Source organism: Anabrus simplex, chromosome X, assembly GCF_040414725.1.
Source record: "Anabrus simplex isolate iqAnaSimp1 chromosome X, ASM4041472v1, whole genome shotgun sequence".
NCBI classification, from domain to species: Eukaryota; Metazoa; Arthropoda; class Insecta; order Orthoptera; family Tettigoniidae; genus Anabrus; species Anabrus simplex.
In genome coordinates, this window is record NC_090279.1 from 105,143,195 (window position 1) to 105,215,283 (window position 72,089).

The window sequence follows — 72,089 nt, forward strand, 5'->3', positions numbered from 1 at the left end:
AAACACTCTATCTACTATGTGCCCTACAGATACATCACAAACACTCCATCTACTACGTGTCCTACAGCTACATCACAAACACTCTATCCACTATGTGCCCTAGATATACATCACAAACACTCTATCTACTAGGTGTAATACAGCTACATCACAAACACTCTATCTACTAAGTGTCCTACCGCTACATCACAAACACTCTATCTACTATGTGTCCTAGATATACATCACAAACACTCTACCTACTAGGTGTAATACAGCTACATCACAAACACTCTATCTACTAGGTGTAATACAGATACATCACAAACACTCTATCTACTATGTGTCGTACAGTTACATCACAAACACTCTATCTACTATGTGTCCGACAGATACATCACAAACACTCTATCTACTACGTGTCCTACAGATACATCACAAACACTCTATCTACTATGTGTCCTACAGTTACATCACAAACACTCTATCTACTATGTGTCCTACAGATACATCACAAACACTCTATCTACTACGTGTCCTACAGCTACATCACAAACACTCTATCTACTATGTGTCCTAGATATACATCACAAACACTCTATCTACTAGGTGTAATACAGATACATCACAAACACTCTATCTACTATGTGTCCTACAGCTACATCACAAACACTCTATCTACTACGTGTCCTACAGATACATCACAAACACTCTATCTACTACGTGTCCTACAGATACATCACAAACACTCTATCTACTATGTGTCCTAGATATACATCACAAACACTCTATCTACTATGTGTCGTACAGATGCATCACAAACACTCTATCTACTACGTGTCCTACAGATACATCACAAACACTCTATCTACTACGTGTCCTACAGATACATCACAAACACTCTATCTACTAGGTGTAATACAGCTACATCACAAAAACTCTATCTACTAGGTGTAATACAGCTACATCACAAACACTCTATCTACTAGGTGTAATACAGCTACATCACAAACACTCTATCTACTACGTGTCCTACAGATACATCACAAACACTCTATCTACTATGTGTCCTAGATATACATCACAAACACTCTATCTACTACGTGTAATACAGCTACATCACAAACACTCTATCTACTAGGTGTAATACAGCTACATCACAAACACTCTATCTACTATGTGTAATACAGCTACATCACAAACACTCTATCTACTAGGTGTAATACAGCTACATCACAAACACTCTATCTACTACGTGTAATACAGCTACATCACAAACACTCTACCTACTACGTGTCCTACAGATACATCACAAACACTCTATCTACTATGTGTCCTAGATATACATCACAAACACTCTATCTACTACGTGTCCTACAGATACATCACAAACACTCTATCTACTAGGTGTAATACAGCTACATCACAAACACTCTATCTACTAGGTGTAATACAGCTACATCACAAACACTCTATCTACTATGTGTCCTACAGATACATCACAAACACTCAATCTACTACGTGTCCTACAGATACATCACAAACACTCTATCTACTACGTGTCCTACAGATACATCACAAACACTCTATCTACTATGTGTCCTACAGCTACATCACAAACACTCCATCTACTATGTGTCCTACAGCTACATCACAAACACTCTATCTACTATGTGTCCTACAGCTACATCACAAACACTCTATCTACTAGGTGTAATACAGTTACATCACAAACACTCTATCTACTACGTGTCCTACAGATACATCACAAACACTCTATCTACTAGGTGTAATACAGATACATCACAAGCACTCTATCTACTAGGTGTAATACAGCTACATCACAAACACTCTATCTACTACGTGTCCTACAGATACATCACAATCACTCTATCTACTACGTGTCCTACAGATACATCACAAGCACTCCATCTACTATGTGTCCTACAGCTACATCACAAACACTCTATCTACTATGTGTCCTACAGCTACATCACTAACACTCTATCTACTAGGTGTAATACAGTTACATCACAAACACTCTATCTACTACGTGTCCCGCAGATACATCACAAACACTCTATCTACTAGGTGTAATACAGATACATCACAAGCACTCTATCTACTAGGTGTAATACAGCTACATCACAAACACTCTATCTACTATGTGTCCTACAGCTACATCACAAACACTCTATCTACTACGTGTCCTACAGATACATCACAAACACTCTATCTACTATGTGTCCTAGATATACATCACAAACACTCTATCTACTATGTGTCCTACAGCTACATCACAAACACTCTATCTACTATGTGTCGTACAGATACATCACAAACACTCTATCTACTATGTGTCCTACAGCTACATCACAAACACTCCATCTACTATGTGTCCTACAGCTACATCACAAACACTCTATCTACTATGTGTCCTACAGCTACATCACAAACACTCTATCTACTATGTGTCCTACAGCTACATCACAAACACTCTATCTACTAGGTGTAATACAGTTACATCACAAACACTCTATCTACTACGTGTCCCGCAGATACATCACAAACACTCTATCTACTAGGTGTAATACAGATACATCACAAGCACTCTATCTACTAGGTGTAATACAGCTACAACACAAACACTCTATCTACTACGTGTAATACAGATACATCACAAACACTCTATCTACTACGTGTACTACAGATACATCACAAACACTCTATCTACTATGTGTAATACAGCTACATCACAAATACTCTATCTACTATGTGTCCTAGATATACATCACAAACACTCTATCTATTATGTGTCCTAGATATACATCACAAACACTCTATCTACTACGTGTCCTACAGGTACATCACAAACACTCTATCTACTACGTGTAATACAGATACATCACAAACACTCTATCTACTGCGTGTCCTACAGATACATCACAAGCACTCTATCTACTAGGTGTAATACAGCTACATCACAAACACTCTATCTACTACGTGTCCTACAGATACATCACAAACACTCTATCTACTATGTGTCCTAGATATACATCACAAACACTCTATCTACTAGGTGTAATACAGCTACATCACAAAAACTCTATCTACTATGTGTCCTACAGATACATCACAAACACTCCATCTACTACGTGTCCTACAGATACATCACAAGCACTCTATCTACTAGGTGTAATACAGCTACATCACAAACACTCTATCTACTATGTGTAATACAGCTACATCACAAACACTCTATCTACTACGTGTCCTACAGATACATCACAAACACTCTATCTACTACGTGTCCTAGAGATACATCACAAACACTCTATCTACTATGTGTCCTAGATATACATCACAAACACACTATCTACTATGTGTAATACAGCTACATCACAAACACTCTATCTACTACGTGTCCTAGAGATACATCACAAACACTCTATCTACTATGTGTCCTAGATATACATCACAAACACACTATCTACTATGTGTAATACAGTTACATCACAAACACTCTATCTACTACGTGTCCTAGATATACATCACAAACACTCTATCTACTATGTGTAATACAGATACATCACAAACACTCTATCTACTACGTGTCCTAGATATACATCACAAACACACTACCTACTATGTGTAATACAGCTACATCACAAACACTCTATCTACTACGTGTCCTACAGCTACATCACAAACACTCTATCTACTACGTGTAATACAGATACATCACAAACACTCTATCTACTATGTGTAATACAGCTACATCACAAACACTCTATCTACTACGTGTCCTACAGATACATCACAAACACTCTATCTACTATGTGTCCTAGATATACATCACAAACACTCTATTTACTACGTGTCCTACAGATACATCACCAACACTCTATCTACTACGTGTCCTACAGATACATCACAAACACTCTATCTACTACGTGTCCTACAGATACATCACACACTCTATCTACTATGTGTCCTACAGATACATCACAAACACTCTATCTACTACGTGACCTACAGATACATCACAAACACTCTATCTACTACGTGTCCTACAGATACATCACAAACACTCTATCTACTACGTGTCCTACAGATACATCACAAACACTCTATCTACTATGTGTCCTACAGATACATCACAAACACTCTATCTACTACGTGTCCTACAGATACATCACAAACACTCTATCTACTACGTGTCCTACAGATACATCACAAACACTCTATCTACTACGTGTCCTACAGATACATCACAAACACTCTATCTACTACGTGTCCTACAGATACATCACAAACACTCTATCTACTATGTGTCCTAGATATACATCACAAACACTCTATCTACTATGTGTCCTACAGATACATCACAAACACTCTATCTACTACGTGTCCTACAGATACATCACAAACACTCTATCTACTACGTGTCCTACAGATACATCACAAACACTCTATCTACTAAGTGTCCTAGATATACATCACAAACACTCTATCTACTATGTGTCCTACAGATACATCACAAACACTCTATCTACTACGTGTCCTACAGATACATCACAAACACTCTATCTACTATGTGTCCTAGATATACATCACAAACACTCTATCTACTACGTGTCCTACAGATACATCACAAACACTCTATCTACTATGTGTAATACAGCTACATCACAAACACTCTATCTACTACGTGTCCTACAGCTACATCACAAACACTCTATCTACTACGTGTAATACAGATACATCACAAACACTCTATCTACTACGTGTAATACAGCTACATCACAAACACTCTATCTACTACGTGTCCTACAGATACATCACAAACACTCTATCAACTATGTGTCCTAGATATACATCACAAACACCCTATCTACTACGTGTCCTACAGATACATCACAAACACTCTATCTACAATGTGTAATACAGATACATCACAAACACTCTATCTACTATGTGTCCTAGATATACATCACAAACACTCTATCTACTATGTGTCCTAGATATACATCACAAACACTCTATCTACTATGTGTAATACAGATACATCACAAACACTCTATCTACTATGTGTCCTAGATATACATCACAAACACTCTATCTACTATGTGTCCTAGATATACATCACAAACACTCTATCTACTATGTGTCCTAGATATACATCACAAACACTCTATCTACTATGTGTCCTAGATATACATCACAAACACTCTATCTACTACACTCTATCTACTACGTGTCCTACAGATACATCACAAACACTCTATCTACTATGTGTCCTAGATATACATCACAAACACTCTATCTACTACGTGTCCTACAGATACATCACAAACACTCTATCTACTATGTGTAATACAGATACATCACAAACACTCTTTCTACTATGTGTCCTACAGATACATCACAAACACTCTATCTACTATGTGTCCTAGATATACATCACAAACACTCTATCTACTACGTGTCCTACAGATACATCACAAACACTCTATCTAATATGTGTAATACAGATACATCACAAACACTCTATCTACTATGTGTCCTAGATATACATCACAAACACTCTATCTACTACGTGTCCTACAGATACACCACAAACACTCTATCTACTATGTGTCCTAGATATACATCGTAACACTCTATCTACTATGTGTCCTACAGCTACATCACAAACACTCTATCTACTATGTGTCCTAGATATACATCACAAACACTCTATCTACTATGTGTCGTACAGCTACATCACAAACACTCTATCTACTATGTGTCGTACAGTTACATCACAAACACTCTATCTACTATGTGTCCTAGATATACATCACAAACACTCTATCTACTATGTGTCGTACAGCTACATCACAAACACTCTATCTACTATGTGTCCTAGATATACATCACAAACACTCTATCTACTATGTTTCGTACAGCTACATCACAAACACTCTATCTACTATGTGTCGTACAGTTACATCACAAACACTCTATCTACTATGTGTCCTAGATATACATCACAAACACTCTATCTACTATGTGTCGTACAGCTACATCACAAACACTCTATCTACTATGTGTAATACAGATACATCACAAACACTCTATCTACTATGTGTCGTACAGTTACATCACAAACACTCTATCTACTATGTGTCCTAGATATACATCACAAACACTCTATCTACTATGTGTCCTACAGATACATCACAAACACTCTATCTACTACGTGTCCTACAGATACATCACAAACACTCTACCTACTATGTGCCCTACAGATACATCACAAACACTCCATCTACTACGTGTCCTACAGCTACATCACAAACACTCTATCTACTATGTGTCCTAGATATACATCACAAACACTCTATCTACTAGGTGTAATACAGCTACATCACAAACACTCTATCTACTAAGTGTCCTACCGCTACATCACAAACACTCTATCTACTATGTGTCCTAGATATACTTCACAAACACTCTATCTACTATGTGTAATACAGCTACATCACAAACACTCTATCTACTAGGTGTAATACAGATACATCACAAACACTCTATCTACTATGTGTCGTACAGTTACATCACAAACACTCTATCTACTATGTGTCCTACAGATACATCACAAACACTCTATCTACTACGCGTCCTACAGATACATCACAAACACTCTATCTACTATGTGCCCTACAGATACATCACAAACACTCCATCTACTACGTGTCCTACAGCTACATCACAAACACTCTATCTACTATGTGTCCTAGATATACATCACAAACACTCTATCTACTAGGTGTAATACAGATACATCACAAACACTCTATCTACTATGTGTCCTACAGCTACATCACAAACACTCTATCTACTACGTGTCCTACAAATACATCACAAACACTCTATCTACTAGGTGTAATACAGCTACATCACAAACACTCTATCTACTACGTGTCCTACAGATACATCACAAACACTCTATCTACTATGTGTCCTAGATATACATCACAAACACTCTATCTACTACGTGTAATACAGCTACATCACAAACACTCTATCTACTAGGTGTAATACAGCTACATCACAAACACTCTATCTACTATGTGTAATACAGCTACATCACAAACACTCTATCTACTAGGTGTAATACAGTTACATCACAAACACTCTATCTACTACGTTTCCTACAGATACATCACAAACACTCTATCTACTAGGTGTAATACAGATACATCACAAGCACTCTATCTACTAGGTGTAATACAGCTACATCACAAACACTCTATCTACTACGTGTCCTACAGATACATCACAAAAACTCTATCTACTACGTGTCCTACAGATACATCACGAGCACTCCATCTACTATGTGTCCTACAGCTACATCACAAACACTCTATCTACTATGTGTCCTACAGCTACATCACAAACACTCTATCTACTAGGTGTAATACAGTTACATCACAAACACTCTATCTACTACGTGTCCCGCAGATACATCACAAACACTCTATCTACTAGGTGTAATACAGATACATCACAAGCACTCTATCTACTAGGTGTAATACAGCTACATCACAAACACTCTATCTACTATATGTCCTACAGCTACATCACAAACACTCTATCTACTACGTGTCCTACAGATAGATCACAAACACTCTATCTACTATGTGTCCTAGATATACATCACAAAAACTCTATCTACTATGTGTCCTACAGCTACATCACAAACACTCTATCTACTAGGTGTAATACAGCTACATCACAAACACTCTATCTACTAGGTGTAATACAGTTACATCACAAACACTCTATCTACTATGTGTCCTACATATACATCACAAACACTCTATCTACTACGTGTAATACAGCTACATCACAAACACTCTATCTACTAGGTGTAATACAGCTACATCACAAACACTCTATCTACTACGTGTAATACAGCTACATCACAAACACTCTATCTACTAGGTGTTATACAGCTACATCACAAACACTCTATCTACTATGTGTAATACAGCTACATCACAAACACTCTATCTACTACGTGTCCTACAGATACATCACAAACACTCTATCTACTATGTGTCCTAGATATACATCACAAACACTCTATCTACTACGTGTCCTACAGATACATCACAAACACTCTATCTACTAGGTGTAATACAGCTACATCACAAACACTCTATCTACTAGGTGTAATACAGATACATCACAAACACTCAATCTACTACGTGTCCTACAGATACATCACAAACACTCTATCTACTACGTGTCCTACAGATACATCACAAACACTCTATCTACTATGTGTCCTACAGCTACATCACAAACACTCCATCTACTATGTGTCATACAGCTACATCACAAACACTCTATCTACTATGTGTCCTACAGCTACATCACAAACACTCTATCTACTAGGTGTAATACAGTTACATGACAAACACTCTATCTACTAGGTGTCCTACAGATACATCACAAACACTCTATCTACCAGGTGTAATACAGATACATCACAAGCACTCTATCTACTAGGTGTAATACAGCTACATCACAAACACTCTATCTACTACGTGTCCTACAGATACATCACAAACACTCTATCTACTACGTGTCCTACAGATACATCACAAGCACTCCATCTACTATGTGTCCTACAGCTACATCACAAACACTCTATCTACTAGGTGTAATACAGTTACATCACAAACACTCTATCTACTACGTGTCCTACAGATACATCACAAACACTCTATCTACTAGGTGTAATACAGATACATCACAAGCACTCTATCTACTAGGTGTAATACAGCTACATCACAAACACTCTATCTACTATGTGTCCTACAGATACATCACAAACACTCTATCTACTATGTGTCCTAGATATACATCACAAACACTCTACCTACAAGGTGTAATACAGCTACATCACAAACACTCTATCTACTACGTGTCCTACAGCTACATCACAAACACTCTATCTACTACGTGTCCTACAGATACATCACAAGCACTCTATCTACTATGTGTCCTACAGATACATCACAAGCACTCTATCTACTATGTGTCCTACAGCTACATCACAAACACTCTATCTACTATGTGTCCTACAGCTACATCACAAACACTATATCTACTATGTGTCCTACAGCTACATCACAAACACTCTATCTACTATGTATCCTACAGATACATCACAAGCACTCTATCTACTATGTGTCCTACAGCTACATCACAAACACTCTATCTACTATGTGTCCTACAGCTACATCACAAAAACTCTATCTACTAGGTGTAATACAGCTACATCACAAAAACTCTATCTACTAGGTGTAATACAGCTACATCACAAACACTCTATCTACAAGCTGTAATACAGCTACATCAGAAACACTCTATCTACTAGGTGTAATACAGCTGCATCACAAACACTCTATCTACTACGTGTCCTACAGATACATCACAAGCACTCTATCTACTAGGTGTAATACAGCTACATCACAAACACTCTATCTACTATGTGTCCTACAGATACATCACAAGCACTCTATCTACTAGGTATAATACAGCTACATCACAAACACTCTATCTACTAGGTGTAATACAGCTACATCACAAACACTCTATCTACTATGTGTCCTACAGATACATCACAAGCACTCTATCTACTAGGTGTAATACAGCTACATCACAAACACTCTATCTACTAGGTGTAATACAGCTGCATCACAAACACTCTATCTACTATGTGTCCTACAGATACATCACAAACACTCTATCTACTATGTGTCCTACAGTTACATCACAAACACTCTATCTACTATGTGTCCTACAGTTACATCACAAACACTCTATCTACTATGTGTCCTACAGATACATCACAAACACTCTATCTACTATGCGTCCTACAGATACATCACAAACACTCTATCTACTATGTGTCCTACAGTTACATCACAAACACTCTATCTACTATGTGTCCTACAGTTACATCACAAACACTCTATCTACTATGTGTCCTAAAGCTACATCACAAACACTCTATCTACTATCTGTCCTAGATATACATCACAAACCCTCTATCTACTATGTGTACTAGATATACATCACAAACACTCTATCTACTATGTGTCCTACAGCTACATCACAAATACTCTATCTACTACGTGTCCTACAGCTACATCACAAACACTCTATCTACTCTGTCTCCTAGATATACATCACAAACACTCTATCTACTATGTGTCCTAGATATACATCACAAACACTCTATCTACTATGTGTACTAGATATACATCACAAACACTCTATCTACTATGTGTACTAGATATACATCACAAACACTCTATCTACTATGTGTCCTACAGCTACATCACAAATACTCTATCTACTACGTGTCCTACAGCTACATCACAAACACTCTATCTACTCTGTCTCCTGGATATACATCACAAACACTCTATCTACTATGTGTCCTACAGCTACATCACAAACACTCTATCTACTATGTGTCCTACAGTTACATCACAAACACTCTATCTACTATGTGTCCTAAAGCTACATCACAAACACTCTATCTACTATATGTCCTAGATATACATCACAAACACTCTATCTACTATGTGTACTAGATATACATCACAAACACTCTATCTACTATGTGTCCTACAGATACATCACAAACACTCTATCTACTACGTGTCCTACAGCTACATCACAAACACTCTATCTACTATGTGTCCTACAGCTACATCACAAACACTCTATCTACTACGTGTCCTACAGCTACATCACAAACACACTATCTACTATGTGTAATACAGATACATCACAAACACTCTATCTACTAAGTGTCCTACAGCTACATCACAAACACTCCATCTACTATGTGTCGTGCAGCTACATCACAAACACACTATCTACTATGTGTCCTACAGCTACATCACAAACACTCTATCTACTAAGTGTCCTACAGTTACATCACAAACACTCTATCTACTACGTGTCCTACAGATACATCACAAACACTCTATCTACTAAGTGTCGTACAGATACATCACATACACTCCATCTACTACGTGTCCTACAGCTACATCACAAACACTCTATCTACTATGTGTCCTACAGCTACATCACAAACACCCTATCTACTATGTGTCCTACAGCTACTTCACAAACACTCTATCTACTACTTGTCCTAGATATACATCACAAACACTCTATTTACTATGTGTCCTACAGCTACATCACAAACACTCTATCTACTAAGTGTCCTACAGTTACATCACAAACACTCTTTCTAGTACGTGTCCTACAGTTACATCACAAACACTCTATCTACTAAGTGTCGTACAGATACATCACAAACACTCTATCTACTATGTGTCCTAGATATACATCGCAAACACTCTATCTACTAAGTGTCCTACAGATACATCACAAACACTCTATTTACTACGTGTCCTACAGCTACATCACAAACACTCTATCTACTATGTGTCCTACAGCTACATCACATACACTCTATCTACTACGTGTCCTACAGCTGCATCACAAACACTCTATCTACTAAGTATCGTACAGATACATCACAAACACTCTATCTACTAAGTGTCCTACAGCTACATCACAAACACTCTATCTACTATGTGTCCTACAGATACATCACAAACACTCTATCTACTAAGTGTCGTACAGATACATCACAAACACTCTATCTACTAAGTGTCCTACAGCTACATCACAAACACTCTATCTACTACGTGTCCTACAGTTACATCACAAACACTCTATCTACTATGTGTCGTACAGATACATCACAAACACTCTATCTACTATGTGTCCTAGATATACATCACAAACACTCTATCTACTATGTGTCCTAGATATACATCACAAACACTCTATCTACTATGTGTCCTAGATATACATCACAAACACTCTATCTACTATGTGTCCTAGATATACATCACAAACACTCTATCTACTAGGTGTCCTACAGATACATCACAAACACTCTATCTACTATGTGTCCTACAGATACATCACAAACACTCTATATATTATGTGTAATACAGCTACATCACAAACACTCTATCTACTATGTGTAATAGAGTTACATCACAAACACTCTATCTACTACGTGTCCTACAGATACATCACAAACACTCTATCTACTATGTGTAATACAGATACATCACAAACACTCTATCTACTATGTGTCCTAGATATACATCACAAACACTCTATCTACTAAGTGCCCTACAGTTACATCACAAACACTGTATCTACTAAGTGTCGTACAGCTACATCACAAACACTCTATGTACTATGTGTGGTACAGATACATCACAAACACTCTATCTACTACGTGTCCTACAGTTACATCACAAACACTCTATATACTAAGTGTCGTACAGCTACATCACAAACACTCTATCTACTATGTGTCGTACAGATACATCACAAACACTCTATCTACTACGTGTCCTACAGTTACATCACAAACACTCTATCTACTATGTGTCGTACAGATACATCACAAACACTCTATCTACTATGTGTCCTAGATATACATCACAAACACTCTATCTACTAAGTGTCCTACAGATACATCACAAACACTCTATCTACTATGTGTCCTATATATACATCACAAATACTCTATGTACTATGTGTCCTACAGCTACATCACAAACACTCTCTCTACTATGTGTCCTACAGATACATCACAAACACTCTATCTACTACGTGTCCTACAGTTACATCACAAACACTCTATCTACTACGTCTCCTACAGATACATCACAAACACTCTATCTACTATGTGTCCTACAGCTCCATCACAAACACTCTATCTACTATGTGTCCTACAGATACATCACAAACACTCTATCTACTATGTGTCCTAGATATACATCACAAACACTCTATCTACTACGTGTCCTAGATATACATCACAAACACTCTATCTACTATGTGTAATACAGATACATCACAAACACTCTATCTACTATGTGTCCTAGATATACATCACAAACACTCTATCTACTATGTGTCCTAGATATACATCACAAACACTCTATCTACTATGTGTCCTAGATATACATCACAAACACTCTATCTACTATGTGTCCTAGATATACATCACAAACACTCTATCTACTACGTGTCCTACAGATACATCACAAACACTCTATCTACTACGTGTCCTACAGATACATCACAAACACTCTATCTACTATGTGTCCTAGATATACATCACAAACACTCTATCTACTACGTGTCCTACAGATACATCACAAACACTCTATCTACTATGTGTAATACAGATACATCACAAACACTCTATCTACTATGTGTCCTACAGATACATCACAAACACTCTATCTACTATGTGTCCTAGATATACATCACAAACACTCTATCTACTACGTGTCCTACAGATACATCACAAACACTCTATCTACTATGTGTAATACAGATACATCACAAACACTCTATCTACTATGTGTCCTAGATATACATCACAAACACTCTATCTACTACGTGTCCTACAGATACACCACAAACACTCTATCTACTATGTGTCCTAGATATACATCGTAACACTCTATCTACTATGTGTCCTACAGCTACATCACAAACACTCTATCTACTATGTGTCCTAGATATACATCACAAACACTCTATCTACAATGTGTCGTACAGCTACATCACAAACACTCTATCTACTATGTGTCGTACAGTTACATCACAAACACTCTATCTACTATGTGTCCTAGATATACATCACAAACACTCTATCTACTATGTGTCGTACAGCTACATCACAAACACTCTATCTACTATGTGTCCTAGATATACATCACAAACACTCTATCTACTATGTGTCGTACAGCTACATCACAAACACTCTATCTACTATGTGTCGAACAGTTACATCACAAACACTCTATCTACTATGTGTCCTAGATATACATCACAAACACTCTATCTACTATGTGTCGTACAGCTACATCACAAACACTCTATCTACTATGTGTAATACAGATACATCACAAACACTCTATCTACTATGTGTCGTACAGTTACATCACAAACACTCTATCTACTATGTGTCCTAGATATACATCACAAACACTCTATCTACTATGTGTCCTACAGATACATCACAAACACTCTATCTACTACGTGTCCTACAGATACATCACAAACACTCTATCTACTATGTGCCCTACAGATACATCACAAACACTCCATCTACTACGTGTCCTACAGCTACATCACAAACACTCTATCTACTATGTGTCCTAGATATACATCACAAACACTCTATCTACTAGGTGTAATACAGCTACATCACAAACACTCTATCTACTAAGTGTCCTACCGCTACATCACAAACACTCTATCTACTATGTGTCCTAGATATACATCACAAACACTCTATCTACTAGGTGTAATACAGCTACATCACAAACACTCTATCTACTAGGTATAATACAGATATATCACAAACACTCTATCTACTATGTGTCGTACAGTTACATCACAAACACTCTATCTACTATGTGTCCGACAGATACATCACAAACACTCTATCTACTACGTGTCCTACAGATACATCACAAACACTCTATCTACTATGTGTCCTACAGTTACATCACAAACACTCTATCTACTATGTGTCCTACAGATACATCACAAACACTCTATCTACTACGTGTCCTACAGCTACATCACAAACACTCTATCTACTATGTGTCCTAGATATACATCACAAACACTCTATCTACTAGGTGTAATACAGATACATCACAAACACTCTATCTACTATGTGTCCTACAGCTACATCACAAACACTCTATCTACTACGTGTCCTACAGATACATCACAAACACTCTATCTACTACGTGTCCTACAGATACATCACAAACACTCTATCTACTATGTGTCCTAGATATATATCACAAACACTCTATCTACTATGTGTCGTACAGATACATCACAAACACTCTATCTACTACGTGTCCTACAGATACATCACAAACACTCTATCTACTACGTGTCCTACAGATACATCACAAACACTCTATCTACTATGTGTCCTAGATATACATCACAAACACTCTATCTACTAGGTGTAATACAGCTACATCACAAACACTCTATCTACTAAGTGTCCTACCGCTACATCACAAACACTCTATCTACTATGTGTCCTAGATATACATCACAAACACTCTATCTACTATGTGTAATACAGCTACATCACAAACACTCTATCTACTAGGTGTAATACAGATACATCACAAACACTCTATCTACTATGTGTCGTACAGTTACATCACAAACACTCTATCTACTATGTGTCCTACAGATACATCACAAACACTCTATCTACTATGTGTCCTAGATATACATCACAAACACTCTATCTACTACCTGTAATACAGCTACATCACAAACACTCTATCTACTAGGTGTAATACAGCTACATCACAAACACTCTATCTACTATGTGTAATACAGCTACATCACAAACACTCTATCTACTAGGTGTAATACAGCTACATCACAAACACTCTATCTACTATGTGTAATACAGCTACATAACAAACACTCTATCTACTACGTGTCCTACAGATACATCACAAACACTCTATCTACTATGTGTCCTAGATATACATCACAAACACTCTATCTACTACGTGTCCTACAGATACATCACAAACACTCTATCTACTAGGTGTAATACAGCTACATCACAAACACTCTATCTACTAGGTGTAATACAGCTACATCAAAAACACTCTATCTACTATGTGTCCTACAGATACATCACAAACACTCAATCTACTACGTGTCCTACAGATACATCACAAACACTCTATCTACTACGTGTCCTACAGATACATCACAAACACTCTATCTACTATGTGTCCTACAGCTACATCACAAACACTCCATCTACTATGTGTCCTACAGCTACATCACAAACACTCTATCTACTATGTGTCCTACAGCTACATCACAAACACTCTATCTACTAGGTGTAATACAGTTACATCACAAACACTCTATCTACTACGTGTCCTACAGATACATCACAAACACTCTATCTACTAGGTGTAATACAGATACATCACAAGCACTCTATCTACTAGGTGTAATACAGCTACATCACAAACACTCTATCTACTACGTGTCCTACAGATACATCACAAACACTCTATCTACTACGTGTCCTACAGATACATCACAAACACTCCATCTACTATGTGTCCTACAGCTACATCACAAACACTCTATCTACTATGTGTCCTACAGCTACATCACAAACACTCTATCTACTAGGTGTAATACAGTTACATCACAAACACTCTATCTACTACGTGTCCCGCAGATACATCACAAACACTCTATCTACTAGGTGTAATACAGATACATCACAAGCACTCTATCTACTAGGTGTAATACAGCTACATCACAAACACTCTATCTACTATGTGTCCTACAGCTACATCACAAACACTCTATCTACTACGTGTCCTACAGATACATCACAAACACTCTATCTACTATGTGTCCTAGATATACATCACAAACACTCTATCTACTATGTGTCCTACAGCTACATCACAAACACTCTATCTACTATGTGTCGTACAGATACATCACAAACACTCTATCTACTATGTGTCCTACAGCTACATCACAAACACTCCATCTACTATGTGTCCTACAGCTACATCACAAACACTCTATCTACTATGTGTCCTGCAGCTACATCACAAACACTCTATCTACTATGTGTCCTACAGCTACATCACAAACACTCTATCTACTAGGTGTAATACAGTTACATCACAAACACTCTATCTACTACGTGTCCCGCAGATACATCACAAACACTCTATCTACTAGGTGTAATACAGATACATCACAAGCACTCTATCTACTAGGTGTAATACAGCTACATCACAAACACTCTATCTACTACGTGTAATACAGATACATCACAAACACTCTATCTACTACGTGTCCTACAGATACATCACAAACACTCTATCTACTATGTGTAATACAGCTACATCACAAACACTCTATCTACTATGTGTCCTAGATATACATCACAAACACTCTATCTATTATGTGTCCTAGATATACATCACAAACACTCTATCTACTACGTGTCCTACAGGTACATCACAAACACTCTATCTACTACGTGTAATACAGATACATCACAAACACTCTATCTACTGCGTGTCCTACAGATACATCACAAGCACTCTATCTATTAGGTGTAATACAGCTACATCACAAACACTCTATCTACTATGTGTCCTAGATATACATCACAAACACTCTATCTACTATGTGTCCTAGATATACATCACAAACACTCTATCTACTACGTGTCCTACAGATACATCACAAACACTCTATCTACTATGTGTCCTAGATATACATCACAAACACTCTATCTACTAGGTGTAATACAGCTACATCACAAAAACTCTATCTACTATGTGTCCTACAGATACATCACAAACACTCCATCTACTACGTGTCCTACAGATACATCACAAGCACTCTATCTACTAGGTGTAATACAGCTACATCACAAACACTCTATCTACTATGTGTAATACAGCTACATCACAAACACTCTATCTACTACGCGTCCTACAGATACATCACAAACACTCTATCTACTACGTGTCCTAGAGATACATCACAAACACTCTATCTACTATGTGTCCTAGATATACATCACAAACACACTATCTACTATGTGTAATACAGCTACATCACAAACACTCTATCTACTACGTGTCCTAGAGATACATCACAAACACTCTATCTACTATGTGTCCTAGATATACATCACAAACACACTATCTACTATGTGTAATACAGTTACATCACAAACACTCTATCTACTACGTGTCCTAGATATACATCACAAACACTCTATCTACTATGTGTAATACAGATACATCACAAACACTCTATCTACTACGTGTCCTAGATATACATCACAAACACACTACCTACTATGTGTAATACAGCTACATCACAAACACTCTATCTACTACGTGTCCTACAGCTACATCACAAACCCTCTATCTACTACGTGTCCTACAGATACATCACACACTCTATCTACTATGTGTCCTACAGATACATCACAAACACTCTATCTACTACGTGTCCTACAGATACATCACAAACACTCTATCTACTACGTGTCCTACAGATACATCACAAACACTCTATCTACTACGTGTCCTACAGATACATCACAAACACTCTATCTACTATGTGTCCTACAGATACATCTCAAACACTCTATCTACTACGTGTCCTACAGATACATAACAAACACTCTATCTACTACGTGTCCTACAGATACATCACAAACACTCTATCTACTACGTGTCCTACAGATACATCACAAACACTCTATCTACTACGTGTCCTACAGATACATCACAAACACCCTATCTACTATGTGTCCTAGATATACATCACAAACACTCTATCTACTATGTGTCCTACAGATACATCACAAACACTCTATCTACTACGTGTCCTACAGATACATCACAAACACTCTATCTACTACGTGTCCTACAGATACATCACAAACACTCTATCTACTATGTGTCCTAGATATACATCACAAACACTCTATCTACTATGTGTCCTACAGATACATCACAAACACTCTATCTACTACGTGTCCTACAGATACATCACAAACACTCTATCTACTATGTGTCCTAGATATACATCACAAACACTCTATCTACTACGTGTCCTACAGATACATCACAAACACTCTATCTACTATGTGTAATACAGCTACATCACAAACACTCTATCTACTACGTGTCCTACAGCTACATCACAAACACTCTATCTACTACGTGTAATACAGATACATCACAAACACTCTATCTACTACGTGTAATACAGCTACATCACAAACACTCTATCTACTACGTGTCCTACAGATACATCACAAACACTCTATCAACTATGTGTCCTAGATATACATCACAAACACCCTATCTACTACGTGTCCTACAGATACATCACAAACACTCTATCTACTATGTGTAATACAGATACATCACAAACACTCTATCTACTATGTGTCCTAGATATACATCACAAACACTCTATCTACTATGTGTCCTAGATATACATCACAAACACTCTATCTACTATGTGTAATACAGATACATCACAAACACTCTATCTACTATGTGTCCTAGATATACATCACAAACACTCTATCTACTATGTGTCCTAGATATACATCACAAACACTCTATCTACTATGTGTCCTAGATATACATCACAAACACTCTATCTACTATGTGTCCTAGATATACATCACAAACACTCTATCTACTACGTGTCCTACAGATACATCACAAACACTCTATCTACTACGTGTCCTACAGATACATCACAAACACTCTATCTACTATGTGTCCTAGATATACATCACAAACACTCTATCAACTACGTGTCCTACAGATACATCACAAACACGCTATCTACTATGTGTAATACAGATACATCACAAACACTCTATCTACTATGTGTCCTAGATATACATCACAAACACTCTATCTACTATGTGTCGTACAGCTACATCACAAACACTCTATCTACTATGTGTCGTACAGTTACATCACAAACACTCTATCTACTATGTGTCCTAGATATACATCACAAACACTCTATCTACTATGTGTCGTACAGTTACATCACAAACACTCTATCTACTATGTGTCCTAGATATACATCACAAACACTCTATCTACTATGTGTCCTACAGATACATCACAAACACTCTATCTACTACGTGTCCTACAGATACATCACAAACACTCTATCTACTATGTGCCCTACAGATACATCACAAACACTCCATCTACTACGTGTCCTACAGCTACATCACAAACACTCTATCTACTATGTGTCCTAGATATACATCACAAACACTCTATCTACTAGGTGTAATACAGCTACATCACAAACACTCTATCTACTAAGTGTCCTACCGCTACATCACAAACACTCTATCTACTATGTGTCCTAGATATACATCACAAACACTCTACCTACTAGGTGTAATACAGCTACATCACAAACACTCTATCTACTAGGTGTAATACAGATACATCACAAACACTCTATCTACTATGTGTCGTACAGTTACATCACAAACACTCTATCTACTATGTGTCCTACAGATACATCACAAACACTCTATCTACTACGTGTCCTACAGATACATCACAAACACTCTATCTACTATGTGTCCTACAGTTACATCACAAACACTCTATCTACTATGTTTCCTACAGATACATCACAAACACTCTATCTACTACGTGTCCTACAGCTACATCACAAACACTCTATCTACTATGTGTCCTAGATATACATCACAAACACTCTATCTACTAGGTGTAATACAGATACATCACAAACACTCTATCTACTATGTGTCCTACAGCTACATCACAAACACTCTATCTACTACGTGTCCTACAAATACATCACAAACACTCTATCTACTAGGTGTAATACAGCTACATCACAAACAGTCTATCTACTACGTGTCCTACAGATACATCACAAACACTCTATCTACTATGTGTCCTAGATATACATCACACACACTCTATCTACTACGTGTAATACAGCTACATCACAAACACTCTATCTACTAGGTGTAATACAGCTACATCACAAACACTCTATCTACTATGTGTAATACAGCTACATCACAAACACTCTATCTACTAGGTGTAATACAGTTACATCACAAACACTCTATCTACTACGTGTCCTACAGATACATCACAAACACTCTATCTACTAGGTATAATACAGATACATCACAAGCACTCTATCTACTAGGTGTAATACAGCTACATCACAAACACTCTATCTACTACGTGTCCTACAGATACATCACAAACACTCTATCTACTACGTGTCCTACAGATACATCACGAGCACTCCATCTACTATGTGTCCTACAGCTACATCACAAACACTCTATCTACTATGTGTCCTACAGCTACATCACAAACACTCTATCTACTAGGTGTAATACAGTTACTTCACAAACACTCTATCTACTACGTGTCCCGCAGATACATCACAAACACTCTATCTACTAGGTGTAATACAGATACATCACAAGCACTCTATCTACTAGGTGTAATACAGCTACATCACAAACACTCTATCTACTATGTGTCCTACAGCTACATCACAAACACTCTATCTACTACGTGTCCTACGGATACATCACAAACACTCTATCTACTATGTGTCCTAGATATACATCACAAAAACACTATCTACTATGTGTCCTACAGCTACATCACAAACACTCTATCTACTAGGTGTAATACAGCTACATCACAAACACTCTATCTACTAGGTGTAATACAGTTACATCACAAACACTCTATCTACTATGTGTCCTACATATACCTCACAAACACTCTATCTACTACGTGTAATACAGCTACATCACAAACACTCTATCTACTAGGTGTAATACAGCTACATCACAAACACTCTATCTACTAGGTGTAATACAGCTACATCACAAACACTCTATCTACTACGTGTCCTACAGATACATCACAAACACTCTATCTACTATGTGTCCTAGATATACATCACAAACACTCTATCTACTACGTGTCCTACAGATACATCACAAACACACTATCTACTAGGTGTAATACAGCTACATCACAAACACTCTATCTACTAGGTGTAATACAGATACATCACAAACACTCAATCTACTACGTGTCCTACAGATACATCACAAACACTCTATCTACTACGTGTCCTACAGATACATCACAAACACTCTATCTACTATGTGTCCTACAGCTACATCACAAACACTCCATCTACTATGTGTCCTACAGCTACATCACAAACACTCTATCTACTATGTGTCCTACAGCTACATCACAAACACTCTATCTACTAGGTGTAATACAGTTACATCACAACACTCTATCTACTAGGTGTCCTACAGATACATCACAAACACTCTATCTACCAGGTGTAATACAGATACATCACAAGCACTCTATCTACTAGGTGTAATACAGCTACATCACAAACACTCTATCTACTACGTGTCCTACAGATACATCACAAACACTCTATCTACTACGTGTCCTACAGATACATCACAAGCACTCCATCTACTATGTGTCCTACAGCTACATCACAAACACTCTATCTACTATGTGTCCTACAGCTACATCACAAACACTCTATCTACTAGGTGTAATACAGTTACATCACAAACACTCTATCTACTACGTGTCCTACAGATACATCACAAACACTCTATCTACTAGGTGTAATACAGATACATCACAAGCACTCTATCTACTAGGTGTAATACAGCTACATCACAAACACTCTATCTACTATGTGTCCTACAGATACATCACAAACACTCTATCTACTATGTGTCCTAGATATACATCACAAACACTCTACCTACAAGGTGTAATACAGCTACATCACAAACACTCTATCTACTACGTGTCCTACAGCTACATCACAAACACTCTATCTACTACGTGTCCTACAGATACATCACAAGCACTCTATCTACTATGTGTCCTACAGATACATCACAAGCACTCTATCTACTATGTGTCCTACAGCTACATCACAAACACTCTATCTACTATGTGTCCTACAGCTACATCACAAACACTCTATCTACTATGTGTCCTACAGCTACATCACAAACACTCTATCTACTATGTGTCCTACAGATACATCACAAGCACTCTATCTAGTATGTGTCCTACAGCTACATCACAAACACTATATCTACTATGTGTCCTACAGCTACATCACAAAAACTCTATCTACTAGGTGTAATACAGCTACATCACAAAAACTCTATCTACTAGGTGTAATACAGCTACATCACAAACTCTCTATCTACAAGGTGTAATACAGCTACATCAGAAACACTCTATCTACAAGGTGTAATACAGCTGCTTCACAAACAGTCTATCTACTACGTGTCCTACAGATACATCACAAGCACTCTATCTACTAGGTGTAATACAGCTACATCACAAACACTCTATGTACTATGTGTCCTACAGATACATCACAAGCACTCTATCTACTAGGTGTAATACAGCTACATCACAAACACTCTATCTACTAGGTGTAATACAGCTGCATCACAAACACTCTATCTACTATGTGTCCTAGAGATACATCACAAACACTCTATCTACTATGTGTCCTACAGTTACATCACAAACACTCTATCTACTATGTGTCCTACAGTTACATCACAAACACTCTATCTACTATGTGTCCTACAGATACATCACAAACACTCTATCTACTATGCGTCCTACAGATACATCACAAACACTCTATCTACTATGTGTCCTACAGTTACACCACAAACACTCTATCTACTATGTGTCCTACAGTTACATCACAAACACTCTATCTACTATGTGTCCTAAAGCTACATCACAAACACTCTATCTACTATCCGTCCTAGATATACATCACAAACACTCTATCTACTATGTGTACTAGATATACATCACAAACACTCTATCTACTATGTGTCCTACAGCTACATCACAAATACTCTATCTACTACGTGTCCTACAGCTACATCACAAACACTCTATCTACTCTGTCTCCTAGATATACATCACAAACACTCTATCTACTATGTGTCCTAGATATACATCACAAACACTCTATCTACTATGTGTACTAGATATACATCACAAACACTCTATCTACTATGTGTACTAGATGTACATCACAAACACTCTATCTACTATGTGTCCTACAGCTACATCACAAATACTCTATCTACTACGTGTCCTACAGCTACATCACAAACACTCTATCTACTCTGTCTCCTAGATATACATCACAAACACTCTATCTACTATGTGTCCTACAGCTACATCACAAACACTCTATCTACTATGTGTCCTACAGTTACATCACAAACACTCTATCTACTATGTGTCCTAAAGCTACATCACAAACACTCTATCTACTATATGTCCTAGATATACATCACAAACACTCTATCTACTATGTGTACTAGATATACATCACAAACACTCTATCTACTATGTGTCCTACAGATACATCACAAACACTCTATCAACTACGTGTCCTACAGCTACATCACAAACACTCTATCTACTATGTGTCCTACAGCTACATCACAAACACTCTATCTACTACGTGTCCTACAGCTACATCACAAACACACTATCTACTATGTGTAATACAGATACATCACAAACACTCTATCTACTAAGTGTCCTACAGCTACGTCACAAACACTCCATCTACTATGTTTCGTATAGCTACATCACAAACACACTATCTACTATGTGTCCTACAGCTACATCACAAACACTCTATCTACTAAGTGTCCTACAGTTACATCACAAACACTCTATCTACTACGTGTCCTACAGATACATCACAAACACTCTATCTACTAAGTGTCGTACAGATACATCACATACACTCCATCTACTACGTGTCCTACAGCTACATCACAAACACTCTATCTACTATGTGTCCTACAGCTACATCACAAACACCCTATCTACTATGTGTCCTACAGCTACTTCACAAACACTCTATCTACTACTTGCCCTAGATATACATCACAAACACTCTATTTACTATGTGTCCTACAGCTACATCACAAACACTCTATCTACTAAGTGTCCTACAGTTACATCACAAACACTCTATCTACTAAGTGTCGTACACATACGTCACAAACACTCTATCTACTATGTGTCCTAGATATACATCGCAAACACTCTATCTACTAAGTATCCTACAGATACATCACAAACACTCTATTTACTACGTGTCCTACAGCTACATCACAAACACTCTATCTACTATGTGTCCTACAGCTACATCACATACACTCTATCTACTACGTGTCCTACAGCTGCATCACAAACACTCTATCTACTAAGTATCGTACAGATACATCACAAACACTCTATCTACTAAGTGTCCTACAGCTACATCACAAACAATCTATCTACTATGTGTCCTACAGATACATCACAAACACTCTATCTACTAAGTGTCGTACAGATACATCACAAACACTCTATCTACTAAGTGTCCTACAGCTACATCACAAACACTCTATCTACTACGTGTCCTACAGTTACATCACAAACACTCTATCTACTATGTGTCGTACAGATACATCACAAACACTCTATCTACTATGTGTCCTAGATATACATCACAAACACTCTATCTACTATGTGTCCTAGATATACATCACAAAAACCCTATCTACTATGTGTCCTAGATATACATCACAAACACTCTATCTACTATGTGTCCTAGATATACATCACAAACACTCTCTCTACTAGGTGTCCTACAGATACATCACAAACACTCTATCTACTATGTGTCCTACAGATACATCACAAACACTCTATATACTATGTGTAATACAGCTACATCACAAACACTCTATCTACTATGTGTAATAGAGTTACATCACAAACACTCTATCTACTACGTGTCCTACAGATACATCACAAACACTCTATCTACTATGTGTAATACAGATACATCACAAACACTCTATCTACTATGTGTCCTAGATATACATCAAAAACACTCTATCTACTAAGTGTCCTACAGTTACATCACAAACACTCTATCTACTAAGTGTCGTACAGCTACATCACAAACACTCTATCTACTATGTGTGGTACAGATACATCACAAACACTCTATCTACTACGTGTCCTACAGTTACATCACAAACACTCTATCTACTAAGTGTCGTACAGCTACATCACAAACACTCTATCTACTATGTGTCGTACAGATACATCACAAACACTCTATCTACTACGTGTCCTACAGTTACATCACAAACACTCTATCTACTATGTGTCGTACAGATACATCACAAACACTCTATCTACTATGTGTCCTAGATATACATCACAAACACTCTATCTACTAAGTGTCCTACAGATACATCACAAACACTCTATCTACTGTGTGTCCTATATATACATCACAAACACTCTATGTACTATGTGTCCTACAGCTACATCACAAACACTCTCTCTACTATGTGTCCTACAGATACATCACAAACACTCTATCTACTACGTGTCCTACAGTTACATCACAAACACTCTATCTACTACGTCTCCTACAGATACATCATAAACACTCTATCTACTAAGTGTCCTACAGCTACATCACAAACACTCCATCTACTATGTGTCGTGCAGCTACATCACAAACACTCTATCTACTATGTGTCCTACAGATACATCACAAACACTCTATCTACTATGTGTAATACAGTTACATCACAAACACTCTATCTACTACGTGTCCTACAGATACATCACAAACACTCTATCTACTATGTGTCCTACAGATACTTCACAAACACTCTATCTACTATGTGTCCTACAGATACATCACAAACACTCTATCTACTATGTGTCCTAGATATACATCACAAAAACTCTATCTACTATGTGTCCTAGATATACATCACAAACACTTTATCTACTAAGTGTCCTACAGGTACATCACAAACACTCTATCTACTAAGTGTCGTACAGATACATCACAAACACTCTATCTACTATGTGTCCTAGATATACATCACAAACACTCTATCTACTAAGTGTCGTACAGATACATCACAAACACTCTATCTACTATGCCTCCTAGATATACATCACAAACACTCTATCTACTATGTGTCCTAGATATACATCACAAACACTCTATCTACTATGTGTCCTACAGATACATCACAAACACTCTATCTACTATGTGTCCTAGATATACATCACAAACACTCTATCTACTATGTGTCCTAGATATACATCACAAACACTTTATCTACTAAGTGTCCTACAGGTACATCACAAACACTCTATCTACTAAGTGTCGTACAGATACATCACAAACCCTCTATCTACTATGTGTCCTAGATATACATCACAAACACTCTATCTACTAAGTGTCGTACAGATACATCACAAACACTCTATCTACTATGTGTCCTAGATATACATCACAAACACTCTATCTACTATGTGTCCTAGATATACATCACAAACACTCTATCTACTATGTGTCCTACAGATACATCACAAACACTCTATCTACCATGTGTCCTAGATATACATCACAAACACTCTATCTACTATGTGTCCTAGATATACATCACAAACACTCTATCTACTATGTGTCCTAGATATACATCACAAACACTCTATCTACTATGTGTCCTAGATATACATCACAAACACTCTATCTACTACGTGTCCTACAGATACATCACAAACACTATCTACTACGTGTCCTACAGATACATCACAAACACTCTATCTACTATGTGTCCTACAGATACATCACAAACACTCTATCTACTATGTGTAATACAGCTACATCACAAACACTCTACTACTAAGTGTAATACAGTTACATCACAAACACTCTATCTACTACGTGTCCTACAGATACATCACAAACACTCTATCTACTGTGTGTCCTACAGATACTTCACAAACACTCTATCTACTATGTGTAATACAGATACATCACAAACACTCTATCTACTACATGTCCTACAGATACATCACAAACACTCTATCTACTACATGTCCTACAGATACATCACAAACACTCTATCTACTATGTGTCCTAGATATACATCACAAACACTCTATCTACTATGTGTCCTAGATATACATCACAAACACTCTATCTACTATGTGTCCTACAGATACATCACAAACACTATCTACTACGTGTCCTACAGATACATCACAAACACTCTATCTACTATGTGTCCTACAGATACATCACAAACACTCTATCTACTAAGTGTCCTAGACATACATCACAAACACTCTATCTACTATGTGTAATACAGTTACATCACAAACACTCTATCTACTACGTGTCCTACAGATACATCACAAACACTCTATCTACTATGTGTCCTAGATATACATCACAAACACTCTATCTACTACGTGTCCTAGATATACATCACAAACACTCCATCTACTATGTGTCCTAGATATACATCACAAACACTCTATCTACTATGTGTCCTAGATATACATCACAAACACTCCATCTACTATGTGTCCTACAGATACATCACAAACACTCTATCTACTATGTGTCCTACAGCTACATCACAAACACTCTATCCACAATGTGTCCTACACCTACATCACAAACACTCTATCTACTATGTGTCCTAGATATACATCACAAACACTCTATCTACTAGGTGCCCTACAGATACATCACAAACACTCTATCTACTATGTGTCCTACAGCTGCATCACAAACACTCTATCTACTATGTGTCCTAGATATACATCACAAACACTCTATCTACTAGGTGTAATACAGCTACATCACAAACACTCTATCTACTACGTGTCCTACAGCTACATCACAAACACACTATCTACTATGTGTCCTACAGCTACATCACAAACACTCTATCTACTACGTGAAATACAGATACATCACAAACACTCTATCTACTAGGTGTCCTACAGCTACATCACAAACACTCTATCTACTATGTGTCCTAGATATACATCACAAACACTCTATCTACTATGTGTAATACAGTTACATCACAAACACTCTATCTACTACGTGTCCTACAGATACATCACAAACACTCTATCTACTAGGTGCCCTACAGATACATCACAAACACTCTATCTACTATGTGTCCTACAGCTGCATCACAAACACTCTATCTACTATGTGTCCTAGATATACATCACAAACACTCTATCTACTAGGTGTAATACAGCTACATCACAAACACTCTATCTACTACGTGTCCTACAGCTACATCACAAACACACTATCTACTATGTGTCCTACAGCTACATCACAAACACTCTATCTACTACGTGAAATACAGATACTTCACAAACACTCTATCTACTAGGTGTCCTACAGCTACATCACAAACACTCTATCTACTATGTGTCCTAGATATACATCACAAACACTCTATCTACTATGTGTAATACAGTTACATCACAAACACTCTATCTACTACGTGTCCTACAGTTACATCACAAACACTCTATCTACTACGTGTCCTACAGATACATCACAAACACTCTATCTACTATGTGTCCTACAGATACTTCACAAACACTCTATCTACTATGTGTAATACAGATACATCACAAACACTCTATCTACTACATGTCCTACACATACATCACAAACACTCTATCTACTACATATCCTACAGATACATCACAAACACTCTATCTACTATGTGTCCTAGATATACATCACAAACACTCTATCTACTATGTGTCCTAGATATACATCACAAACACTCTATCTACTATGTGTCCTACAGATACATCACAAACACTATCTACTACGTGTCCTACAGATACATCACAAACACTCTATCTACTATGTGTCCTACAGATACATCACAAACACTCTATCTACTAAGTGTCCTAGATATACATCACAAACACTCTATCTACTATGTGTCCTAGATATACATCACAAACACTCTATCTACTATGTGTCCTACAGATAAATCACAAACACTCTATCTACTAAGTGTCCTAGATATACATCACAAACACTCTATCTACTATGTGTAATACAGTTACATCACAAACACTCTATCTACTACGTGTCCTACAGATACATCACAAACACTCTATCTACTAAGTGTCCTAGACATACATCACAAACACTCTATCTACTACGTGAAATACAGATACTTCACAAACACTCTATCTACTAGGTGTCCTACAGCTACATCACAAACACTCTATCTACTATGTGTCCTAGATATACATCACAAACACTCTATCTACTATGTGTAATACAGTTACATCACAAACACTCCATCTACTATGTGTCCTAGATATACATCACAAACACTCTATCTACTATGTGTCCTAGATATACATCACAAACACTCCATCTACTATGTGTCCTACAGATACATCACAAACACTCTATCTACTATGTGTCCTACAGCTACATCACAAACACTCTATCCACAATGTGTCCTACACCTACATCACAAACACTCTATCTACTATGTGTCCTAGATATACATCACAAACACTCTATCTACTAGGTGCCCTACAGATACATCACAAACACTCTATCTACTATGTGTCCTACAGCTGCATCACAAACACTCTATCTACTATGTGTCCTAGATATACATCACAAACACTCTATCTACTAGGTGTAATACAGCTACATCACAAACACTCTATCTACTACGTGTCCTACAGCTACATCACAAACACACTATCTACTATGTGTCCTACAGCTACATCACAAACACTCTATCTACTACGTGAAATACAGATACATCACAAACACTCTATCTACTAGGTGTCCTACAGCTACATCACAAACACTCTATCTACTATGTGTCCTAGATATACATCACAAACACTCTATCTACTATGTGTAATACAGTTACATCACAAACACTCTATCTACTACGTGTCCTACAGATACATCACAAACACTCTATCTACTATGTGTCCTACAGATACTTCACAAACACTCTATCTACTATGTGTAATACAGATACATCACAAACACTCTATCTACTACCTGTCGTACAGATACATCACAAATATTCTATCTACTACGTGTCCTAGATATACATCACAAACACTCTATCTACTAAGTGTCGTAAAGATACATCACAAACACTCTATCTACTAGGTGTAATACAGCTACATCACAAACACTCTATGTACTATGTGTCCTAGACATACATCACAAACACTTTATCTACTAAGTGTCCTACAGGTACATCACAAACACTCTATCTACTACATGTCCTACAGATACATCACAAACACTCTATCTACTATGTGTCCTAGATATACATCACAAACACTCTATCTACTATGTGTCCTTGATATACATCACAAACACTCTATCTACTAAGTGTCGTAAAGATACATCACAAACACTTTATCTACTAGGTGTCCAACAGATACATCACAAACACTATCTACTACGTGTCCTACAGATACATCACAAACACTCTATCTACTATGTGTCCTAGATATACATCACAAACACTCTATCTACTATGTGTCCTACAGATACTTCACAAACACTCTATCTACTATGTGTAATACAGATACATCACAAACACTCTATCTACTACATGTCCTACAGATACATCACAAACACTATCTACTACGTGTCCTACAGATACATCGCAAACACTCTATCTACTATGTGTCCTAGATATACATCACAAACACTCTATCTACTATGTGCCCTACAGCTACATCACAAACACTCTATCTACTATGTGTAATACAGCTACATCACAAACACTCTATCTACTACGTGTCCTACAGATACATCACAAACACACTATCTACTATGTGTCCTAGATATACATCACAAACACTCTATCTACTATGTGTCCTACAGATACTTCACAAACACTCTATCTACTATGTGTCCTAGATATACATCACAAACACTCTATCTACTATGTGTCCTAGATATACATCACAAACACTCTATCTACTATGTGTCCTAGATATACATCACAAACACTCTATCTACTACGTGTCCTACAGATACATCACAAACACTCTATCTACTACGTGTCCTACAGATACATCACAAACACTCTATCTACTATGTGTCCTAGATATACATCACAAACACTCTATCTACTACGTGTCCTACAGATACATCACAAACACTCTATCTACTATGTGTAATACAGATACATCACAAACACTCTATCTACTATGTGTAATACAGATACATCACAAACACTCTATCTACTACATGTCCTACAGATACATCACAAACACTCTATCTACTATGTGTCCTAGATATACATCACAAACACTCTATCTACTATGTGTCCTAGATATACATCACAAACACTCTATCTACTATGTGTCCTAGATATACATCACAAACACTCTATCTACTATGTGTCCTAGATATACATCACAAACACTCTATCTACTACGTGTCCTACAGATACATCACAAACACTCTATCTACTACGTGTCCTACAGATACATCACAAACACTCTATCTACTATGTGTCCTAGATATACATCACAAACACTCTATCTACTACGTGTCCTACAGATACATCACAAACACTCTATCTACTATGTGTAATACAGATACATCACAAACACTCTATCTACTATGTGTCCTACAGATACATCACAAACACTCTATCTACTATGTGTCCTAGATATACATCACAAACACTCTATCTACTACGTGTCCTACAGATACATCACAAACACTCTATCTAATATGTGTAATACAGATACATCACAAACACTCTATCTACTATGTGTCCTAGATATACATCACAAACACTCTCTCTACTACGTATCCTACAGATACACCACAAACACTCTATCTACTATGTGTCCTAGATATACATCGTAACACTCTATCTACTATGTGTCCTACAGCTACATCACAAACACTCTATCTACTATGTGTCCTAGATATACATCACAAACACTCTATCTACTATGTGTCGTACAGCTACATCACAAACACTCTATCTACTATGTGTCGTACAGTTACATCACAAACACTCTATCTACTATGTGTCCTAGATATACATCACAAACACTCTATCTACTATGTGTCGTACAGCTACATCACAAACACTCTATCTACTATGTGTCCTAGATATACATCACAAACACTCTATCTACTATGTGTCGTACAGCTACATCACAAACACTCTATCTACTATGTGTCGTACAGTTACATCACAAACACTCTATCTACTATGTGTCCTAGATATACATCACAAACACTCTATCTACTATGTGTCGTACAGCTACATCACAAACACTCTATCTACTATGTGTAATACAGATACATCACAAACACTCTATCTACTATGTGTCGTACAGTTACATCACAAACACTCTATCTACTATGTGTCCTAGATGTACATCACAAACACTCTATCTACTATGTGTCCTACAGATACATCACAAACACTCTATCTACTACGTGTCCTACAGATACATCACAAACACTCTATCTACTATGTGTCCTACAGTTACATCACAAACACTCTATCTACTATGTGTCCTACAGATACATCACAAACACTCTATCTACTACGTGTCCTACAGCTACATCACAAACACTCTATCTACTATGTGTCCTAGATATACATCACAAACACTCTATCTACTAGGTGTAATACAGATACATCACAAACACTCTATCTACTATGTGTCCTACAGCTACATCACAAACACTCTATCTACTACGTGTCCTACAAATACATCACAAACACTCTATCTACTAGGTGTAATACAGCTACATCACAAACAGTCTATGTACTACGTGTCCTACAGATACATCACAGACACTCTATCTACTATGTGTCCTAGATATACATCACAAACACTCTATCTACTACGTGTAATACAGCTACATCACAAACACTCTATCTACTAGGTGTAATACAGCTACATCACAAACACTCTATCTACTATGTGTAATACAGCTACATCACAAACACTCTATCTACTAGGTGTAATACAGTTACATCACAAACACTCTATCTACTACGTGTCCTACAGATACATCACAAACACTCTATCTACTAGGTGTAATACAGATACATCACAAGCACTCTATCTACTAGGTGTAATACAGCTACATCACAAACACTCTATCTACTACGTGTCCGACAGATACATCACAAACACTCTATCTACTACGTGTCCTACAGATACATCACGAGCACTCCATCTACTATGTGTCCTACAGCTACATCACAAACACTCTATCTACTATGTGTCCTACAGCTACATCACAAACACTCTATCTACTAGGTGTAATACAGTTACATCACAAACACTCTATCTACTACGTGTCCCGCAGATACATCACAAACACTCTATCTACTAGGTGTAATACAGATACATCACAAGCACTCTATCTACTAGGTGTAATACAGCTACATCACAAACACTCTATCTACTATGTGTCCTACAGCTACATCACAAACACTCTATCTACTACGTGTCCTACAGATACATCACAAACACTCTATCTACTATGTGTCCTAGATATACATCACAAAAACTCTATCTACTATGTGTCCTACAGCTACATCACAAACACTCTATCTACTAGGTGTAATACAGCTACATCACAAACACTCTATCTACTAGGTGTAATACAGTTACATCACAAACACTCTATCTACTATGTGTCCTACATATACCTCACAAACACTCTATCTACTACGTGTAATACAGCTACATCACAAACACTCTATCTACTAGGTGTAATACAGCTACATCACAAACACTCTATCTACTACGTGTAATACAGCTACATCACAAACACTCTATCTACTAGGTGTTATACAGCTACATCACAAACACCCTATCTACTATGTGAAATACAGCTACATCACAAACACTCTATCTACTACGTGTCCTACAGATACATCACAAACACTCTATCTACTATGTGTCCTAGATATACATCACAAACACTCTATCTACTACGTGTCCTACAGATACATCACAAACACTCTATCTACTAGGTGTAATACAGCTACATCACAAACACTCTATCTACTAGGTGTAATACAGATACATCACAAACACTCAATCTACTACGTGTCCTACAGATACATCACAAACACTCTATCTACTACGTGTCCTACAGATACATCACAAACACTCTATCTACTATGTGTCCTACAGCTACATCACAAACACTCCATCTACTATGTGTCCTACAGCTACATCACAAACACTCTATCTACTATGTGTCCTACAGCTACATCACAAACACTCTATCTACTAGGTGTAATACAGTTACATCACAAACACTCTATCTACTAGGTGTCCTACAGATACATCACAAACACTCTATCTACCAGGTGTAATACAGATACATCACAAGCACTCTATCTACTAGGTGTAATACAGCTACATCACAAACACTCTATCTACTACGTGTCCTACAGATACATCACAAACACTCTATCTACTACGTGTCCTACAGATACATCACAAGCACTCCATCTACTATGTGTCCTACAGCTACATCACAAACACTCTATCTACTATGTGTCCTACAGCTACATCACAAACACTCTATCTACTAGGTGTAATACAGTTGCATCACAAACACTCTATCTACTACGTGTCCTACAGATACATCACAAACACTCTATCTACTAGGTGTAATACAGATACATCACAAGCACTCTATCTACTAGGTGTAATACAGCTACATCACAAACACTCTATCTACTATGTGTCCTACAGATACATCACAAACACTCTATCTACTATGTGTCCTAGATATACATCACAAACACTCTACCTACAAGGTGTAATACAGCTACATCACAAACACTCTATCTACTACGTGTCCTACAGCTACATCACAAACACTCTATCTACTACGTGTCCTACAGATACATCACAAGCACTCTATCTACTATGTGTCCTACAGATACATCACAAGCACTCTATCTACTATGTGTCCTACAGCTACATCACAAACACTCTATCTACTATGTGTCCTACAGCTACATCACAAACACTCTATCTACTATGTGTCCTACAGCTACATCACAAACACTCTATCTACTATGTGTCCTACAGATGCATCACAAGCACTCTATCTAGTATGTGTCCTACAGCTACATCACAAACACTCTATCTACTATGTGTCCTACAGCTACATCACAAAAACTCTATCTACTAGGTGTAATACAGCTACATCACAAAAACTCTATCTACTAGGTGTAATACAGCTACATCACAAACACTCTATCTACAAGGTGTAATACAGCTACATCAGAAACACTCTATCTACAAGGTGTAATACAGCTGCTTCACAAACACTCTATCTACTACGTGTCCTACAGATACATCACAAGCACTCTATCTACTAGGTGTAATACAGCTACATCACAAACACTCTATCTATTATGTGTCCTACAGATACATCACAAGCACTCTATCTACTAGGTGTAATACAGCTACATCAAAAACACTCTATCTACTAGGTGTAATACAGCTGCATCACAAACACTCTATCTACTATGTGTCCTACAGATACATCACAAACACTCTATCTACTATGTGTCCTACAGTTACATCACAAACACTCTATCTACTATGTGTCCTACAGTTACTTCACAAACACTCTATCTACTATGTGTCCTACAGATACATCACAAACACTCTATCTACTATGCGTCCTACAGATACATCACAAACACTCTATCTACTATGTGTCCTACAGTTACATCACAAACACTCTATCTACTATGTGTCCTACAGTTACATCACAAACACTCTATCTACTATGTGTCCTAAAGCTACATCACAAACACTCTATCTACTATCTGTCCTAGATATACATCACAAACACTCTATCTACTATGTGTAATAGATATACATCACAAACACTCTATCTACTATGTGTCCTACAGCTACATCACAAATACTCTATCTACTACGTGTCCTACAGCTACATCACAAACACTCTATCTACTCTGTCTCCTAGATATACATCACAAACACTCTATCTACTATGTGTCCTAGATATACATCACAAACACTCTATCTACTATGTGTACTAGATATACATCTCAAACACTCTATCTACTATGTGTACTAGATATACATCACAAGCACTCTATCTACTATGTGTCCTACAGCTACATCACAAATACTCTATCTACTACGTGTCCTACAGCTACATCACAAACACTCTATCTACTCTGTCTCCTAGATATACATCACAAACACTCTATCTACTATGTGTCCTACAGCTACATCACAAACACTCTATCTACTATGTGTCCTACAGTTACATCACAAACACTCTATCTACTATGTGTCCTAAAGCTACATCACAAACACTCTATCTACTATATGTCCTAGATATACATCACAAACACTCTATCTACTATGTGTACTAGATATACATCACAAACACTCTATCTACTATGTGTCCTACAGATACATCACAAACACTCTATCTACTACGTGTCCTACAGCTACATCACAAACACTCTATCTACTATGTGTCCTACAGCTACATCACAAACACTCTATCTACTACGTGTCCTACAGCTACATCACAAACACACTATCTACTATGTGTAATACAGATACATCACAAACACTCTATCTACTAAGTGTCCTACAGCTACATCACAAGAACTCCATCTACTATGTTTCGTGCAGCTACATCACAAACACACTATCTACTATGTGTCCTACAGCTACATCACAAACACTCTATCTACTAAGTGTCCTACAGTTACATCACAAACACTCTATCTACTACGTGTCCTACAGATACATCACAAACACTCTATCTACTAAGTGTCGTACAGATACATCACATACACTCCATCTACTACGTGTCCTACAGCTACATCACAAACACTCTATCTACTATGTGTCCTACAGCTACATCACAAACACCCTATCTACTATGTGTCCTACAGCTACTTCACAAACACTCTATCTACTACTTGCCCTAGATATACATCACAAACACTCTATTTACTATGTGTCCTACAGCTACATCACAAACACTCTATCTACTAAGTGTCCTACAGTTACATCACAAACACTCTATCTAGTACGTGTCCTACAGTTACATCACAAACACTCTATCTACTAAGTGTCGTACAGATACGTCACAAACACTCTATCTACTATGTGTCCTAGATATACATCGCAAACACTCTATCTACTAAGTGTCCTACAGATACATCACAAATACTCTATTTACTACGTGTCCTACAGCTACATCACAAAGACTCTATCTACTATGTGTCCTACAGCTACATCACATACACTCTATCTACTACGTGTCCTACAGCTGCATCACAAACACTCTATCTACTAAGTATCGTACAGATACATCACAAACACTCTATCTACTAAGTGTCCTACAGCTACATCACAAACACTCTATCTACTATGTGTCCTACAGATACATCACAAACACTCTATCTACTAAGTGTCGTACAGATACATCACAAACACTCTATCTACTAAGTTTCCTACAGCTACATCACAAACACTCTATCTACTACGTGTCCTACAGTTACATCACAAACACTCTATCTACTATGTGTCGTACAGATACATCACAAACACTCTATCTACTATGTGTCCTAGATATACATCACAAACACCCTATCTACTATGTGTCCTAGATATACTTCACAAACACTCTCTCTACTAGGTGTCCTACAGATACATCACAAACACTCTATCTACTATGTGTCCTACAGATACATCACAAACACTCTATATACTATGTGTAATACAGCTACATCACAAACACTCTATCTACTATGTGTAATAGAGTTACATCACAAACACTCTATCTACTACGTGTCCTACAGATACATCACAAACACTCTATCTACTATGTGTATTACAGATACATCACAAACACTCTATCTACTATGTGTCCTAGATATACATCACAAACACTCTATCTACTAAGTGTCCTACAGTTACATCACAAACACTCTATCTACTAAGTGTCGTACAGCTACATCACAAACACGCTATCTACTATGTGTGGTACAGATACATCACAAACACTCTATCTACTACGTGTCCTACAGTTACATCACAAACACTCTATCTACTAAGTGTCGTACAGCTACATCACAAACACTCTATCTACTATGTGTCGTACAGATACATCACAAACACTCTATCTACTACGTGTCCTACAGTTACATCACAAACACTCTATCTACTATGTGTCGTACAGATACATCACAAACACTCTATCTACTATGTGTCCTAGATATACATCACAAACACTCTATCTACTAAGTGTCCTACAGATACATCACAAACACTCTATCTACTATGTGTCCTATATATACATCACAAACACTCTATGTACTATGTGTCCTACAGCTACATCACAAACACTCTCTCTACTATGTGTCCTACAGATACATCACAAACACTCTATCTACTACGTGTCCTACAGTTACATCACAAACACTCTATCTACTACGTCTCCTACAGATACATCACAAACACTCTATCTACTAAGTGTCCTACAGCTACATCACAAACACTCCATCTACTATGTGTCGTGCAGCTACATCACAAACACTCTATCTACTATGTGTCCTACAGATACATCACAAACACTCTATCTACTATGTGTAATACAGTTACATCACAAACACTCTATCTACTACGTGTCCTACAGATACATCACAAACACTCTATCTACTATGTGTCCTACAGATACTTCACAAACACTCTATCTACTATGTGTCCTACAGATACATCACAAACACTCTATCTACTATGTGTCCTAGATATACATCACAAAAACTCTATCTACTATGTGTCCTAGATATACATCACAAACACTTTATCTACTAAGTGTCCTACAGGTACATCACAAACACTCTATCTACTAAGTGTCGTACAGATACATCACAAACACTCTATCTACTATGTGTCCTAGATATACATCACAAACACTCTATCTACTAAGTGTCGTACAGATACATCACAAACACTCTATCTACTATGCGTCCTAGATATACATCAATAACACTCTATCTACTATGTGTCCTAGATATACATCACAAACACTCTATCTACTATGTGTCCTACAGATACATCACAAACACTCTATCTACTATGTGTCCTAGATATACATCACAAACACTCTATCTACTATGTGTCCTAGATATACATCACAAACACTTTATCTACTAAGTGTCCTACAGGTACATCACAAACACTCTATCTACTAAGTGTCGTACAGATACATCACAAACCCTCTATCTACTCTGTGTCCTAGATATACATCACAAACACTCTATCTACTAAGTGTCTTACAGATACATCACAAACACTCTATCTACTATGTGTCCTAGATATACATCACAAACACTCTATCTACTATGTGTCCTAGATATACATCACAAACACTCTATCTACTATGTGTCCTACAGATACATCACAAACACTCTATCTACTATGTGTCCTAGATATACATCACAAACACTCTATCTACTATGTGTCCTAGATATACATCACAAACACTCTATCTACTATGTGTCCTAGATATACATCACAAACACTCTATCTACTATGTGTCCTAGATATACATCACAAACACTCTATCTACTACGTGTCCTACAGATACATCACAAACACTATCTACTACGTGTCCTACAGATACATCACAAACACTCTATCTACTATGTGTCCTACAGATACATCACAAACACTCTATCTACTATGTGTAATACAGCTACATCACAAACACTCTACTACTAAGTGTAATACAGTTACATCACAAACACTCTATCTACTACGTGTCCTACAGATACATCACAAACACTCTATCTACTGTGTGTCCTACAGATACTTCACAAACACTCTATCTACTATGTGTAATACAGATACATCACAAACACTCTATCTACTACATGTCCTACAGATACATCACAAACACTCTATCTACTACATGTCCTACAGATACATCACAAACACTCTATCTACTATGTGTCCTAGATATACATCACAAACACTCTATCTACTATGTGTCCTAGATATACATCACAAACACTCTATCTACTATGTGTCCTACAGATACATCACAAACACTATCTACTACGTGTCCTACAGATACATCACAAACACTCTATCTACTATGTGTCCTACAGATACATCACAAACACTCTATCTACTAAGTGTCCTAGACATACATCACAAACACTCTATCTACTATGTGTAATACAGTTACATCACAAACACTCTATCTACTACGTGTCCTACAGATACATCACAAACACTCTATCTACTATGTGTCCTAGATATACATCACAAACACTCTATCTACTACGTGTCCTAGATATACATCACAAACACTCCATCTACTATGTGTCCTAGATATACATCACAAACACTCTATCTACTATGTGTCCTAGATATACATCACAAACACTCCATCTACTATGTGTCCTACAGATACATCACAAACACTCTATCTACTATGTGTCCTACAGCTACATCACAAACACTCTATCCACAATGTGTCCTACACCTACATCACAAACACTCTATCTACTATGTGTCCTAGATATACATCACAAACACTCTATCTACTAGGTGCCCTACAGATACATCACAAACACTCTATCTACTATGTGTCCTACAGCTGCATCACAAACACTCTATCTACTATGTGTCCTAGATATACATCACAAACACTCTATCTACTAGGTGTAATACAGCTACATCACAAACACTCTATCTACTACGTGTCCTACAGCTACATCACAAACACACTATCTACTATGTGTCCTACAGCTACATCACAAACACTCTATCTACTACGTGAAATACAGATACATCACAAACACTCTATCTACTAGGTGTCCTACAGCTACATCACAAACACTCTATCTACTATGTGTCCTAGATATACATCACAAACACTCTATCTACTATGTGTAATACAGTTACATCACAAACACTCTATCTACTACGTGTCCTACAGATACATCACAAACACTCTATCTACTAGGTGCCCTACAGATACATCACAAACACTCTATCTACTATGTGTGCTACAGCTGCATCACAAACACTCTATCTACTATGTGTCATAGATATACATCACAAACACTCTATCTACTAGGTGTAATACAGCTACATCACAAACACTCTATCTACTACGTGTCCTACAGCTACATCACAAACACACTATCTACTATGTGTCCTACAGCTACATCACAAACACTCTATCTACTACGTGAAATACAGATACTTCACAAACACTCTATCTACTAGGTGTCCTACAGCTACATCACAAACACTCTATCTACTATGTGTCCTAGATATACATCACAAACACTCTATCTACTATGTGTAATACAGTTACATCACAAACACTCTATCTACTACGTGTCCTACAGTTACATCACAAACACTCTATCTACTACGTGTCCTACAGATACATCACAAACACTCTATCTACTATGTGTCCTACAGATACTTCACAAACACTCTATCAACTATGTGTCCTAGATATACATCACAAACACTCTATCTACTACATGTCCTACGGATACATCACAAACACTCTATCTACTACATATCCTACAGATACATCACAAACACTCTATCTACTATGTGTCCTAGATATACATCACAAACACTCTATCTACTATGTGTCCTAGATATACATCACAAACACTCTATCTACTATGTGTCCTACAGATACATCACAAACACTATCTACTACGTGTCCTACAGATACATCACAAACACTCTATCTACTATGTGTCCTACAGATACATCACAAACACTCTATCTACTAAGTGTCCTAGATATACATCACAAACACTCTATCTACTATGTGTAATACAGTTACATCACAAACACTCTATCTACTACGTGTCCTACAGATACATCACAAACACTCTATCTGCTATGTGTCCTAGATATACATCACAAACACTCTATCTACTACGTGTCCTAGATATACATCACAAACACTCCATCTACTATGTGTCCTAGATATACATCACAAACACTCTATCTACTATGTGTCCTAGATATACATCACAAACACTCCATCTACTATGTGTCCTACAGATACATCACAAACACTCTATCTACTATGTGTCCTACAGCTACATCACAAACACTCTATCCACAATGTGTCCTACACCTACATCACAAACACTCTATCTACTATGTGTCCTAGATATACATCACAAACACTCTATCTACTAGGTGCCCTACAGATACATCACAAACACTCTATCTACTATGTGTCCTACAGCTGCATCACAAACACTCTATCTACTATGTGTCCTCGATATACATCACAAACACTCTATCTACTAGGTGTAATACAGCTACATCACAAACACTCTATCTACTACGTGTCCTACAGCTACATCACAAACACACTATCTACTATGTGTCCTACAGCTACATCACAAACACTCTATCTACTACGTGAAATACAGATACATCACAAACACTCTATCTACTAGGTGTCCTACAGCTACATCACAAACACTCTATCTACTATGTGTCCTAGATATATATCACAAACACTCTATCTACTATGTGTAATACAGTTACATCACAAACACTCTATCTACTACGTGTCCTACAGATACATCACAAACACTCTATCTACTATGTGTCCTACAGATACTTCACAAACACTCCATCTACTATGTGTAATACAGATACATCACAAACACTCTATCTACTACATGTCGTACAGATACATCACAAATATTCTATCTACTACGTGTCCTAGATATACATCACAAACACTCTATCTACTAAGTGTCGTAAAGATACATCACAAACACTCTATCTACTAGGTGTAATACAGCTACATCACAAACACTCTATCTACTATGTGTCCTAGATATACATTACAAACACTTTATCTACTAAGTGTCCTACAGGTACATCACAAACACTCTATCTACTACATGTCCTACAGATACATCACAAACACTCTATCTACTATGTGTCCTAGATATACATCACAAACACTCTATCTACTATGTGTCCTTGATATACATCACAAACACTCTATCTACTAATTGTCGTAAAGATACATCACAAACACTTTATCTACTAGGTGTCCAACAGATACATCACAAACACTATCTACTACGTGTCCTACAGATACATCACAAACACTCTATCTACTATGTGTCCTAGATATACATCACAAACACTCTATCTACTATGTGTCCTACAGATACTTCACAAACACTCTATCTACTATGTGTAATACAGATACATCACAAACACTCTATCTACTACATGTCCTACAGATACATCACAAACACTATCTACTACGTGTCCTACAGATACATCGCAAACACTCTATCTACTATGTGTCCTAGATATACATCACAAACACTCTATCTACTATGTGCCCTACAGCTACATCACAAACACTCTATCTACTATGTGTAATACAGCTACATCACAAACACTCTATCTACTACGTGTCCTACAGATACATCACAAACACTCTATCTACTATGTGTCCTAGATATACATCACAAACACTCTATCTACTATGTGTCCTACAGATACTTCACAAACACTCTATCTACTATGTGTAATACAGATACATCACAAACACTCTATCTACTACATGTCCTACAGATACATCACAAACACTCTATCTACTATGTGTCCTAGATATACATCACAAACACTCTATCTACTATGTGTCCTAGATATACATCACAAACACTCTATCTACTAAGTGTCGTAAAGATACATCACAAACACTCTATCTACTAGGTGTAATACAGCTACATCACAAACACTCTATCTACTATGTGTCGTGCAGCTACATCACAAACACTCTATCTACTACGTGTCCTACAGATTCATCACAAACACTCTATCTACTATGTGTCCTAGATATACATCACAAACACTCTATCTACTATGCGTCCTAGATATACATCACAAACACTCTATCTACTACGTGTCCTAGATATACATCACAAACACTCCATCTACTATGTGTCCTAGATATACATCACAAACACTCTATCTACTATGTGTCCTAGATATACATCACAAACACTCCATCTACTATGTGTCCTACAGATACATCACAAACACTCTATCTACTATGTGTCCTACAGCTACATCACAAACACTCTATCCACAATGTGTCCTACACCTACATCACAAACACTCTATCTACTATGTGTCCTAGATATACATCACAAACACTCTATCTACTAGGTGCCCTACAGATACATCACAAACACTCTATCTACTATGTGTCCTACAGCTGCATCACAAACACTCTATCTACTATGTGTCCTAGATATACATCACAAACACTCTATCTACTAGGTGTAATACAGCTACATCACAAACACTCTATCTACTACGTGTCCTACAGCTACATCACAAACACACTATCTACTATGTGTCCTACAGCTACATCACAAACACTCTATCTACTACGTGAAATACAGATACATCACAAACACTCTATCTACTAGGTGTCCTACAGCTACATCACAAACACTCTATCTACTATGTGTCCTAGATATACATCACAAACACTCTATCTACTATGTGTAATACAGTTACATCACAAACACTCTATCTACTACGTGTCCTACAGTTACATCACAAACACTCTATCTACTACGTGTCCTACAGATACATCACAAACACTCTATCTACTATGTGTCCTACAGATACTTCACAAACACTCTATCTACTATGTGTAATACAGATACATCACAAACACTCTATCTACTACATGTCCTACAGATACATCACAAACACTCTATCTACTACATATCCTACAGATACATCACAAACACTCTATCTACTATGTGTCCTAGATATACATCACAAACACTCTATCTACTATGTGTCCTAGATATACATCACAAACACTCTATCTACTATGTGTCCTACAGATACATCACAAACACTATCTACTACGTGTCCTACAGATACATCACAAACACTCTATCTACTATGTGTCCTACAGATACATCACAAACACTCTATCTACTAAGTGTCCTAGATATACATCACAAACACTCTATCTACTATGTGTAATACAGTTACATCACAAACACTCTATCTACTACGTGTCCTACAGATACATCACAAACACTCTATCTGCTATGTGTCCTAGATATACATCACAAACACTCTATCTACTACGTGTCCTAGATATACATCACAAACACTCCATCTACTATGTGTCCTAGATATACATCACAAACACTCTATCTACTATGTGTCCTAGATATACATCACAAACACTCCATCTACTATGTGTCCTACAGATACATCACAAACACTCTATCTACTATGTGTCCTACAGCTACATCACAAACACTCTATCCACAATGTGTCCTACACCTACATCACAAACACTCTATCTACTATGTGTCCTAGATATACATCACAAACACTCTATCTACTAGGTGCCCTACAGATACATCACAAACACTCTATCTACTATGTGTCCTACAGCTGCATCACAAACACTCTATCTACTATGTGTCCTAGATATACATCACAAACACTCTATCTACTAGGTGTAATACAGCTACATCACAAACACTCTATCTACTACGTGTCCTACAGCTACATCACAAACACACTATCTACTATGTGTCCCACAGCTACATCACAAACACTCTATCTACTACGTGAAATACAGATACATCACAAACACTCTATCTACTAGGTGTCCTACAGCTACATCACAAACACTCTATCTACTATGTGTCCTAGATATACATCACAAACACTCTATCTACTATGTGTAATACAGTTACATCACAAACACTCTATATACTACGTGTCCTACAGATACATCACAAACACTCTATCTACTATGTGTCCTAGAGATACTTCACAAACACTCTATCTACTATGTGTAATACAGATACATCACAAACACTCTATCTACTACATGTCGTACAGATACATCACAAATATTCTATCTACTACGTGTCCTAGATATACATCACAAACACTCTATCTACTAAGTGTCGTAAAGATACATCACAAACACTCTATCTACTAGGTGTAATACAGCTACATCACAAACACTCTATCTACTATGTGTCCTAGATATACATCACAAACACTTTATCTACTAAGTGTCCTACAGGTACATCACAAACACTCTATCTACTACATGTCCTACAGATACATCACAAACACTCTATCTACTATGTGTCCTAGATATACATCACAAACACTCTATCTACTATGTGTCCTTGATATACATCACAAACACTCTATCTACTAAGTGTCGTAAAGATACATCACAAACACTTTATCTACTAGGTGTCCAACAGATACATCACAAACACTATCTACTACGTGTCCTACAGATACATCACAAACACTCTATCTACTATGTGTCCTAGATATACATCACAAACACTCTATCTACTATGTGTCCTACAGATACTTCACAAACACTCTATCTACTATGTGTAATACAGATACATCACAAACACTCTATCTACTACATGTCCTACAGATACATCACAAACACTATCTACTACGTGTCCTACAGATACATCGCAAACACTCTATCTACTATGTGTCCTAGATATACATCACAAACACTCTATCTACTATGTGTCCTACAGCTACATCACAAACACTCTATCTACTATGTGTAATACAGCTACATCACAAACACTCTATCTACTACGTGTCCTACAGATACATCACAAACACTCTATCTACTATGTGTCCTAGATATACATCACAAACACTCTATCTACTATGTGTCCTACAGATACTTCACAAACACTCTATCTACTATGTGTAATACAGATACATCACAAACACTCTATCTACTACATGTCCTACAGATACATCACAAACACTCTATCTACTATGTGTCCTAGATATACATCACAAACACTCTATCTACTATGTGTCCTAGATATACATCACAAACACTCTATCTACTAAGTGTCGTAAAGATACATCACAAACACTCTATCTACTAGGTGTAATACAGCTACATCACAAACACTCTATCTACTATGTGTCGTGCAGCTACATCACAAACACTCTATCTACTACGTGTCCTACAGATACATCACAAACACTCTATCTACTATGTGTCCTAGATATACATCACAAACACTCTATCTACTATGCGTCCTAGATATACATCACAAACACTCTATCTACTACGTGTCCTAGATATACATCACAAACACTCCATCTACTGTGTCCTAGATATACATCACAAACACTCTATCTACTATGTGTCATAGATATACATCACAAACACTCCATCTACTATGTGTCCTACAGATACATCACAAACACTCTATCTACTATGTGTCCTACAGCTACATCACAAACACTCTATCCACAATGTGTCCTACACCTACATCACAAACACTCTATCTACTATGTGTCCTAGATATACATCACAAACACTCTATCTACTAGGTGCCCTACAGATACATCACAAACCCTCTATCTACTATGTGTCCTACAGCTACATCACAAACACTCTATCTACTATGTGTCCTAGATATACATCACAAACACTCTATCTACTATGTGTCATAGATATACATCACAAACACTCTATCTACTACGTGTCCTACAGATACATCACAAACACTCTATCTACTACGTGTCCTACAGATACATCACAAACACTCTATCTACTATGTGTCCTAGATATACATCACAAACACTCTATCTACTATGTGTCCTACAGATACATCCCAAACACTCTATCTACTACGTGTCCTACAGATACATCACAAACATTCTATCTACTACGTGTCCTACAGATACATCGCAAACACTCTATCTACTATGTGTCCTAGATATACATCACAAACACTCTATCCACTATGTGTCCTAGATATACATCACAAACACTCTATCTACTACGTGTCCTACAGATACATCACAAACACTCTATCTACTATGAGTAATACAGCTACATCAAAAACACTCTATCTACTACGTGTCCTACAGATACATCACAAACACTCTATCTACTATGTGTAATACAGCTACATCACAAACACTCTATCTACTACGTGTCCTACAGCTACATCACAAACACTCTATCTACTACGTGTAATACAGATACATCACAAACACTCTATCTACTACGTGTAATACAGCTACATCACAAACACTCTATCTACTACGTGTCCTACAGATACATCACAAACACTCTATCTACTATGTGTCCTAGATATACATCACAAAGACTCTATCTACTACGTGTCCTACAGATACATCAAAAACACTCTATCTACTATGTGTAATACAGATACATCACAAACACTCTATCTACTATGTGTCCTAGATATACATCACAAACACTCTATCTACTATGTGTCCCAGATATACATCACAAACACTCTATCTACTATGTGTAATACAGATACATCACAAACACTCTATCTACTATGTGTCCTAGATATACATCACAAACACTCTATCTACTATGTGTCCTAGATATACATCACAAACACTCTATCTACTATGTGTCCTAGATATACATCACAAACACTCTATCTACTATGTGTCCTAGATATACATCACAAACACTCTATCTACTACGTGTCCTACAGATACATCACAAACACTCTATCTACTACGTGTCCTACAGATACATCACAAACACTCTATCTACTATGTGTCCTAGATATACATCACAAACACTCTATCTACTACGTGTCCTACAGATACATCACAAACACTCTATCTACTATGTGTAATACAGATACATCACAAACACTCTATCTACTATGTGTCCTACAGATACATCACAAACACTCTATCTACTATGTGTCCTAGATATACATCACAAACACTCTATCTACTACGTGTCCTACAGATACATCACAAACACTCTATCTACTATGTGTAATACAGATACATCACAAACACTCTATCTACTATGTGTCCTAGATATACATCACAAACACTCTATCTGGTACGTGTCCTACAGATACACAACAAACACTCTATCTACTATGTGTCCTAGATATACATCGTAACACTCTATCTACTATGTGTCCTACAGCTACATCACAAACACTCTATCTACTATGTGTCCTAGATATACATCACAAACACTCTATCTACTATGTGTCGTACAGCTACATCACAAACACTCTATCTACTATGTGTCGTACAGTTACATCACAAACACTCTATCTACTATGTGTCCTAGATATACATCACAAACACTCTATCTACTATGTGTCGTACAGCTACATCACAAACACTCTATCTACTATGTGTCCTAGATATACATCACAAACACTTTATCTACTATGTGTCGTACAGCTACATCACAAACACTCCATCTACTATGTGTCGTACAGTTACATCACAAACGCTCTATCTACTATGTGTCCTAGATATACATCACAAACACTCTATCTACTATGTGTCGTACAGCTACATCACAAACACTCTATCTACTATGTGTAATACAGATACATCACAAACACTCTATCTACTATGTGTCGTACAGTTACATCACAAACACCCTATCTACTATGTGTCCTAGATATACATCACAAACACTCTATCTACTATGTGTCCTACAGATACATCACAAACACTCTATCTACTACGTGTCCTACAGATACATCACAAACACTCTATCTACTATGTGCCCTACAGATACATCACAAACACTCCATCTACTACGTGTCCTACAGCTACATCACAAACACTCTATCTACTATGTGTCCTAGATATACATCACAAACACTCTATCTACTAGGTGTAATACAGCTACATCACAAACACTCTATCTACTAAGTGTCCTACCGCTACATCACAAACACTCTATCTACTATGTGTCCTAGATATACATCACAAACACTCTACCTACTAGGTGTAATACAGCTACATCACAAACACTCTATCTACTAGGTGTAATACAGATACATCACAAACACTCTATCTACTATGTGTCGTACAGTTACATCACAAACACTCTATCTACTATGTGTCCGACAGATACATCACAAACACTCTATCTACTACGTGTCCTACAGATACATCACAAACACTCTATCTACTATGTGTCCTACAGTTACATCACAAACACTCTATCTACTATGTGTCCTACAGATACATCACAAACACTCTATCTACTACGTGTCCTACAGCTACATCACAAACACTCTATCTACTATGTGTCCTAGATATACATCACAAACACTCTATCTACTAGGTGTAATACAGATACATCACAAACACTCTATCTACTATGTGTCCTACAGCTACATCACAAACACTCTATCTACTACGTGTCCTACAGATACATCACAAACACTCTATCTACTACGTTTCCTACAGATACATCACAAACACTCTATCTACTATGTGTCCTAGATATACATCACAAACACTCTATCTACTATGTGTCGTACAGATACATCACAAACACTCTATCTACTACGTGTCCTACAGATACATCACAAACACTCTATCTACTACGTGTCCTACAGATACATCACAAACACTCTATCTACTAGGTGTAATACAGCTACATCACAAAAACTCTATCTACTAGGTGTAATACAGCTATATCACAAACACTCTATCTACTAGGTGTAATACAGCTACATCACAAACACTCTATCTACTACGTGTCCTACAGATACGTCACAAACACTCTATCTACTATGTGTCCTAGATATACATCACAAACACTCTATCTACTACGTGTAATACAGCTACATCACAAACACTCTATCTACTAGGTGTAATACAGCTACATCACAAACACTCTATCTACTATGTGTAATACAGCTACATCACAAACACTCTATCTACTAGGTGTAATACAGCTACATCACAAACACTCTATCTACTATGTGTAATACAGCTACATCACAAACACTCTATCTACTACGTGTCCTACAGATACATCACAAACACTCTATCTACTATGTGTCCTAGATATACATCACAAACACTCTATCTACTACGTGTCCTACAGATACATCACAAACACTCTATCTACTAGGTGTAATACAGCTACATCACAAACACTCTATCTACTAGGTGTAATACAGCTACATCACAAACACTCTATCTACTATGTGTCCTACAGATACATCACAAACACTCAATCTACTACGTGTCCTACAGATACATCACAAACACTCTATCTACTACGTGTCCTACAGATACATCACAAACACTCTATCTACTATGTGTCCTACAGCTACATCACAAACACCCCATCTACTATGTGTCCTACAGCTACATCACAAACACTCTATCTACTAGGTGTAATACAGTTACATCACAAACACTCTATCTACTACGTGTCCTACAGATACATCACAAACACTCTATCTACTAGGTGTAATACAGATACATCACAAGCACTCTATCTACTAGGTGTAATACAGCTACATCACAAACACTCTATCTACTACGTGTCCTACAGATACATCACAATCACTCTATCTACTACGTGTCCTACAGATACATCACAAGCACTCCATCTACTATGTGTCCTACAGCTACATCACAAACACTCTATCTACTATGTGTCCTACAGCTACATCACAAACACTCTATCTACTAGGTGTAATACAGTTACATCACAAACACTCTATCTACTACGTGTCCCGCAGATACATCACAAACACTCTATCTACTAGGTGTAATACAGATACATCACAAGCACTCTATCTACTAGGTGTAATACAGCTACATCACAAACACTCTATCTACTATGTGTCCTACAGCTACATCACAAACACTCTACCTACTACGTGTCCTACAGATACATCACAAACACTCTATCTACTATGTGTCCTAGATATACATCACAAACACTCTATCTACTATGTGTCCTACAGCTACATCACAAACACTCTATCTACTATGTGTCGTACAGATACATCACAAACACTCTATCTACTATGTGTCCTACAGCTACATCACAAACACTCCATCTACTATGTGTCCTACAGCTACATCACAAACACTCTATCTACTATGTGTCCTACAGCTACATCACAAACACTCTATCTACTATGTGTCCTACAGCTACATCACAAACACTCTATCTACTAGGTGTAATACAGTTACATCACAAACACTCTATCTACTACGTGTCCCGCAGATACATCACAAACACTCTATCTACTAGGTGTAATACTGATACATCACAAGCACTCTATCTACAAGGTGTAATACAGCTACATCACAAACACTCTATCTACTACGTGTAATACAGATACATCACAAACACTCTATCTACTACGTGTCCTACAGATACATCACAAACACTCTATCTACTATGTGTAATACAGCTACATCACAAACACTCTATCTACTATGTGTCCTAGATATACATCACAAACACTCTATCTATTATGTGTCCTAGATATACATCACAAACACTCTATCTACTACGTGTCCTACAGGTACATCACAAACACTCTATCTACTACGTGTAATACAGATACATCACAAACACTCTATCTACTGCGTGTCCTACAGATACATCACAAGCACTCTATCTACTAGGTGTAATACAGCTACATCACAAACACTCTATCTACTACGTGTCCTACAGATACATCACAAACACTCTATCTACTATGTGTCCTAGATATACATCACAAACACTCTATCTACTAGGTGTAATACAGCTACATCACAAAAACTCTATCTACTATGTGTCCTACAGATACATCACAAACACTCCATCTACTACGTGTCCTACAGATACATCACAAGCACTCTATCTACTAGGTGTAATACAGCTACATCACAAACACTCTATCTACTATGTGTAATACAGCTACATCACAAACACTCTATCTACTACGTGTCCTACAGATACATCACAAACACTCTATCTACTACGTGTCCTAGAGATACATCACAAACACTCTATCTACTATGTGTCCTAGATATACATCACAAACACACTATCTACTATGTGTAATACAGCTACATCACAAACACTCTATCTACTACGTGTCCTAGAGATACATCACAAACACTCTATCTACTATGTGTCCTAGATATACATCACAAACACACTATCTACTATGTGTAATACAGTTACATCACAAACACTCTATCTACTACGTGTCCTAGATATACATCACAAACACTCTATCTACTATGTGTAATACAGATACATCACAAACACTCTATCTACTACGTGTCCTAGATATACATCACAAACACACTACCTACTATGTGTAATACAGCTACATCACAAACACTCTATCTACTACGTGTCCTACAGCTACATCACAAACACTCTATCTACTACGTGTAATACAGATACATCACAAACACTCTATCTACTATGTGTAATACAGCTACATCACAAACACTCTATCTACTACGTGTCCTACAGATACATCACAAACACTCTATCTACTATGTGTCCTAGATATACATCACAAACACTCTATTTACTACGTGTCCTACAGATACATCACCAACACTCTATCTACTACGTGTCCTACAGATACATCACAAACACTCTATCTACTACGTGTCCTACAGATACATCACACACTCTATCTACTATGTGTCCTACAGATACATCACAAACACTCTATCTACTACGTGACCTACAGATACATCACAAACACTCTATCTACTACGTGTCCTACAGATACATCACAAACACCCTATCTACTACGTGTCCTACAGATACATCACAAACACTCTATCTACTATGTGTCCTACAGATACATCACAAACACTCTATCTACTACGTGTCCTACAGATACATCACAAACACTCTATCTACTACGTGTCCTACAGATACATCACAAACACTCTATCTACTACGTGTCCTACAGATACATCACAAACACTCTATCTACTACGTGTCCTACAGATACATCACAAACACTCTATCTACTATGTGTCCTAGATATACATCACAAACACTCTATCTACTATGTGTCCTACAGATACATCACAAACACTCTATCTACTACGTGTCCTACAGATACATCACAAACACTCTATCTACTACGTGTCCTACAGATACATCACAAACACTCTATCTACTAAGTGTCCTAGATATACATCACAAACACTCTATCTACTATGTGTCCTACAGATACATCACAAACACTCTATCTACTACGTGTCCTACAGATACATCACAAACACTCTATCTACTATGTGTCCTAGATATACATCACAAACACTCTATCTACTACGTGTCCTACAGATACATCACAAACACTCTATCTACTATGTGTAATACAGCTACATCACAAACACTCTATCTACTACGTGTCCTACAGCTACATCACAAACACTCTATCTACTACGTGTAATACAGATACATCACAAACACTCTATCTACTACGTGTAATACAGCTACATCACAAACACCCTATCTACTACGTGTCCTACAGATACATCACAAACACTCTATCAACTATGTGTCCTAGATATACATCACAAACATCCTATCTACTACGTGTCCTACAGATACATCACAAACACTCTATCTACAATGTGTAATACAGATACATCACAAACACTCTATCTACTATGTGTCCTAGATATACATCACAAACACTCTATCTACTATGTGTCCTAGATATACATCACAAACACTCTATCTACTATGTGTAATACAGATACATCACAAACACTCTATCTACTATGTGTCCTAGATATACATCACAAACACTCTATCTACTATGTGTCCTAGATATACATCACAAACACTCTATCTACTATGTGTCCTAGATATACATCACAAACACTCTATCTACTATGTGTCCTAGATATACATCACAAACACTCTATCTACTACGTGTCCTACAGATACATCACAAACACTCTATCTACTACGTGTCCTACAGATACATCACAAACACTCTATCTACTATGTGTCCTAGATATACATCACAAACACTCTATCTACTACGTGTCCTACAGATACATCACAAACACTCTATCTACTATGTGTAATACAGATACATCACAAACACTCTTTCTACTATGTGTCCTACAGATACATCACAAACACTCTATCTACTATGTGTCCTAGATATACATCACAAACACTCTATCTACTACGTGTCCTACAGATACATCACAAACACTCTATCTAATATGTGTAATACAGATACATCACAAACACTCTATCTACTATGTGTCCTAGATATACATCACAAACACTCTATCTACTACGTGTCCTACAGATACACCACAAACACTCTATCTACTATGTGTCCTAGATATACATCGTAACACTCTATCTACTATGTGTCCTACAGCTACATCACAAACACTCTATCTACTATGTGTCCTAGATATACATCACAAACACTCTATCTACTATGTGTCGTACAGCTACATCACAAACACTATCTACTATGTGTCGTACAGTTACATCACAAACACTCTATCTACTATGTGTCCTAGATATACATCACAAACACTCTATCTACTATGTGTCGTACAGCTACATCACAAACACTCTATCTACTATGTGTCCTAGATATACATCACAAACACTCTATCTACTATGTGTCGTACAGCTACATCACAAACACTCTATCTACTATGTGTCGTACAGTTACATCACAAACACTCTATCTACTATGTGTCCTAGATATACATCACAAACACTCTATCTACTATGTGTCGTACAGCTACATCACAAACACTCTATCTACTATGTGTAATACAGATACATCACAAACACTCTATCTACTATGTGTCGTACAGTTACATCACAAACACTCTATCTACTATGTGTCCTAGATATACATCACAAACACTCTATCTACTATGTGTCCTACAGATACATCACAAACACTCTATCTACTAAGTGTCCTACAGATACATCACAAACACTCTATCTACTATGTGCCCTACAGATACATCACAAACACTCCATCTACTACGTGTCCTACAGCTACATCACAAACACTCTATCTACTATGTGTCCTAGATATACATCACAAACACTCTATCTACTAGGTGTAATACAGCTACATCACAAACACTCTATCTACTAAGTGTCCTACCGCTACATCACAAACACTCTATCTACTATGTGTCCTAGATATACATCACAAACACTCTATCTACTATGTGTAATACAGCTACATCACAAACACTCTATCTACTAGGTGTAATACAGATACATCACAAACACTCTATCTACTATGTGTCGTACAGTTACATCACAAACACTCTATCTACTATGTGTCCTACAGATACATCACAAACACTCTATCTACTACGTGTCCTACAGATACATCACAAACACTCTATCTACTATGTGCCCTACAGATACATCACAAACACTCCATCTACTACGTGTCCTACAGCTACATCACAAACACTCTATCTACTATGTGTCCTAGATATACATCACAAACACTCTATCTACTAGGTGTAATACAGATACATCACAAACACTCTATCTACTATGTGTCCTACAGCTACATCACAAACACTCTATCTACTACGTGTCCTACAAATACATCACAAACACTCTATCTACTAGGTGTAATACAGCTACATCACAAACACTCTATCTACTACGTGTCCTACAGATACATCACAAACACTCTATCTACTATGTGTCCTAGATATACATCACAAACACTCTATCTACTACGTGTAATACAGCTACATCACAAACACTCTATCTACTAGGTGTAATACAGCTACATCACAAACACTCTATCTACTATGTGTAATACAGCTACATCACAAACACTCTATCTACTAGGTGTAATACAGTTACATCACAAACACTCTATCTACTACGTGTCCTACAGATACATCACAAACACTCTATCTACTAGGTGTAATACAGATACATCACAAGCACTCTATCTACTAGGTGTAATACAGCTACATCACAAACACTCTATCTACTACGTGTCCTACAGATACATCACAAACACTCTATCTACTACGTGTCCTACAGATACATCACGAGCACTCCATCTACTATGTGTCCTACAGCTACATCACAAACACTCTATCTACTATGTGTCCTACAGCTACATCACAAACACTCTATCTACTAGGTGTAATACAGTTACATCACAAACACTCTATCTACTACGTGTCCCGCAGATACATCACAAACACTCTATCTACTAGGTGTAATACAGATACATCACAAGCACTCTATCTACTAGGTGTAATACAGCTACATCACAAACACTCTATCTACTATGTGTCCTACAGCTACATCACAAACACTCTATCTACTACGTGTCCTACAGATAGATCACAAACACTCTATCTACTATGTGTCCTAGATATACATCACAAAAACTCTATCTACTATGTGTCCTACAGCTACATCACAAACACTCTATCTACTAGGTGTAATACAGCTACATCACAAACACTCTATCTACTAGGTGTAATACAGTTACATCACAAACACTCTATCTACTATGTGTCCTACATATACATCACAAACACTCTATCTACTACGTGTAATACAGCTACATCACAAACACTCTATCTACTAGGTGTAATACAGCTACATCACAAACACTCTATCTACTACGTGTAATACAGCTGCATCACAAACACTCTATCTACTAGGTGTTATACAGCTACATCACAAACACTCTATCTACTATGTGTAATACAGCTACATCACAAACACTCTATCTACTACGTGTCCTACAGATACATCACAAACACTCTATCTACTATGTGTCCTAGATATACATCACAAACACTCTATCTACTACGTGTCCTACAGATACATCACAAACACTCTATCTACTAGGTGTAATACAGCTACATCACAAACACTCTATCTACTAGGTGTAATACAGATACATCACAAACACTCAATCTACTACGTGTCCTACAGATACATCACAAACACTCTATCTACTACGTGTCCTACAGATACATCACAAACACTCTATCTACTATGTGTCCTACAGCTACATCACAAACACTCCATCTACTATGTGTCCTACAGCTACATCACAAACACTCTATCTACTATGTGTCCTACAGCTACATCACAAACACTCTATCTACTAGGTGTAATACAGTTACATGACAAACACTCTATCTACTAGGTGTCCTACAGATACATCACAAACACTCTATCTACCAGGTGTAATACAGATACATCACAAGCACTCTATCTACTAGGTGTAATACAGCTACATCACAAACACTCTATCTACTACGTGTCCTACAGATACATCACAAACACTCTATCTACTACGTGTCCTACAGATACATCACAAGCACTCCATCTACTATGTGTCCTACAGCTACATCACAAACACTCTATCTACTATGTGTCCTACAGCTACATCACAAACACTCTATCTACTAGGTGTAATACAGTTACATCACAAACACTCTATCTACTACGTGTCCTACAGATACATCACAAACACTCTATCTACTAGGTGTAATACAGATACATCACAAGCACTCTACCTACTAGGTGTAATACAGCTACATCACAAACACTCTATCTACTATGTGTCCTACAGATACATCACAAACACTCTATCTACTATGTGTCCTAGATATACATCACAAACACTCTACCTACAAGGTGTAATACAGCTACATCACAAACACTCTATCTACTACGTGTCCTACAGCTACATCACAAACACTCTATCTACTACGTGTCCTACAGATACATCACAAGCACTCTATCTACTATGTGTCCTACAGATACATCACAAGCACTCTATCTACTATGTGTCCTACAGCTACATCACAAACACTCTATCTACTATGTGTCCTACAGCTACATCACAAACACTCTATCTACTATGTGTCCTACAGCTACATCACAAACACTCTATCTACTATGTATCCTACAGATACATCACAAGCACTCTATCTACTATGTGTCCTACAGCTACATCACAAACACTCTATCTACTATGTGTCCTACAGCTACATCACAAAAACTCTATCTACTAGGTTTAATACAGCTACATCACAAAAACTCTATCTACTAGGTGTAATACAGCTACATCACAAACACTCTATCTACAAGGTGTAATACAGCTACATCAGAAACACTCTATCTACTAGGTGTAATACAGCTGCATCACAAACACTCTATCTACTACGTGTCCTACAGATACATCACAAGCACTCTATCTACTAGGTGTAATACAGCTACATCACAAACACTCTATCTACTATGTGTCCTACAGATACATCACAAGCACTCTATCTACTAGGTATAATACAGCTACATCACAAACACTCTATCTACTAGGTGTAATACAGCTACATCACAAACACTCCATCTACTATGTGTCCTACAGATACATCACAAGCACTCTATCTACTAGGTGTAATACAGCTACATCACAAACACTCTATCTACTAGGTGTAATACAGCTGCATCACAAACACTCTATCTACTATGTGTCCTACAGATACATCACAAACACTCTATCTACTATGTGTCCTACAGTTACATCACAAACACTCTATCTACTATGTGTCCTACAGTTACATCACAAACACTCTATCTACTATGTGTCCTACAGATACATCACAAACACTCTATCTACTATGCGTCCTACAGATACATCACAAACACTCTATCTACTATGTGTCCTACAGTTACATCACAAACACTCTATCTACTATGTGTCCTACAGTTACATCACAAACACTCTATCTACTATGTGTCCTAAAGCTACATCACAAACACTCTATCTACTATCTGTCCTAGATATACATCACAAACCCTCTATCTACTATGTGTACTAGATATACATCACAAACACTCTATCTACTATGTGTCCTACAGCTACATCACAAATACTCTATCTACTACGTGTCCTACAGCTACATCACAAACACTCTATCTACTCTGTCTCCTAGATATACATCACAAACACTCTATCTACTATGTGTCCTAGATATACATCACAAACACTCTATCTACTATGTGTACTAGATATACATCACAAACACTCTATCTACTATGTGTACTAGATATACATCACAAACACTCTATCTACTATGTGTCCTACAGCTACATCACAAATACTCTATCTACTACGTGTCCTACAGCTACATCACAAACACTCTATCTACTCTGTCTCCTAGATATACATCACAAACACTCTATCTACTATGTGTCCTACAGCTACATCACAAACACTCTATCTACTATGTGTCCTACAGATACATCACAAACACTCTATCTACTATGTGTCCTAAAGCTACATCACAAACACTCTATCTACTATATGTCCTAGATATACATCACAAACACTCTATCTACTATGTGTACTAGATATACATCACAAACACTCTATCTACTATGTGTCCTACAGATACATCACAAACACTCTATCTACTACGTGTCCTACAGCTACATCACAAACACTCTATCTACTATGTGTCCTACAGCTACATCACAAACACTCTATCTACTACGTGTCCTACAGCTACATCACAAACACACTATCTACTATGTGTAATACAGATACATCACAAACACTCTATCTACTAAGTGTCCTACAGCTACATCACAAACACTCCATCTACTATGTGTCGTGCAGCTACATCACAAACACACTATCTACTATGTGTCCTACAGCTACATCACAAACACTCTATCTACTAAATGTCCTACAGTTACATCACAAACACTCTATCTACTACGTGTCCTACAGATACATCACAAACACTCTATCTACTAAGTGTCGTACAGATACATCACATACACTCCATCTACTACGTGTCCTACAGCTACATCACAAACACTCTATCTACTATGTGTCCTACAGCTACATCACAAACACCCTATCTACTATGTGTCCTACAGCTACTTCACAAACACTCTATCTACTACTTGTCCTAGATATACATCACAAACACTCTATTTACTATGTGTCCTACAGCTACATCACAAACACTCTATCTACTAAGTGTCCTACAGTTACATCACAAGCACTCTTTCTAGTACGTGTCCTACAGTTACATCACAAACACTCTATCTACTAAGTGTCGTACAGATACATCACAAACACTCTATCTACTATGTGTCCTAGATATACATCGCAAACACTCTATCTACTAAGTGTCCTACAGATACATCACAAACACTCTATTTACTACGTGTCCTACAGCTACATCACAAACACTCTATCTACTATGTGTCCTACAGCTACATCACATACACTCTATCTACTACGTGTCCTACAGCTGCATCACAAACACTCTATCTACTAAGTATCGTACAGATACATCACAAACACTCTATCTACTAGGTGTAATACAGATACATCACAAACACTCTATCTACTATGTGTCGTACAGTTACATCACAAACACTCTATCTACTATGTGTCCTACAGATACATCACAAACACTCTATCTACTATGTGTCCTAGATATACATCACAAACACTCTATCTACTACCTGTAATACAGCTACATCACAAACACTCTATCTACTAGGTGTAATACGGCTACATCACAAACACTCTATCTACTATGTGTAATACAGCTACATCACAAACACTCTATCTACTAGGTGTAATACAGCTACATCACAAACACTCTATCTACTATGTGTAATACAGCTACATAACAAACACTCTATCTACTACGTGTCCTACAGATACATCACAAACACTCTATCTACTATGTGTCCTAGATATACATCACAAACACTCTATCTACTACGTGTCCTACAGATACATCACAAACACTCTATCTACTAGGTGTAATACAGCTACATCACAAACACTCTATCTACTAGGTGTAATACAGCTACATCAAAAACACTCTATCTACTATGTGTCCTACAGCTACATCACAAACACTCAATCTACTACGTGTCCTACAGATACATCACAAACACTCTATCTACTACGTGTCCTACAGATACATCACAAACACTCTATCTACTATGTGTCCTACAGCTACATCACAAACACTCCATCTACTATGTGTCCTACAGCTACATCACAAACACTCTATCTACTATGTGTCCTACAGCTACATCACAAACACTCTATCTACTAGGTGTAATACAGTTACATCACAAACACTCTATCTACTACGTGTCCTACAGATACATCACAAACACTCTATCTACTAGGTGTAATACAGATACATCACAAGCACTCTATCTACTAGGTGTAATACAGCTACATCACAAACACTCTATCTACTACGTGTCCTACAGATACATCACAAACACTCTATCTACTACGTGTCCTACAGATACATCACAAGCACTCCATCTACTATGTGTCCTACAGCTACATCACAAACACTCTATCTACTATGTGTCCTACAGCTACATCACAAACACTCTATCTACTAGGTGTAATACAGTTACATCACAAACACTCTATCTACTACGTGTCCCGCAGATACATCACAAACACTCTATCTACTAGGTGTAATACAGATACATCACAAGCACTCTATCTACTAGGTGTAATACAGCTACATCACAAACACTCTATCTACTATGTGTCCTACAGCTACATCACAAACACTCTATCTTCTACGTGTCCTACAGATACATCACAAACACTCTATCTACTATGTGTCCTAGATATACATCACAAACACTCTATCTACTATGTGTCCTACAGCTACATCACAAACACTCTATCTACTATGTGTCGTACAGATACATCACAAACACTCTATCTACTATGTGTCCTACAGCTACATCACAAACACTCCATCTACTATGTGTCCTACAGCTACATCACAAACACTCTATCTACTATGTGTCCTGCAGCTACATCACAAACACTCTATCTACTATGTGTCCTACAGCTACATCACAAACACTCTATCTACTAGGTGTAATACAGTTACATCACAAACACTCTATCTACTACGTGTCCCGCAGATACATCACAAACACTCTATCTACTAGGTGTAATACAGATACATCACAAGCACTCTATCTACTAGGTGTAATACAGCTACATCACAAACACTCTATCTACTACGTGTAATACAGATACATCACAAACACTCTATCTACTACGTGTCCTACAGATACATCACAAACACTCTATCTACTATGTGTAATACAGCTACATCACAAACACTCTATCTACTATGTGTCCTAGATATACATCACAAACACTCTATCTATTATGTGTCCTAGATATACATCACAAACACTCTATCTACTATGTGTCCTAGATATACATCACAAACACTCTATCTACTACGTGTCCTACAGATACATCACAAACACTCTATCTACTATGTGTCCTAGATATACATCACAAACACTCTATCTACTAGGTGTAATACAGCTACATCACAAAAACTCTATCTACTATGTGTCCTACAGATACATCACAAACACTCCATCTACTACGTGTCCTACAGATACATCACAAGCACTCTATCTACTAGGTGTAATACAGCTACATCACAAACACTCTATCTACTATGTGTAATACAGCTACATCACAAACACTCTATCTACTACGCGTCCTACAGATACATCACAAACACTCTATCTACTACGTGTCCTAGAGATACATCACAAACACTCTATCTACTATGTGTCCTAGATATACATCACAAACACACTATCTACTATGTGTAATACAGCTACATCACAAACACTCTATCTACTACGTGTCCTAGAGATACATCACAAACACTCTATCTACTATGTGTCCTAGATATACATCACAAACACACTATCTACTATGTGTAATACAGTTACATCACAAACACTCTATCTACTACGTGTCCTAGATATACATCACAAACACTCTATCTACTATGTGTAATACAGATACATCACAAACACTCTATCTACTACGTGTCCTAGATATACATCACAAACACACTACCTACTATGTGTAATACAGCTACATCACAAACACTCTATCTACTACGTGTCCTACAGCTACATCACAAACCCTCTATCTACTACGTGTCCTACAGATACATCACACACTCTATCTACTATGTGTCCTACAGATACATCACAAACACTCTATCTACTACGTGTCCTACAGATACATCACAAACACTCTATCTACTACGTGTCCTACAGATACATCACAAACACTCTATCTACTACGTGTCCTACAGATACATCACAAACACTCTATCTACTATGTGTCCTACAGATACATCACAAACACTCTATCTACTACGTGTCCTACAGATACATCACAAACACTCTATCTACTACGTGTCCTACAGATACATCACAAACACTCTATCTACTACGTGTCCTACAGATACATCACAAACACTCTATCTACTACGTGTCCTACAGATACATCACAAACACTCTATCTACTATGTGTCCTAGATATACATCACAAACACTCTATCTACTATGTGTCCTACAGATACATCACAAACACTCTATCTACTACGTGTCCTACAGATACATCACAAACACTCTATCTACTACGTGTCCTACAGATACATCACAAACACTCTATCTACTATGTGTCCTAGATATACATCACAAACACTCTATCTACTATGTGTCCTACAGATACATCACAAACACTCTATCTACTACGTGTCCTACAGATACATCACAAACACTCTATCTACTATGTGTCCTAGATATACATCACAAACACTCTATCTACTACGTGTCCTACAGATACATCACAAACACTCTATCTACTATGTGTAATACAGCTACATCACAAACACTCTATCTACTACGTGTCCTACAGCTACATCACAAACACTCTATCTACTACGTGTAATACAGATACATCACAAACACTCTATCTACTACGTGTAATACAGCTACATCACAAACACTCTATCTACTACGTGTCCTACAGATACATCACAAACACTCTATCAACTATGTGTCCTAGATATACATCACAAACACCCTATCTACTACGTGTCCTACAGATACATCACAAACACTCTATCTACTATGTGTAATACAGATACATCACAAACACTCTATCTACTATGTGTCCTAGATATACATCACAAACACTCTATCTACTATGTGTCCTAGATATACATCACAAACACTCTATCTACTATGTGTAATACAGATACATCACAAACACTCTATCTACTATGTGTCCTAGATATCATCACAAACACTCTATCTACTATGTGTCCTAGATATACATCACAAACACTCTATCTACTATGTGTCCTAGATATACATCACAAACACTCTATCTACTATGTGTCCTAGATATACATCACAAACACTCTATCTACTACGTGTCCTACAGATACATCACAAACACTCTATCTACTACGTGTCCTACAGATACATCACAAACACTCTATCTACTATGTGTCCTAGATATACATCACAAACACTCTATCTACTACGTGTCCTACAGATACATCACAAACACGCTATCTACTATGTGTAATACAGATACATCACAAACACTCTATCTACTATGTGTCCTAGATATACATCACAAACACTCTATCTACTATGTGTCGTACAGCTACATCACAAACACTCTATCTACTATGTGTCGTACAGTTACATCACAAACACTCTATCTACTATGTGTCCTAGATATACATCACAAACACTCTATCTACTATGTGTCGTACAGTTACATCACAAACACTCTATCTACTATGTGTCCTAGATATACATCACAAACACTCTATCTACTATGTGTCCTACAGATACATCACAAACACTCTATCTACTACGTGTCCTACAGATACATCACAAACACTCTATCTACTATGTGCCCTACAGATACATCACAAACACTCCATCTACTACGTGTCCTACAGCTACATCACAAACACTCTATCTACTATGTGTCCTAGATATACATCACAAACACTCTATCTACTAGGTGTAGTACAGCTACATCACAAACACTCTATCTACTAAGTGTCCTACCGCTACATCACAAACACTCTATCTACTATGTGTCCTAGATATACATCACAAACACTCTATCTACTAGGTGTAATACAGCTACATCACAAACACTCTATCTACTAGGTGTAATACAGATACATCACAAACACTCTATCTACTATGTGTCGTATAGTTACATCACAAACACTCTATCTACTATGTGTCCTACAGATACATCACAAACACTCTATCTACTACGTGTCCTACAGATACATCACAAACACTCTATCTACTATGTGTCCTACAGTTACATCACAAACACTCTATCTACTATGTTTCCTACAGATACATCACAAACACTCTATCTACTACGTGTCCTACAGCTACATCACAAACACTCTATCTACTATGTGTCCTAGATATACATCACAAACACTCTATCTACTAGGTGTAATACAGATACATCACAAACACTCTATCTACTATGTGTCCTACAGCTACATCACAAACACTCTATCTACTATGTGTCCTAGATATACATCACAAACACTCTATCTACTAGGTGTAATACAGATACATCACAAACACTCTATCTACTATGTGTCCTACAGCTACATCACAAACACTCTATCTACTACGTGTCCTACAAATACATCACAAACACTCTATCTACTAGGTGTAATACAGCTACATCACAAACAGTCTATCTACTACGTGTCCTACAGATACATCACAAACACTCTATCTACTATGTGTCCTAGATATACATCACAAACACTCTATCTACTACGTGTAATACAGCTACATCACAAACACTCTATCTACTAGGTGTAATACAGCTACATCACAAACACTCTATCTACTATGTGTCCTACAGCTACATCACAAACACTCTATCTACTACGTGTCCTACAGATACATCACAAACACTCTATCTACTACGTTTCCTACAGATACATCACAAACACTCTATCTACTACGTGTCCTAGATATACATCACAAACACTCTATCTACTATGTGTCGTACAGATACATCACAAACACTCTATCTACTACGTGTCCTACAGATACATCACAAACACTCTATCTACTACGTGTCCTACAGATACATCACAAACACTCTATCTACTAGGTGTAATACAGCTACATCACAAAAACTCTATCTACTAGGTGTAATACAGCTATATCACAAACACTCTATCTACTAGGTGTAATACAGCTACATCACAAACACTCTATCTACTACGTGTCCTACAGATACATCACAAACACTCTATCTACTATGTGTCCTAGATATACATCACAAACACTCTATCTACTACGTGTAATACAGCTACATCACAAACACTCTATCTACTAGGTGTAATACAGCTACATCACAAACACTCTATCTACTATGTGTAATACAGCTACATCACAAACACTCTATCTACTAGGTGTAATACAGCTACATCACAAACACTCTATCTACTATGTGTAATACAGCTACATCACAAACACTCTATCTACTACGTGTCCTACAGATACATCACAAACACTCTATCTACTATGTGTCCTAGATATACATCACAAACACTCTATCTACTACGTGTCCTACAGATACATCACAAACACTCTATCTACTAGGTGTAATACAGCTACATCACAAACACTCTATCTACTAGGTGTAATACAGCTACATCACAAACACTCTATCTACTATGTGTCCTACAGATACATCACAAACACTCAATCTACTACGTGTCCTACAGATACATCACAAACACTCTATCTACTACGTGTCCTACAGATACATCACAAACACTCTATCTACTATGTGTCCTACAGCTACATCACAAACACCCCATCTACTATGTGTCCTACAGCTACATCACAAACACTCTATCTACTAGGTGTAATACAGTTACATCACAAACACTCTATCTACTACGTGTCCTACAGATACATCACAAACACTCTATCTACTAGGTGTAATACAGATACATCACAAGCACTCTATCTACTAGGTGTAATACAGCTACATCACAAACACTCTATCTACTACGTGTCCTACAGATACATCACAATCACTCTATCTACTACGTGTCCTACAGATACATCACAAGCACTCCATCTACTATGTGTCCTACAGCTACATCACAAACACTCTATCTACTATGTGTCCTACAGCTACATCACAAACACTCTATCTACTAGGTGTAATACAGTTACATCACAAACACTCTATCTACTACGTGTCCCGCAGATACATCACAAACACTCTATCTACTAGGTGTAATACAGATACATCACAAGCACTCTATCTACTAGGTGTAATACAGCTACATCACAAACACTCTATCTACTATGTGTCCTACAGCTACATCACAAACACTCTACCTACTACGTGTCCTACAGATACATCACAAACACTCTATCTACTATGTGTCCTAGATATACATCACAAACACTCTATCTACTATGTGTCCTACAGCTACATCACAAACACTCTATCTACTATGTGTCGTACAGATACATCACAAACACTCTATCTACTATGTGTCCTACAGCTACATCACAAACACTCCATCTACTATGTGTCCTACAGCTACATCACAAACACTCTATCTACTATGTGTCCTACAGCTACATCACAAACACTCTATCTACTATGTGTCCTACAGCTACATCACAAACACTCTATCTACTAGGTGTAATACAGTTACATCACAAACACTCTATCTACTACGTGTCCCGCAGATACATCACAAACACTCTATCTACTAGGTGTAATACTGATACATCACAAGCACTCTATCTACAAGGTGTAATACAGCTACATCACAAACACTCTATCTACTACGTGTAATACAGATACATCACAAACACTCTATCTACTACGTGTCCTACAGATACATCACAAACACTCTATCTACTATGTGTAATACAGCTACATCACAAACACTCTATCTACTATGTGTCCTAGATATACATCACAAACACTCTATCTATTATGTGTCCTAGATATACATCACAAACACTCTATCTACTACGTGTCCTACAGGTACATCACAAACACTCTATCTACTACGTGTAATACAGATACATCACAAACACTCTATCTACTGCGTGTCCTACAGATACATCACAAGCACTCTATCTACTAGGTGTAATACAGCTACATCACAAACACTCTATCTACTACGTGTCCTACAGATACATCACAAACACTCTATCTACTATGTGTCCTAGATATACATCACAAACACTCTATCTACTAGGTGTAATACAGCTACATCACAAAAACTCTATCTACTATGTGTCCTACAGATACATCACAAACACTCCATCTACTACGTGTCCTACAGATACATCACAAGCACTCTATCTACTAGGTGTAATACAGCTACATCACAAACACTCTATCTACTATGTGTAATACAGCTACATCACAAACACTCTATCTACTACGTGTCCTACAGATACATCACGAACACTCTATCTACTACGTGTCCTAGAGATACATCACAAACACTCTATCTACTATGTGTCCTAGATATACATCACAAACACACTATCTACTATGTGTAATACAGCTACATCACAAACACTCTATCTACTACGTGTCCTAGAGATACATCACAAACACTCTATCTACTATGTGTCCTAGATATACATCACAAACACACTATCTACTATGTGTAATACAGTTACATCACAAACACTCTATCTACTACGTGTCCTAGATATACATCACAAACACTCTATCTACTATGTGTAATACAGATACATCACAAACACTCTATCTACTACGTGTCCTAGATATACATCACAAACACACTACCTACTATGTGTAATACAGCTACATCACAAACACTCTATCTACTACGTGTCCTACAGCTACATCACAAACACTCTATCTACTACGTGTAATACAGATACATCACAAACACTCTATCTACTATGTGTAATACAGCTACATCACAAACACTCTATCTACTACGTGTCCTACAGATACATCACAAACACTCTATCTACTATGTGTCCTAGATATACATCACAAACACTCTATTTACTACGTGTCCTACAGATACATCACCAACACTCTATCTACTACGTGTCCTACAGATACACCACAAACACTCTATCTACTACGTGTCCTACAGATACATCACACACTCTATCTACTATGTGTCCTACAGATACATCACAAACACTCTATCTACTACGTGACCTACAGATACATCACAAACACTCTATCTACTACGTGTCCTACAGATACATCACAAACACCCTATCTACTACGTGTCCTACAGATACATCACAAACACTCTATCTACTATGTGTCCTACAGATACATCACAAACACTCTATCTACTACGTGTCCTACAGATACATCACAAACACTCTATCTACTACGTGTCCTACAGATACATCACAAACACTCTATCTACTACGTGTCCTACAGATACATCACAAACACTCTATCTACTACGTGTCCTACAGATACATCACAAACACTCTATCTACTATGTGTCCTAGATATACATCACAAACACTCTATCTACTATGTGTCCTACAGATACATCACAAACACTCTATCTACTACGTGTCCTACAGATACATCCCAAACACTCTATCTACTACGTGTCCTACAGATACATCACAAACACTCTATCTACTAAGTGTCCTAGATATACATCACAAACACTCTATCTACTATGTGTCCTACAGATACATCACAAACACTCTATCTACTACGTGTCCTACAGATACATCACAAACACTCTATCTACTATGTGTCCTAGATATACATCACAAACACTCTATCTACTACGTGTCCTACAGATACATCACAAACACTCTATCTACTATGTGTAATACAGCTACATCACAAACACTCTATCTACTACGTGTCCTACAGCTACATCACAAACACTCTATCTACTACGTGTAATACAGATACATCACAAACACTCTATCTACTACGTGTAATACAGCTACATCACAAACACCCTATCTACTACGTGTCCTACAGATACATCACAAACACTCTATCAACTATGTGTCCTAGATATACATCACAAACATCCTATCTACTACGTGTCCTACAGATACATCACAAACACTCTATCTACAATGTGTAATACAGATACATCACAAACACTCTATCTACTATGTGTCCTAGATATACATCACAAACACTCTATCTACTATGTGTCCTAGATATACATCACAAACACTCTATCTACTATGTGTAATACAGATACATCACAAACACTCTATCTACTATGTGTCCTAGATATACATCACAAACACTCTATCTACTATGTGTCCTAGATATACATCACAAACACTCTATCTACTATGTGTCCTAGATATACATCACAAACACTCTATCTACTATGTGTCCTAGATATACATCACAAACACTCTATCTACTACGTGTCCTACAGATACATCAC